Raw genomic sequence first — 72,089 nt, 5'->3', positions numbered from 1 at the left:
AAAGAATTTGCGTTAGTATTTTGCAGCTGTGACTTATTAAACTGATAGTTCGGTGATTTTCACATCTGTCAACACCTGCTTTCTTTGGGATTGGAATTATTATATTCTTCTTGAAGTCTGAGGGTACTTCGCCTGTATTAGCAGATGGTAGAGTTTTGTCAGGACTGGCTCTCCCAAGGCTGTCAGTAGTCCTAATGGAATGTTGTCTACTCCCGGGGCCTTGTTTCGGCTCAGGTCTTTCAGTGCTCTGTCAAACTCTTCACGCAGTATCGTATCTCCCATTTCATCTTCATCTACATCCTCTTCCATTTCTATAATATTGTCCTCAAGTACATCGCCCTTGTATAGACCCTCTACATACTCCTTCCACCTTTCTGCTTTCCCTTCTTTGGTTAGGACTGGGTTTCCATCTGAGCTCTTGAAATTCATACAAGTGGTTCTCTTTTCTCCAAAGGTCTCTTTAATTTTCCTGTAGGCAGTATCTATCTTACCCCTAGTGAGATAAGCATCTACATCCTTACATTTGTCCTCTAGCCATCCCTTCTTAGCCATTTTGCACTGCCTGTCGATCTCATTTTTGAGACGTTTGTATTGCTTTTTGCCTGCTTCACTTACTGCGTTTTTATGTTTCCTCCTTTCATCAGTTAAATTCAATATTTCTTCTGTTACCCGAGGATTTCTACTAGCCCTCATCTTTTTACCTACTTGATCCTCCGCTGCCTTCACTACTTCATCCCTCAGAGATACCCAATCTTCTTCTACTGTACTTCTTTCCCCTATTGCTGTCAATTGTTCCCTTATGCTCTCCCTGAAACTCTCTACAACCTCTGGTTCTTTCAGTTTATCCAGGTCCCATCTCCCGAAATTCCCACCTTTTCGCAGATTCTTCAGTTTTAATCTGCAGTTCATAACCAATAGATTGTGGTCAGAATCCACATCTGTCCCTGGAAATGTCTTACAATTTAAAACCTGGTTCCTAAATCTCTGTCTTACCATTATATAATCTATCTGATACATTTTAGTATCTCCGGGATTCTTCCATGTATACAACACACAATTACAGTTATTAAAATATAAAAGAAAAGTGACCAAGGTCTTAAAGCTCGCTGCAAAAATACAATTGCCAAATTATAATTTTAAGATAAGCAACGACACTCACGGCTGAAGGCCTTAATGGCAATAAATTAAGAATTGTTTCACGGCTGAAGGCCTTAATGGTAATAAATTAAGAATGGTTTAACTTGTTGCAACTTACAAACTACAGTTATTAAAATACTGTAAACAAATCACCAATGTCTTAAAGGTTAACTACTAAAATACAATTGCCCCATTAGAATTTTAAGACGAGTAGTGACAGCCACGACTGAAGGCCTTGAACGCCAAGAATGGCAATTATTTTAAACAATCTAACAAACATAGTGTCAAACAGTAAGCCAATAGCAAAAGTTAATTTAAAAGACAGGCAACTGATCACCAAACAGGTGACACAAAATTATAGTAAACTTCGTAGAACAAGCGTTTAAACTTGCTGTAATGCCAAGAATGGCAGTTATATTAAAAATATTTAGAAACATACAATAGAACTGCAAATATAATAATAAAGTTAATTCGAAAGGACAATCAACTAATCACCAACTAGGTGAGACAAATGATGGTAACTTGGTAATACAATAATAAAATAATAACACAATAATAAAACACTAGGGCTAGTCACAGACGGTGCTCCAGGAATCGACCTCTGAGTTGGTCAGGCCAAAAACACTTTCTCGAGCGATGAAAAAGGCAGACAAGAGTTGCATTCACTTCACAGGATGGTAACTCAGACTAGTGGCAGTCCAACGAATGACTAACGATAATCTGCTGAAGCTACCTAACGTCCGATAACCAGTGCAACGATGGAACACCACGCCAATTCCTGAACTGGCGGTCAGCACTACGTCCTCAGAATGCTGTGCTTAGAGCGTCCGAAAGGAGAAAGGAACCACTACTACCAGAGTATAAGAAACACCAACCGACCTAAAAATCGAGGACTGTCAAAACTACACGCCTTAGGGACAGCAGCGGCAAGGCAAGGAAACGTACACAGCCGTTACATACACTAACCTCCACAGGAGCGTTAGCGGCCACCAGGCAGAAAAAATACCGCTGGCTGAATTTAACAAATAGTAACACGTAGAATGCAGCAATTAGCAACAAGAAGTCGAGGAAAGCTAATTAGATCCGCCTTCCCCAAACATTCAACTCGCAGCTCTTCGTCTCGACGACACTATGTGCAGCAACACGAACCCAAGTTACTGGAGAATCGCGAGATCTCACAATGGTGGAGGTTTCACTGCTAGGATTAAAATCCACTCAACTTAAAGCTTGTTGGATTCGCTTGGCGACTAAGTCGTGTACCCTCGCGACCACAAACCTTCCATGCATGCCGCCAGCGGTCCTGGCATGTTTACGCACTGCCCTCTTGGCTCCTTTGGAGTCCCTAACCGAAGTGCTCACTCACACGACCTCACCCCAAAGCTACTACATACCGATAACGCCACTGCTGCCACTATCGGACGGACAGGTGCCGCTCGCGAAACAATGTGGTGCCAGTCAGCACAAGTAGAACACAAACCAGAGCAACAATGTCAATTACAAGATAACATCTGGCCCTCAACAGAGGACGGCAACCTATAACAGTACCAACGCAAGCCGCAGCACGCCTCAAATACATTTATTTTCATGCGAGTTACATGCCCTCCTGAAACAAGGAAACGAAGGAAACAAAGAGAAAAATGCTCTGGATCATAAATAAATGCCAATATGTTCCTGTTTATTAGGAAGATTCTGACAGAATAGTGGGGCACCATCTGTCTTATTCTACCTTCCTCATAACCTTCAAAAATGTTCCCAAAAATTTTGGCATGTCAACTTATTCGTGCTTTCTTATGCTGAGTGAGAACGAGACAATGGTATTGATAAAGAGACGGAAAGTAATAAATACTGACAGATAGCAGAGAGTGGTTGTGTTATGGAAAGAGCGAGGGAGACAATGGCAGTGTGAAAGAAAGAGACGAACTTGGTGGAAAATAATTAAAGGTGACAGAAGAGTGCTAAACAAAAGAGCGCCGACAATGACATGGAGGAAGAGAGAGATAGTGAGAAGAGAAAGCTGCGTTGGGTAGGATGGAATGAGATAGTATCAGTAAGAGAGAGTAAGAGGCAGACAGTGAGAGGAGACTGTTGCAGTAGGACAAAACGAAGGGGACTGTGGGTGTGGCGCAGGAGACAATGACAGAGAGACACAAAGAGATAATGACAATGAGTTGAGCTGAATGAGTGTATGAGAAAGTGCAACTGGGAGTGGATTAGTGTATGCGACTTACAGCGATGGACTAGTGGATGAGCGTGAGGTACATTTAGGTGAGCATGTGGAAGTTTGAGGTGAGTTTCATGTTGATGAAAAAGCGCGAATACGTTCGCATCCTAAGATGTTTGCGAAAATTTTTAAATGTACATAAACTTTTAAATAAAGAGAAACAGGTTCGCAATTTTTGTGCTCCTGTAGGAGAATGTTTTCGTTGGTGTAACCACATAAGCCGAACAACCTCTGCTCATGTGATTTGTGCCTGAAATACGACACCCGATTCCATAGCACTGACTTCGAGATCAGTAACGATGAATTAATGTATATCAGAGTGGTCACATGTTACTTGACACGGGTGGATTGCTCTGTCTAGCGCAAATTCATCTTTCTGACTCGACACCTTTGTGACAACAAGTAACCGTGCGGTGAATGATAGATATAACAATCTACTGTTACCTGTTCTGTCCTACTGTACTGAGTTCCCTTATTTTACGTTTTATTATATTTAAAACCACGCATATTGAAGTAAATTGTGTTCAATTATTAGGAAGACATCAGAAATGAAAATACTATGGAAAGTGTAGGAAAAGGTTTTCACAGATGTTAACTATGTGAGAATAGATTGCTGATATAGTCAAGTCGGTCGTATATTGTAGACACACCGTGACGAGAGTGATCCATACGTAAGTGCAGAAACAGTTTTGCACTCACCGTACATCAGAGAAGATTAACACGAAGTGTTTAGGTCAGTGCACTCCTTTTAAGGCCGATCTCAAGTCCCATACAAATATCGAGGTTTATAAACCCGATTAGTACATTATGTCTTGTTACCCTTAAGGAAGTTTCATGTATCTACTGTTACCTATTCTACTGCGTGACTGGTTCAGGGGACTATGCATGTGCTGCGTAATGTGTTTTCGTAACTATAAATACTTGTTGGGAATAACTGTACTTCTATCACATCACAATACACACATCAAAATTTTTTTGCATCACCCCGGTTCCCAGAACTCCTGATGATAGACGTTGACTGTGGATATTGTATCACAGTCACATTCCGTTTGACTGTTCAGAGATGTCACTAAACCAGCCCAAAGATGTATACAACCATGCATGAGCAGGGCCTATTAGACGGAGGGGGTCCGACAGCCGATCAGTTCCAGTCATTCCACCAGGAAGGAGGTACACGGCTCGTGTTGTCCAAGCATCCCTAGACGGTCAACACCGCGGTTCGATCGCGTCCACATTGTTACTTTGTGCCAGGAAGGGCTCTCAACAAGGGAAGTATCCAGGCGTCTGGAGTGAACCAAAGTGATGGTGTTCGAAGATGGAGAAGGTACAGAGAGACAGGAACTGTCGATGACATTCCTCCTTCAGGCTGCCCAAGGGCTACTGCTGCAGTGGATGACCGCTACCTACGGATTATGGCTCGGAGGAACCCTGACAGCAACGCTGCCATGTTGAATAATGCTTTTCGTGCAGCCACAGGACTTCATGTTACGACTCAAACTGTGCGCAATAGGTTGCATGATGCGCAGCTTCACTCCCGACCTCCATGGCGAGGTCCATCATTGCAACCATGACACCATGAAGCGCGGTATAGATGGGCCCAACAACACGCCGAATGGACCGCTCAGGATTGGCATCACTTTCTCTTCACCGATGAGTGAAGCATATGCCTTCAACCAGACAATCGTCGGAAACGTGTTTGGAGGCAACCCGATCAGGCCGAACGCCTTAGACACACTGTCCAGCAAGTGCAGCAAGGTGGAGGTTCCCTGCTGTTTTGGGGTGGCATTATGTGGGGCCGACGTGGTCATGGAAGGTCATGGAAGGTGAATGACATCCTGCGACCGATAGTTTATGTGGATCTCTATTCCAATTTTCTGTACACGTTCCGGAGCTCTAGGAACCGAGGTGATGCAAAACTTTTTTTGATGTGTCTCACTTAACATACTTTAGTGACCATTATCATGAAAAGTCTTCAGTATGATTTGACTGTGTGTCACACTGGTCTGTTACGCGGTGCGTATTCTCATAACTGGCCGGCCGGTGTGGCCGTGCGTTTCTAGGCGCTTCAGTCTGGAACCGCGTGACCGCTACGGTCGCAGGATCGAATCCTGCCTCGGGCATGGATGTGTGTGATGTCCTTAGGTTAGTTAGGTTTAAGTAGTTCTAAGTTCTAGGGGACTGATGACCACAGATGTTAAGTCCCATAGTGCTCAGAGCCATTTTTCTCATAACTGTAGCAAAAGCTGTCTTTAGACTCATCAGTGGCGTGAATGATGTGCAAGTCGTGTTTTGTATCATAGGAACTGAATGCAGTTCGAAAAGTGTTTGCCTCGTCTTGCTCTCCCACAACAAACAATCCGAATATTGCCATCTTGCGCCAATAAGGGCATAAGGAACCTTCATACATGCGGTGTGTCCAAGTGTCAGATTTGCAGCTACTTGGTCTCTGCGACACTTCAGTGCATTATGGTTGTGGATTATAATTAATTGGAATAAATGAACGGTGCGATGAAATGAAAGAGTGGCGTGGTCGATGCTGCAGATTTTGGAGATGTTTCCAAACAGTGCAGTGGGCTGGATTGATTTGGATGTTTTAACTCGCCGAGGATATGGTGCAAAAAGAGTACAACATGGATATGGAGGGTCATGCTGAATCTACATTTCATTCATATTTTTTAAGTATTTATTGATACTTTTTAACACTGGGTGGGAAGAGAAATGGGTTGTACTAGACGATTCACCTCATAATATGGTCATTGCTTATTGAAAATGGTCCATGTGGTTACTTTCCGGCATATATAAGACATAAAAGTTCTTTGCGTCGACAAAGGCAAATACTTCTATGCCATATTAGGCTGGTTTGAATGGCATGCATTGTCTAAAATAGCATCTGTCTCTGAAGACAAGCAGCATTTCATATATGGTTGTGAATTCTCCTAGAACATAGGGTTGCTCGCAGGTTTCAGCGAACTTTTCAAATATTTGACATATTGCTGCCGCGAATAATTTTCTTTCATCACGTATGGATTCATGGTAAAAACGAAGAGAGCTTTGAATAAAATTAAAACGCTGTCGCGTCATTGAAACTTTTCAGCATCTGTGTCGTCTGAAGCCCAACCATCATTTGCATTCCCAGATCGGTAAAATCCCGCAATATACAATAAGCCTATACAATTCTCTCATGTTCATTTCCTTAATGAAATAGCGATTTGCAACTCTTTCACAAGCTGTTCACCTAGAAAGGTGTTTACAAGTTTGTGTACGTCAAAATAATACTAACTGTAGTCATTTTTTTCCGTTTTGTGCCGTTCCTTAGTTGCTTCAAAATTCATGGAGATTTGTTCCGTCTTTGCAACTAAATGAAAGGCAGTTTCTTCTTTGCCATACAGTTTTCGCTATTTTTATTCATGAAGCATCTGACAGCCTTGGGAGAGCCAGTCCTGACAAAACTCTACCATCTGGTGAGCAAGATGTATGAGACAGGCGAAATATCCTCAGACTTCAAGAAGAATATAATAATTCCAATCCCAAAGAAAGCAGGTGTTGACAGATGTGAAAATTACCGGTCTATTAGTTTAATAAGTCACAGCTGCAAAATACTAACGCGAATTCTTTACAGACGAATGGAAAAACTGGTAGAATCCGACCTCGGGGAACATCAGTTTGGATTCCGTAGAAATGTTGGAACACGTGAGGCAATACTGACCCAACGACTTATCTTGGAAGCCAGATTAAGGAAAGGCAAACCTACGTTTCTAGCACTTGTAGGCTTAGAGAAAGCTTTTGACAATGTTGACTGGAACACTCTTTTTCAAATTCTGAAGGTGGCAGGGGTAAAATACAGGGAGCGAAAAGCTATTTACAATTTGTACAGAAACCAGATGGCAGTTATAAGAGTCGAGGGACATGAAAGGGAAGCAGTGGTTGGGAAGGGAGTGAGACAGGGTTTTAGCCTCTCCCCGATGTTATTCAATCTGTATATTGAGCAAGCAGTAAAGGAAACAAAAGAAAAATTTGGAGTAGGTATTAAAATCCATGAAGAAGAAATAAAAACTTTGAGGTTCGCCGATGACATTGTAATTCTGAGATAGCAAAGGACTTGGAAGAGCAGTTGAACGGAATGGATAGTGTCTTGAAAGGAGGATATAAGATGAACATCAACAAAAGCACAACAAGGATAATGGAATGTGGTCGAAGTAAGTCTGGTGATGCTGAAGGAATTAGATTACAAAATGAGACACTTCAAGTAGTAAATGAGTTTTGCTATTTGGGGAGCAAAATAACTGATGATGGTCGAAGTAGAGAGGATATAAAATGTATACTGGCAATGGCAAGGAAAGCATGTCGGAAGAAGAGAAATTTGTTAACACAGAGTATAGAAATAAATGTCAGGAAGTCGTTTCTGAAAGTATTTGTATGGAGTGTAGCCATGTATGGAAGTGAAACATGGACGATAACCAGTTTGGACAAGAAGAGAATAGAAGCTTTCGAAATGTGGTGCTACAGAAGAATGCTTAAGATTCGATGGGTAGATCACATAACTAATGAGGAAGTACTGAATAGGATTGGGGAGAAGAGAAGTTTGTGGCACAACTTGACTAATGAAGGGATCGGTTGGTAGGACATGTTCTGAGGCATCAAGGGATCACCAATTTAGTATTGGAGGGCAGCGTGGAGGGTAAAAATCGTAAAGGGAGACCAAGAGATGAATACACTAAGCAGATTCAGAAGAATGTAGGTTGCAGTAGGTACTGGGAGATGAAGAAGCTTGCACAGGATAGAGTTACATGGAGGGTTGCATCAAACCAGTCTCAGGACTGAAGACCACAACAACAACAACAGCAACATCCAGTGAAGGTCAGTAATGAAAACGAGCGCGCTGCTTAACAGAAGCCGTTTTCTGGAAAGTCCGAAGGTGATGTAACAGCCGTTGGCAAACTTCCCAGTTTTCCGCGGCGCTGTTTCGCTTTGTCAAATGCTGGGAACGATTAATGCTGTTGATCCCGCCGTACACAGTGCCTGCTCGGGCCTGCTGCTGCTACTTTGTCATCTCCCAGTGTTGTTGATTCAGCTGTTTCTGCTGTTGATTTTGTTGTTGTAGGAGCACCAGTTGAAACTGCAACAGTTATAAATATTCAGTTACCATAGCGCTCTAGTGTAATCTTTCTCATTGGTACTGTGCTATATGCAAGTAAACGCTGTTCGTTGGATTAATGCAAATTACACAAAACGAAATTCAGCCGTTGTAGTGCAAGCAACGTAGGTAGAAATGTTTAGAAAGCCATATCCGTTATAATGCCATAAAGTTTGCACACGTACTAGTAGCCCTACCGCCCGTGCAACCACAGATGATTTCGAATGTTGTTATGTTTTCAACGCGATACGTTAGTAAAATACATTTAATTTATGTTTTCTTAAAAAGTGTTTCGTTTTATATTCATGTGGAGCGAGCGAATTTTTTCGTGTATGAGTGTTGAACTGTCTAAAGTGACATATACCACCCCATTCGCAGGTACTAACCTGATCCAATGTGAGAAGAGTAGGGGTGATATACTTATTTATTGTTTACAGTAGGAGCAATTGTTTGCAAACAGCACAAAATTTCGTGAAACAGTTCCAACTAGAGTAATAGCAGTTAATCAGTCAGCACCTATAGAAGTAAACTACCTGCCAGTAACGTTTTATCATGATAATTTAAAATTTAAGAAAAGCCTTGTAATATCTGTGTGACAACTAGAAATTTTTTTCTGAGTAATATTCGTTTTGAAGAGGACCACTGATCCTGTAATCGCAAACGCAAAGAAAAAAATACCGCGTAGTAGCCAGTTCACCGATAACGAGAGCATTACCATAATCTGTAAGCATTATAATAGGCATGCCCAACAACAAGCAAGTCCGCAGGGTAAAGTGACTACCCGAATAATAGTACAACTATATAAGGAGATGTGATAATGGAGATTTGGCTGAATGGAAACGACGCAGTGGTACTGTTATGTTGAAGACAAGTGGTTACATTGGGCGAGAACATTGGCTGCATATGTCACCCAGAGAAACCGATACAGCTAGGTAGTGCTCCTCAGCCAGTGTAATGAGGTAAGTATTCGCTGGCATATCCTCAGCAATGGCACTCAACACCGACCGGAACATGTCAGTCGAGACGAAACAGTTTGCAACCAGAAAAGATGTGACAGAAATTCAATCACGGCGTTTTGAAAGAATGATCCTGTTGTTGGCCCAAAGTGATTTGTAAAAAGCACCGAACATTAAAACCTTCTGCCTGGTCTGATTTGGTCGACCACGAAATCCACTCCTGCACGAACCTCTTCCTTTCATAGTAGCACTTACTACCAAAGTCCTCTCTGTCTTTCCTTACAGTCTTTACCCTCTACAGCTCCCTCTAGCACCACGGAGGCTACGCCTTAACATATGTGCTATCATCCTGTTCATCCCTTTTCTCAGCGTGTTCCGTATGTTGCCTTCTTCGCCTTATCTGTGGAGACCCTCTTCATTCCTTACGTTACCAGACCAACTGATTTTCAACATTCTTCTGGAAAAGGTTGGTTGGTGGTTTCGGGGAAGGAAACCAGACAGCGAGGTCATCGGTCTCATCGGATTAGAGAAGGATGGGGAAGGAATTCGGCCGTGCCCTTTCAGAGCAACCATCCGGCATTTGCCCATTCTTCTGGAGCATCACATCTCAGATGGTACGATTCTCTTCTGTCCTGGCTTTTCTATTGTCTATGATGCAATACCATACAATGCTGATCTGCAAACGTGCTTCCTCAGAAATTTTTTCCTCAAATTAAGGTTAATGTTTTGTGCCAGTAGACCTGTTTTGCCCCGGAATGCTCTCTTTGCCTATCTTAGCCTATTTCTTACGTCCTCCTTGCTGCAAATGTTATTTTGCTTCGATGGTAGCCAAATTCCTTAACTTCGTCTACTTTGTGACCAACAATTTTGATGTTATATTTCTCACTGTTCTTTTTTCTCCTACTTCTCATTACGTTTGTATTTTGCCGGTTTATTCTCAGTCCATATTCTGTACTTATTAGGCCATTCCACTCATCGGATGTTGTAATTCCTCTTCCCTTTCAATGAGAATAGCTATTTTTATAAACCCTCGTTGATACGGTAGGCTGAGTTTGTGAGTTGGTGAAACGGCTTCTAGAGCAGTACACCGCTAAGACAATTTCTCCCTGCTTCTCTTACACAGCTATGCCCCAGGGCCAGGTAAACGCATAGAAGAACGAAGGTTCAACAACGCTTCAACAAATTAGCAACAGAATCACAAAAATGAGGTAAACGTTTACTTATCAAAAGATGTTCAAATGGGTGTGAAATCTCATGGGACTTAACTGCTACGGTCATCAGTCCCTAAGCTTACACACTACTTAACCTAAATTATCCTAAGGACAAAAACACACACCCATGTCCAAGGGAGAACTCGAACCTCCGCCGGGACCAGCCGTACAGTCCATAACTGCAGCGCCGAAGACCGCTCGGCTAATCCCGCGCGGCGTTTACTTATCTTTGTGATTTGTTGAACAAAGTAGTCTGCAAGATAAAAAAGGCCCTTAATGGCCGGGTGCAAATAGTCCTAGGCAAACTTCACAGCACATAGCAAATGCAATTACAACAACTGTCTGTTCATCTCCAAGAGCTCACTAACGACGTTCCCTGTGTAAGTTTGCCATGGACGTTGATCTATATATAACAAAAGGCGCGGGAGCTATTCTTCTATCCTCCAAACAGGCTTCTGTCCGTTGTCGCCCGGTCATTGGCGAGTTGTATTCGGCCGGCAACTGGCTGTGGCGAAGTCGATATCTTCATCGTCAGCGCCGCCCGTGCCGCTAGTGGGACTCGCACAAGTGGCGAGTCTCTATGGTACTGTCCACCAGCTCGCATCTTTGCGCCTTTGGTGCTTCTGCACTGGTAGTGTCTTGTTCGGACGACACAGCAGCTATGCCATCCTCAAATGTTATCGTTGGTATCCGTTCACCCTGAATTTTAACCCGCCTCTTGAACTTCTCTTATTTCCATCATAGTTCTTCGATTAAACAGTAGGGGTGAAACGCGGGATCACAGTCTTATACCGTTTTCAGTCTGATCACATCGTTCTTGGTCCTCCATTTTTATTGTACCATCTTGGTTCTTGTACATATTGTACGTCACCAGTCTTTCCCTATGGTTTCCTCTTATTTTTCTCAGGATATCGAACATCTTCCACAATTTCACAATGCGGACGTTTTTTTAGATCAACAAATCGTAAGGGCGGATCTTGATTTTTCTTCAGTGTTGCTTCCATCATCAAGCGCAAAGTCAGAACTACCTCTATGATGCTTTTACCTTTTGTAAAGCCAAACTGCTCATCATCTAGCAGATCCTCAATTTTCTTTTATATCATTCTACGAGTAAATATTATTATTTTCAGTAGATTGTATGCTTCAGATGTTAAACTGATTGTGCGATAGTTTTTGCACCTACCTGGTCTTGCTATTTCCAGAATGGTGAGGATCATATTTACTTGAAAGACTGATAGTACGTTGCCAGTCTCAGAGATTTTACACATCAACTTGAGTAGTCTTTCGGTTGCAGTTCCCCCAGTGAGTTTAGAAATTCCGATGGAATGCTATATGGATTCGTTACTGGGTACAGTTTCTTTTTTAATCAAGCCATCAGACAAGTCCACACCCTCATAGGGGTCTTCTGTGTATTCTTCCCACCTGCCTTCTATTTTCTCCCCGTTTTGAAATGGAATTCCCATCTCACCCTTAATTGTACCACCCTTGATTTAATTTCACCGAAGACTGTTTTGATTTTTGTAATGCTGTGTCAGTTCTTCTGGCAATCATTTCATTTTTAGCTTCTTCACATTTTTCCAGTAGCCATTTAGTCTTGCCTGCCCTGCCTTTGCTTTCTTTCTAATTCTAAAACGATCTATATTTCTGTATTCCTGTCTCTCCCTGGAGATTTTTTACTTGTCCTTTCCTCGATCTGTTGAAGTATTTCTTTTGTTACTCATGCTTTCTTCAGAGTTTACTTTCTTGTACCCTTGCACAACTATTCCACATCTGTGACTTCCCTTCTTAGAGGCGTCCACGCCTTTTCACCTGAATTTCCTGCTGTCATATTCCTTATCGCAGTGACCACATCCTTTGTGAACCTCTGTACTTCAGCATCCTCCTCGCTTCCAGTCTAATTCTTTTGTACGGTTCTCATAAAGTTCAATGTACTCTCCATGATAAGTGCATGTTGTACAGCAGGCAGCATGCTAGCATTCCTCGAAAGTACTGTTGTTCCGCACTAATGTAAAGACAGGAATTTACGACGGGCTTAGTGATAACACGCATCGATACTTCCCTACCGGCGCTGCACAGTTGCTACCGAAATTGCAAGTTTCCGTCAGACACTGATAGCGGTAGCACGGAATCTTGGGTACCCAGTGGTGCCCGCCCACTGAGCCATGCCTTCAGCGGCTTCATACCATGAACGCCATCTGCCGCCAATACAAAGGACGGTCGGCGGCAGCAAGACATCCCACTTGCTCTCGGAGCCACTTCGCAGTGTAACACAGAGAGCTTCATCATTGTGGACAGTGAACTAGCTGGAGTCCGATTCTTACTGCATTATTTTCAATGACTCTTCATACGCTTGGAGAAATACACATTAATAAAACTTCTGTTCATTGTGTTTTCCTGTTCGCTAATCATTTCTGCTCCTGTCCAGCTTTCCTATGACTACAGTTGCCTTACCATTGTGTAGTCCACCTCTCCCTGTAGTTGTGTACGAAGTCATACAGAACAGGCTTCATGTTTGGAAACCTGCCAAACTGAGCAGCTAGGATTGGGAGAACACCGACATCAGACCAGACAACATACTTAGGTATTGTGCCGCCCATTTGCGTCTGAAAACAGCAAGGGATGTCGCACTGCACATAGTCAGCGGACTCGCAACAAAACGCCTTTTCTTCAGAAACAGGGAGTAAACAATGCAGAGAGATCCTCTGCACAATAAAGTGAGCCTTCAGCGGCGCTCAGCCGTTCAAAGGGAGACCAGGAATCTTTTTACGCTACAAAACATTAGCCTTAGGAATGTGAGTACAGAATGTTTCAAAACAGGTAACGTCAGAGTCAAGTGGAAACATAGAGAGCTTGAACTTATAATTCAAGTCAGATTCCACATTCCTAGATTTACAGAAAGCGCTTGAAACGGTGGTCCACTTTTGACTAAGGTCCGAGCATAAAGATTAAGTTCCCAGATAGGTGAGCCGCTCGGAGACTTTTTAACTAATAAACCCCAGTATATTACCCTCGACGGTTAGTGTTCATCAGAGACAAGAGTACCGTCAGGAGTGCTCCATGGAACTGTGACAGCACCACTCTTATTCTCCATATACATAAATGATCTGGTAGACAGGGTGAACAGCAGTTTACGACTATTTGCTGATGATGCTGTGTTGTACTGGAAGCTACTGTAGGGGTATGCAGGACGACTTAGACATAATTTCCCGTTGGTCTAATGAAAGCTTGCTCTAAATGTAGAAGAAACGTATGTTAATGTGGATGAAGAGGAGAAACGATCCTGCGTTGTTCGAATACAGCATTACTAGCGTGGTGACTGCCACTGTTAAGTCGGTTGAATATCTGGGCGTAACGCTGTAAAACGATATGGAAATGGAATGAAAACATCCGATTGGTAGTTGCGAATGGGAATCCTCGACTTCCTTTTATTGAGTGATTCTTGTAGCTAATCTATGAAGAAGACGGTGAGTAGAGCTCTAGGCAACCCACTCTTGAGTATTCCTCAAGTGCTTGGGACCCCCACCATATCGGGTTAGAAGAAGACAACGAAGAAATTCAGAAGTGTGGTGCTATATTTGCTACCGGTAAGTTCGATCACCACGCAGGTAATACGTTAATCCTTCGCGAACCCAACCACGAATACAAGATAAGAGAAATTAGGGCCTTTGTGGAGGCATAGCCATATAGTGACTTGCTTTTCCGTAGCTCTATTTGTAAGTGAGACAGGATAGGAAATGGGTAGAAGTTATCTTCTGCCATCCATCGTAGGGTGGCTTGCAGAGTACGTATGTAGATGTACATGGGTAAGGTTGCTACGTTAGTTGTAAAGGGTTGTAATATTAAAAAGAGAAACGGAGTAATCACTGCTACTACTGCTAGCTTTGAGTACTTTGCGGGAATTTGCTCACTTAAAGATTGCGGCTGTAGCCTGAATAGTCTAGGCTCCGCTCTGGTAGTTAAGGCTGTGCATTTAAGAATGTAAGATCCAACCTATCTAATATTGAGCTAATTTAACTTATTCATTATTCGTGAAAACAATGCCCTGTTTTTAATTATTGCCGAAGAAAGTGTTGTAAGATGCGTCCGGTTTTAGAAATGGATGGGTCCTGGAATAAATTTCTTTTATGGAAAGTCTGAATAGAATTGCGAGTATTATATTAATTAAAACACTTGTAGACATAATAAAATGTGACGATTATCTGTGTTTTATATTTATTAACTACCATATTTGACCAATCTTGAACCTTAGTTCCGAGTTCGCTACTAAAGTCGCGGTTTGTGGAGCGGAAACACTGGAAGGATGAGTCCACCATACACTTTCACCATCCACGCACTTAATATCCATATGCAGTTGATAAAGTTTACACAGAGGAGAACAGAAAAGAAAGAAAGCCTTGTTCCTTGACGGTAGGTGGCTACCAGAGGAGTGGTGTTTCCTCGATTTTAAAACGTGGAACAAATATGTGAAGTTAATACACGAAACCAAAATCAAAACATGAATTAAGAAACACATTTAATTTACGTGCACAGCGTAAGAAGAAGATTACGGAAGATGCAGCTCAAAATGCTCAGAACACGACCACGTGATGGTAACGAACAAGGGGGGTTGGGTTGGGTTGTTTGTGGAAAGAGACCAAACTGCGAGGTCATCGGTCTCGTCGGATCAGGGAAGGACGGGGAAGGAAGTCAGCCGTGCCCTTTCAGAGGAACCATCCCGGCATTTGCCTGGAGAGATTTCGGGAAATCACGGAAAACCTAAACCAGGGTGGCCGGACGCGGGATTGAACCGTCGTCCTCCCGAATGCGAGTCCAGTGTGCTAACCACTACACCACCTCGCTCGGTGGTAACGAACAAGCGTAAGTGCCGAAGAAATAGGAATTTCAGGATAAGCGTGTTTGAATTGTACTAAATTTATCGCAAAGGCAACAGGATATGGAAGCTGAAGGCTCTTAAACATGAACATAAACACCTGATGATAATGAAGAAAGCAGGCATCGAACAGCGGAAGGTACGCAATATAACGGATCGAAAAATTACTTGCAAAATCACAGTGGTATCATATAGTGCACTCGATCTGACAGTTAGAAAAATAAGAATCTAATTGACCTTAATCGTTACCCGCACCTCCACTTGCTCAAGTGACTAGTTGAATCAGACATTAGTCTACGAAGTCACCTAAACGTCAAAGTAGTCAACATTTGCGATATCAAAACAAAATACGTCACATGAAGTAAATCGACTATAAATCTGTAGGACAAAAGCGTTACTGCGTCAATTAGGCTTGAAACTTACACAAATTCAAACATTAACTACACTATCGAGAGAAGTTCTTGCGAGCAATCGATCTAACCAAATTCTCGGCGGACATTGACGAGACCTCTAAAGAAACCAGAAAAGTGATCACAGAGAGGGCCTACTATATTGTGTAAAACTACACCAGATATTTGACAGATGGAACCATCTTTCCTTCCCACTAACATCTACTGAAGTTGGCCACACTGACACGGTAGCTAACTGCTTTACTCCCAAGGTTATGCACACAGAATTCGTAACCACCCATATACATTCATTCGTTTTATTATTCCAGGATGGAAAAGGAAGAAGAGGTACAGTGGAATATAGGATTGAGGCATTTTAAACATGAGTGTGGAAGTCGGAGAAGTAGGAAAACCAAATGGACTTACACAAGTGTATCTGAATTAGTTTACAGACAAGTTTCGAATGAGACATAAAAATATGTAAGTTGTGGCTGATATGAACCCATTCAGCTGCTCACACTTTTTATACTGGAGGAAATTTACTGACTGCACCGTAAATGGAGGTGTCAGAGATACTGAGATGATGTTTCTTTGAATAAAACCTGATGAAGAGGCTTACGTAGACCATTCAATGCTAGATCCCTGCGCCTTAGGCCCAAATTAAGTAAGAATTTTGCTTCGTCAGCACAGTTGGGGAGGAGGGGCGAGACACTTAAAAACTGCAGACTACGCCTTACAGACTTTTCTTTCCAGTCCTTGCAGTCAAGAAATCCCATGGAGGACAAAAGTGGTTGGGAAAATGAGAAAAAGTAGAGTTTAAATTTCTGATGTGTAGGTCGAACAAGTTACACCCGTTCTCCCTTTATGGTTCTAGAAAACCGCACTGATTCGCATTATAAAAGCAAATTATCTTCACTGTAGAATAAGTGTGTTTCTTTTTGGGGTCATCAGACTCCTCTGTGGTTTGGTTCTAACCGCAGTGGGTTTGTCTTCTGTGTTAACTTGTTAGATTTTTGATTCAAGTCCTCAATTATATGTTGGGCGTCATCTAATCTCTGTCTTCCTCTACAGTTTTTACTCTCTACATGTCCCTCAGCTACAATGAAAGCTTCTTCTTGATGTCTTAACCCATCTCCCATCATCCACTCCCTTTTTCTTGTCAATATTTTCCGCATGTTCGTCACCTTGCGATTCAGTATCATATTCCTCATCTTGTTGATTCAAAACATTCCCACTTCTTATCTTACGCCATGTAATTTTCAACATCCTTCTGTAGCACATCTCAGATATCTCCTCTTGTTTTTCTATTTTCCGTAGTCCATGTTTCACTGTCATACATTGCATTTTTCCAAACGTATATTCACAGCTATTTCTTCGTCAAATTAAGGCCAATTTTTTATACTTACACATTTCTTTCTGCTGGGAAACCGCTCTTTGCCTGTGCTATTCTGTTTTTAATGTAGCTTCTCCCGTAATTAATTATTTTGCTTCCGGGATAGCAGAATTCTTTCACTTCGTCTACTTGGTGGTCGTCACCTTTGACGTTAAGTTTATCTGTAATCTCCTTTATGCTACTCTACATTAATTTCGTATTTTTTCGGTTTACTCTCAATCCATAATCTGTACTCATTAGATAGTTCATTCCATTCAACAAATCTTTTAATTCTTCTTTCTTTCACTGAAGATACTAATGTCTTCGGCAGATCTTGTCATTGGTATCCTTTCACCCTGAATTTCAATCCCACTCTTCAAGTTTTCTTTTATTTCACCATTGTTTGTGTAGACTGGACGGAAGGGGCGAAATGTAGAGTTATATCATTATTAATCTGAGAATTTCGTTCGTGGTTTTTTGTTCTTGTGTTTCCTTCTTATTGTGTAACACCCTTCTTATTGCGTAACACCCATCTTTCACGATAGCTTTCACCTGTTTTCCTACGAATTTCGGACATCTTGCGCAATTTTACATCGTCGAAAGCTTCTTCTAGGTCACGATTATTTTTAAGTTTTGGTTCCATTATCAGCGACAACGTCAGAATTACCTCTCTCAGGCCTTTACCTTTCCAAAAGCCACTCTATTCGTCATCTCGCTGATCATCAGTTTACTAATGCTTGTTGTATTGTCACAAATCGAGCAGAGTCCACATCCAAATGAGGCACACTTCTTCCTTCACCAGAGGTGCAGGTAGGTACCGGCACGGGGGCGGACGGAAACGGTGGCTGCCTAATGAAGACATTTCGTAGAGCTCGCCAGTCGCAGTCCAACCAGTGTGCCCGAGGGGGAGAGGTGAGGGATGGGGACGAGGGGGTCTGTAATTTGCTGGCGACCGCGGGGTTTCGAGGAAAGACGGCCGGCGGCCCACGACTCTGCAGAAGCGAATGTTGGGCCGACAAGTTCGACGGATGCGGCGGCGCCACCGCTGGCCCCAGGTACGATGAAGACAGGGCTGCTCGGCTTCCGTAATTGCTTCGTTGCTAAGGGACGGGCAAGTTGCTGTGTGGCGAAAAGCCGGGGACGCGAAGCCAGCAGCACGGCTGGACGTTCAAGTTAAGCGGTGGCCAGTGGACTTCCAGTGGGCCGTTATTAGCTACCCAAAATAAAATACGTTTCGTTAAATGTCCTACAACATTAAAAAGAAAAGCTTCAATATATCCGTTTATATTCTTTACAGCCACAAATATTGGGTTGATACATAAGTTTGTGCTGTTTTCCTGTAACTTAAATAAACACAAGAGATGCATATAACAGAGATCTTAGTCAATAATGTCATTCATTACGTCTGCCAGCGCAGGGGCAACTTTTAGGCTCTACGACCGTAAGAAGTCACGTGATTTTGAGGCGTAGAACTCATCCAGCAATGTTGGGAAGCGCATATTCATCCGGAAAAGAAGTTCCTTGAAGGTTGTTCGCTAGAGAGCGGAAAAGGTGAAACTCTGTGCGCGCAAGATCAGATGAATAAGATGGTTTCGGAATAACTTCTCAAGTCCTTTTCAGTCTAGCGCAATGCGGGCGCGCGTTATCATGAAGTAGCATCACTTCACACTGGCCGTTGTTCTTGGACTGCGTCTGCAAGACGTCTCAGTTGTACTCACTAAAGGCCTTAAATATGTCATGTGTTACTAAGAGCGTGCATGTATTTAAATGCACTGTTACCGAATTATCAAACTCGTCTAAAATAGTAACTCGTTTCACATGGGTGACCGTCACGGGAATCATAGGACCTGTAGTGCCACATACTGTGACGCACAGCGCAAGGCCCTTCTGTCTCGTCGTCCCACGTAATTGCTCTGCTGGCCAACGGGTTTACGTCGCAGTGACAATGAACAGCAGCCCGGTACGCAGATGCAACCTGCCAAACCTAGAAACCTTGGAGATGTCCAGAGTGCTGGCTGAAGGAACCCTAGAGGAATTATTCCCCCGGCGGTACTGGTGCGCGATCCAGAACCATGAAGTCTAGTGGCGGCTTGAAAGGCAGTGGCTAGCTGGTAACGCTGCTAGGTGAAAGTGAAGCTGTTTGGCCCACGTGGGATCGGTGACATGTGTGGGACAATGGTACGGCTTTGGTTGCACTCGAATACAAGCTGCTGCTAGGAAATGAGTGGTGAGTAGTTGCACTGCTCAGCTATATTGTGACAGAGCACCAAGGGAAAAATCCTAGATAGCCAGAAGAAGTGGGTATCGCCGTTGTGTCCAACGTCTTACCACTGTGCCATCTCACTTGCTTTCTTTTGTTTGTGGAAAATCTGATTAGGAAGTGGAGCTAACTGGTGCAGTGGAACGTTGGTACGTACGTTACTGCAGTAAAAATTTTCCCTTAAATTACTAAGAGTAAAGAGATAAATAGAGCAGATCCAAATGTAGATAGTAAAATATAAAAAAATAAAATAAAATAATGCATATGTCTTAGGATGTCTCCTGGGCAAAGTAACTAACACCCTAAGGAAGACCTCACTATAGGACAAACAACTACTTAAACAACGATTGAATTATGTACTGCTGACTATTGAAATCAAAACATTGTGAAAGTGGCATTCAAGAAAAGTCGAACTGACATGTACTACACGCTTGGATGTGGAAATGATTACCATTTTAGTGCAATCACAGAAAGCCTGTGTGCACAAGAATCTAAAAGTCGTGATTATTGTCCATCTTGTCATACAAACATCAATCTCCGTTCAAGTCGGTTCTCGTCTAGCACTTGCAATGTATCGAAAGTTGAGTTAGCGATGGCATCTACGTTTGCCGCATCACGTGCGCCACGCACCACTCACAGCTACGCGAGAGACGGTACTTTTAAACCTCCCGCCAGCGCACTGTCAGGCGAGTATCGCTCTTGCAGCAGTCGCTGTTCTCCAAAAGAAGACGCCACTCATACACGCCACCAGAGGACAGTAAATTGGCATAACTTCATTGTTAGCCACTCTGAATGTCTGACGCATCGTTTTAAGCAGTCACGTTCAGAGCTTTGCCCCAGGTGTCGTGCACCTGCAGATTACCAACACTAGTACGGAAGACTGCAAGAGAGGACAATGTATCAACTTAGCACGACGCAACTAAGCGTTACTAATATTGAAAGACAAAGTGTATCAGCGTTCCAGACTACTTGTTTCTATCAAGAAAATAAATCACCTATTACAAAAAATGTTAATGTGCTATCATTCTGTAAAGGTCTGATTGTCTTTATTAGCCACCTCTACTACCGACGGATCAAAACTTATTCCTGTGTCTAATGAATGGTAGCAGTATATGCCATAAGTGTGACGATTTCTCTTCTTAATTATCGAGAGAAATTAAATTCATAATCTACTTATATTTTCAGTATGGGTTTCGTGATTAGATAGCGATCTCCTTCCGGGCACTTGTGATGAAATGTGAGTGAAACTGACTGACAGTTCAAGTTATATTCTGATCATGAGGATAGTCTGCCTTTCGCCTTTTCTATGCTCTTTGATGTTTCTTTGACACAAGCTTTTTTTCACTTATTTGTAACAGTTTAAATAATTTATGGGCGTGAAAACCTCAGATTTTACCTTCAGTTACACCTGCTAACGTATTTCATTCTAAGCCTTCAACCATTGATGAGTATGAAGAATTTTGATGCACGATCTTTTCCATTTCACAATGGATTAAATTTAACGAATAACCTTACTCACGGCCGCTTCTCATGCTATTGCTGCACGAAATTGCCAATGCTAACCACTAATAACACACGTGTGTAAGACACGTTCAAACTATTTATGATCGTTAACGAGTAGTTGATGCTACATAATTTCGCGGTGCAGAAATGTATATTTCTTTCATTCTGAATTAAACAAGCTGTTAATTAATGAGAAGCCTCGCCCACTGCTAATAAGCAGCTTATAAAGTCCATGACAGGGTTTGGCTTTTAGATGACCATCATATTCCTTGCAACGATTATCCTATTGCCTGTTCCGAAGTCAGAAGCAAAAACCATTCCCATCGTTTCCTCTCGTTTGCAATGTGTTTTTTTTTTCATTTGCTTGTAGTTCAGGTTCCTCTGAGGAATTTTGTAACCTGACATTCCCGTGAGAATTTGTCTCCAATTTTCACGGTACTTTCGATTTTTTAATTCATCTTGAAAAGATTTAAGTCTTGCGCAGCCCTCTGTCCTCCTTAGCAGGCTCGTCAGTGCTCTTTGAAATCTTTATTTATTTGTATTCACTTAACACCACAGTAAAGCTATTGTGTTGTTAACTGAACGAGAGTTTCAGGACATCAGCACAACTTGACGTAAGTTTTATATTTGTGATTTTTTAAATTGACATGCGTATGTTCCATGTTACCTTTAGTTGCAGAACAACTCAACACGATTACGTGATTTGCAAGTTTGTAAAGATCATGAACTTTTGTAAATATGCTAAAAGATCCGATGATGACAGCCGGCCGCGGTGGTCTCGCGGTTCTAGGCGCGCAGTCCGGAACCGTGGGACTGCTACGGTCGCAGGTTCGAATCCTGCCTCGGGCATGGATGTGTGTGATGTCCTTAGGTTAGTTAGGTTTAAGTAGTTCTAAGTTCTAGGGGACTGAACACCACAGCAGTTGAGTTCCATAGTGCTCAGAGCCATTTGAACCATTTGAACCGATGATGACAGCAGAGAATTGTAGAGAACGGTAATCAATAAAAAAAAATTACTAGCGATTTTCACGTATTTGGCATTTCAGAATAATATAACGGTTCATATCGCTCCAGCTGTTGACACAATGTCAAACATATATAAACTTAGTCAGTAATTATTTCTTCTGACTGATTCCAATCTGTGTTTACTATAATGTGTGTATTTTTGTGAAGGCTTTTCACTACCTGCATTCGGTGTTAAGGTTATTCACAATAGACTATAACGCTTACACGGTCAAAGGCCTTCTCAAAGTCGATAAAAGATATATTGACTTCTATATTAAATTCTCCGTCTTTCTTTATACTGTTCTTAATTATAAAGAAATTATCTGTGCATGATCTAAATCCATGTTATTCTTCAAAAATGACAGTATCTGTGATACCCCTCATGCGGTTATTGATTATCTGCGGATATAGTTTGTAGCCAGTGTTTGGAAGACTGATACCATGATAACAGCATTTACATCATTTATTAGTGTATCTGAAACTAACATTGTTAAGTCTTAATATGATTTACACAATATTTTTTCATGAAAAGAGATGAAAAACAAAGCCTAGAAGTATACAGCAAAGAACAGGGATAATATATAACTTACATTGTGCTGTAGAGAAGCAACGTCAAATGACAAAGTACAAGTCATGTGGAATTTAAAAGTTATGTGTCTAAATGTATCGAGAGAAAAAAGGGTGTATCATGATTATAAAAACTGTGCAAGTCGTTACATTACAGCTATTGCCGCACTTATGCCTAAATAAGAAATTCAGAAATTCATCCTGGCCTTTTCGATATTTGAACAAAAAGTAGAAAGTTTTTAGATTTATTAAAGGTGTAAAATAGTTGCAGTGGAGGGGATGCACAAGTTGAATATAAAGTTATGTGCTGTGGAGAGCAAAAGTTAAAACACACAGAAGCATCGCAAACTGCTTGGAAAAGCACATTTACCAAGTTCTAGATAGAGATAGAAACTTTCGGGGTATCTATAAAGGAATTGGTCAATGATCAAAGTCGAGGGTCTTTACCTCGAATTTTTTCAGGCGGCCGTAGATATCTATTTCCACATATATATCCCTTCCTCACTGTGTGAAGGATTTCGTGATTGTTTTCGATCCTGTGCATCATGTAACTATCTTCCATGAACGAGATGCAAAGACCGATTTACTTCCTACATATTTCCTTTTTAATTCTGTGTGTTCCTCGTATCGCTTCCAGTTTGTCCGATGTGTTATAGCTAACCTTACAATTACAGCAGTAAATTTTTTACTAGCCACCGTTTTGGTAGACTTCTTGCCTTACGTTATTATCCGGTATTCAAAGAGGTAACAGTAAAGGTTGAGATTTATAGGCGATGAATAAATTACGTATTTTTTGAAAAAAGTTGCTGAATCTATACTAGAATCGCTCACGTAAAGGAACCAATACAATTTTTTTTCAGTTTAATGCCTCATTTTTGTCAACTGACCATTCTGTGATAGCCGTTATTTCTGGCTACATTTCGGAAACAGCGAAGTTCCTTTTCTACTTCATTAGGATGTAGTGGCAGTTTGAGTGTGTTTATTGCAAAACTAAAGAAGGCATATGCATATATAGCTTCATAATAAACTATCTGACAGACCCGGCATTCCCAGGGTTCTCATTTTGCCAGTTTTCTATTAGAAACGAAAACAAAAAGAGAACTGCATTTGTAGTGAAGTATCGAAAAAATTTCGTTTCCATGTAGGCGTGAAAACACCTTTCAAATTATGGAACACTCGTACAAAGAAATATGCGTAATGAACTAATGTACAAGTACACTATCCGAATTGGGAAACACGATAGCGGATATTTTCTGTACTGTGGGCACAGCTGCTTCGCGTCTCTACAAACCGATTTTGTAAAAGTCTCTGTGGCAGTGACTGTTCGTAGCTCTATAGAAGGCTATAGTTTTGGCCTGCAGCCGTTTGCGCCTTGCACTTGAAAGCTGCTATAAGCACGGCCAGATGTCAGGGTTTACCTTACTTTGGTCTGACTGTAGGAGTGTCTTACCAGTAAGGAGTTATTGTATTAAAATTTCATGCATGACGTGGAAATTTTGGGGCATCTCAGTGTTCAAAAATGGCTCTGAGCACTATGGGACTCAACTGCTGAGGTCATTAGCCCCTAGAACTTAGAACTAGTTAAACCTAACTAACCTAAGGACATCACACACATCCATGCCCGAGGCAGGATTCGAACCTGGGACCGTAGCGGTCTCGCGGTTCCAGACTGCAGCGCCAGAACCGCGCGGCCACTTCGGCCGGCCGGCATCTCAGTGTTTATGATGTCATATCCTGAGCTATGTGTAGTACCATGATACACTTTTGTAGTTGCATTTAGCAGAATATGTGGATATGTCTGTGAAATTTATTGTGAATACAGTTAGCACAGAAGTAACACATTTAAACGTCATGCATGAATTGTGTTTGATAGCTGGATCTTACCACAGCGATTGTTGCCTGACAGCAAGTTTGGCAAAGTCGCTCCGGTGGTGTAGGCGGAGATGGGGAATATACACACAAAACCATACATCCGTTTCTATAATACTTATGGATTCCAAAAAAATATCTGCGTTGATTCATGGGAATGGAAAGATCTAAAAATGCTATTATTTTGATGGTGATCGACTCTAGAAGGAAATTATGCATTTTACTAAAAGTTTTTGCAAATTGGGCAATGTGTTACTGTGAGCCACGGAATAACCGTCTTCTGAACATGGAAAACCTAATAATACAAGTTGTGTTTCGCACGAGTGCACATGACAAAAACGACGTTACTAGCTGGCGTTAACGTACACTGCCCCATGATACATCTACATCTATATAGATACTCTGCAAATCACATTTAAGTGCCTGGCAGAGGGTTCATCGAACCACCTTCACAATTCTGTATTATTCCAATCTCGTATAGCGCGCGGAAAGAATGAACGCCTATATCTTATCATACGAGCTCTGATTTCCCTATGTAGGACGGTGTCAACAAAATATTTTCGCATTCGGAGGAGAAAGTTGGTGATTGGAATTTCGCGAGAAGATTCCGTCGCAAAGAAAAACGCCTTACTTTTAATGATTTCCAGCCCAAATCCTGTATTATTTCTGTGACACTCTCTCCCATATTTCGCGATAATACAAAACATGCTGCCTTTCTTTGAAAAAATTGTTCAAAGGCTCTGAGCACTATGGGACTCAACATCTTAGGTCATAAGTCCCCTAGAACTTAGAACTACTTAAACCTAACTAACCTAAGGACATCACACACACCCATGCCCGAGGCAGGATTCGAACCTGCGACCGTAGCAGCCCCGCGGTTCCGGACTGCAGCGCCAGAACCGCACGGCCACCGCGGCCGGCCCTGTCTTTGAACTTTTTCGATGTACTCCGTCAGTCCTACCTTCTAAAAGACGACGGACCAGCGTAGTGTAGGCAGTTCTCTTGTAGGTCTGTTACATTTTCTAAGTGTCCTGCCAATAAAACACAGTCTTTGATAAGCCTTCCCCACAACATTTTCTAAGTGTTCTTTCCAATATAAGTTGTTAGTAAGTGTAAGACCGAGGTATTTAGTTGAATTTACGGCTTTTAGATTAGACTGATTTATCGTGTAATCGAAGTTTAAGGAGTTCCTTTTAGTACTCATGTGGATGACCTCACACTTTTCGTTATTTAGTGTCAACTGCCACCTTTCGCACCATTCAGATATTTTTCTAAATCGTTTTGCAGTTTGTTTTCATCTTCTGATGACTTTATTAGTCGATAAAAGACAGCGTAATCTGCAAACAACCGAAGACGGCTGCTCAGATTGTCTCCCAAATCGTTTCTATAGATAAGGAATAGCAAAGGGCCTATAATACTACCTTGGGGAACGCCTGGAATCACTTCTGTTTTACTCGATGACTTTCCGTCAATTACTACGAACTGTGACCTCTCTGACAGGAAATCGCAAATCCAATCACATAACTGAGACGATATTTCATAAGCATGCAATTTTACTACGAGCCGCTTGTGTGGTACAGTGGCAAACGCCTTCCGGAAATCCAGGAATACGGAATCGATCTCAAATACCTTGTAAATAGCACTCAGCACTTCATGCGAATAAAGAGCTAGTTGTGTTTCACAGGAACGATGGTAGCGCGCATCGCTCCACCACCCGCCTTCTTACGAGTGCCCCACTCTAATCGACATTTCGGATTCAAAACTGCAGGAACTGGAGGAGGTCAGTAGACTGATGTGACCAGTCAGAACGGAAACGAACTTTCCAACGGGCCGTGCACCGCGGAACTGCACACTGGGTGCAGCAGGGTTCTCCGCGGTTCGACCACCCGGCCTGCGCCTCTGGCGCTCTCGGCCTTTCTTGCGGAACTGGTGGGTTCTGGGAAGAGGCAGGCTCCGCCTTCTCTCGCGGACGCCGACGCCGGCGGCTGGCGAGATCGGAATGCGCGCGCCGTGGGTGGCGACAGCCCGACGCCGTTTAGCCGCTAACGTCTCCATTGCCGACTTGAGTCACGGCGCTTTGCGGCCTCACCTTTCCGTCCTTTCTCTCTGGTTCTCTCTTTCTCGATCTCTCCCTCGCGCACACTCTCCTTCCCTCTCTCTCCCTCTCTCTCTCTCTCTCTCTCTCTCTGCTTCTTTCGCCCCTTCACTCACTCTTGCTCGCTCTCGCTCACTCATATTCTGCCCTTTCTTCACGGAGATCAGCGACTCGTCGTCTCTGAACGCCGGCCGGTCGTAACAGGATTTCCCTGTCACGCCCGGTCACCGCTGGCTCAACCACTATCAGAGACTTTTTGTGTGGTCGTCGGCGCACTGCCTTTGGGAATGGGATCCCTCCGTGACCGATGAGGAATGCGGCAAATGAAATTTTATAGAGATCAGTTCACACAGGACGCTACTGACGCACTTGCCCGGCTGCGTCGCTCCTTTGTTTAAATTCTTTCATTTAACGAATTTCGTGTTTAGTCTCCTGAAGGCTTCTTAATCCTAGCATCCACTGGCAATACAAGCGAAGAAAATTAAACACAAGCCATGTACATTCCTCGCAGTAACTTTAAGAAAATAAATCAAGAGGACAAATCGTTCGTGTAAGTCGCTGTCTGGTGCTATAATCGTTCTCTAAGCCTTTACTGGTTGCTGTCGTTTATTTCATCAGTTTAAAGACTGATTTGAAGCACTTTGCTAACCCATTTTGTGTGGTGACCCGAAAGTCCATTAATATTTGAAAATTCACTAAATCACGGAATAATGTAGCAAAACGTTACAAACATCTCTGAATCGACATGGGGTTATATTGATATCAAAAAATGTGTACAAAATTACCAGCAGATGGCGCTGCACAGCAACAAGACAGTGGCGCCGCGTTGGAATTGTGACGGTAGCGACTTACGCCGATCTATTACGTAAACATATCATCCCCAGCCTGGCTGAAAAACATCTGCTGGAAGGTATGACTTTTGTGGGTGATGGCGCTCCGCCGCATGTTGCTGCACGTGTCAAAGATCTGTTGTGCACATCGTTACGTGAGGATAGCGTGCCGAACCGCCACTTTCGTCATTTTTGCCCTAACAGGGCCCATAATTTCATTCCGTGGGGTTATTAGTTGTAGGGTTACCTGAAGCCGCAAGCCTACCGCGGTCGTCCGACCTCATTAGGGATGCTAAAAGTGTAACACCCGACGACAATTTCCTACCATAAATACCGACGAGCTGTTCTGTGCTGTTCAAAAAATGGTCCTTTGATTGTGCCATAAAGCTCTTTCTTCCCCAGTTCTATTCTTCGTTATTTACAAGATCCACTAGGCTAACATGTTCTCCGAATATTCTGGGAAAAGCCAGGACAGATTTTACAACATTTCTGTTACACTGTTCCGCGAGCAGAACAGACTTTCTCACGAACATAATATGTTTTTGTTCTTCAGAGGAGCATACATAGAGAAGAACAGTTTTGAGAAATTAAACAATATCTCTTAGTCAGGGGTACAAACCAGGAAATGAGGAATCCCGGTAGAGTCCTGAGCTAAGACAAATTTTAATTGCTACAAATGCTCATCTCTGTAACCGCTCAAGTTGCTACGCAACCTGGTTTGATTTACACCCAGTCGGCAGTTTCTCAACATTCTACCGTTGAGTCTGTGTAAATATTTATCAGGCAACTCAAAAAAAAGTAATGACTTTACGGAATACGTTTGCCTCGGTAACGTATTTAAGAGATTAACGTTGCAAGATAGTAGGTTAAGCGCGAGCAAAGCCCTTACAAATTTGAAATGCTGGTACGTTCATAACCGATGTAGCCGCCAGCTTGTTCAATGCAAGCTTGCAAACGTGCACGAATTATGAGCAGGAGTCGGATGTTAGTTTGTGGGATGGAGTTCTTTGCCTGTAGTACTTGGCCGGTCAATAGGAACGGTTAATGCAGTGTATGTGTGACGCTGGAGTTGTCGTCCGAAGGTGTCCAATATGTGCTCTACTGGAGACAGATCTGGTGATCGAGCAGGTCCAGCCAGCACGTCGTCACTCTGTAGAGTATGTCGGCGAGCGTTATCGTCTTGGAAAACACCATCTGGAATTCTGTTCATGAATGGCAGCACAATAGATCGAATGAAATGAAATGATCGTATGGCATTATTGGCCGGGAGGCCCCATGAGGGGAAGTTCGGCCGCCGTATTGCAAGTCCTTTTTAGTTGACGCCACTTCGGCGACTTGCGAGTCAATGATGATGAAATGATGATGAAGAACACACAACACCCAGTCATCACGAGGCAGAGAAAATCCCCGACCCCGCCGGGAATCGAACCCGGGACCTCGTGCGCGGGAAGCGAGAATGCTACCGCAAGACCACGAGCTGCGGACAATAGATCGAAAAACAATATTGACGTATAAGTCTGCAGTCAGGGTGCATGGGATAATCACGGAAGTTCTTCTTTTTGTCACAGTCAATCGCTCGCTGGATTGTAACTCCAGGTGCAATCCAGTGAGTGTAGCACACACAAAGGATGGTTGCAGGCCCTCACTGACATCCTAACCAAAACACGGCCATCATAAAACACAACAGATCGTCACCCCGCCCTCCAGTGAACGCCTGCTTGATATCACTGAAATCGCAAATAGCGGTGGTCTGGGGTCAGTGGAATGCAGGCTACAGAGCGTTTGGCTCGAAGCTGCCATTCAAATAATTAGTTTTTAACTGTTCGTTGTGACGCTTTGGTACTAAGAGGTTGTGGCGTTCGCTGTGTTATTCTGTGGTTTGGTATTTAACTAATTTGTAAATGGAAATGAATATCTTATTTTATTACATTGAGTAATTAGTAAATAATTTTTCTCCCGGCTAAAGATTTGATCAAGTTGCTAAAGAACTCAAAGTTAACGTCGTGTTAAAGTGTTTTCTGTAAGTTGTGTAAGTGTCACTAAATCACAGTTCATACAACAGATTCTATACAACTATTGATTAAGATGGAAGCAGTTACCTTCAGCAAAATGATCATTAAAACCACCGAATATCAGCCGCGCACAACACTGACGTATGTTACCTGAAACAATATTCTTCGCAACTCGTACGTAATTAATTTCGGCTCCATACATCAGCTAGGAAAGTTTGATATAACGATCGTGCTATGAGCACTGTTTTTAAAGAACCAATCTCATTCGAATTATTTTCATTAAAATGAGTTGGGAACCACCGGTGCACATTTATTTTTACACATTTGTATTACGTTCGGCATTTATGTCTGCAGAGTTGCGTAATTGGAATTTGCCGCTGAGACAATTGTTAAGATGGCGGCAGACAATTGATAGAGACTTTCTATTGTTAGACCAAATAAGTAGTTTAACTACCTATTAAACTTTACAGAAACTCTACTTTCGTATTGTGCACTATTTAGACTTCATCAACCAAACATTTGATTTGTTTCTAAGGAAAACACAGACAAAAACGCGATACAAATCGCTATCATCAATGGCTGCGCTCCATGCAGCGGAAAGAAACAATTAATACAGATAATGTTTACTGAGAGAGGAATTAAAGTTACAAATAATTATTCACTCATGTTTATAATAATAATGAACTCTATTTTCAAGTAATAATTAACAAATAATTACAATTTCTTAACAGACCTCAGTTTGATATACATCTTGCGTGCTGAACCTACAAAAGCCATCCAACAAAAGGTAAGAACAAAGGAAGACAAACGCAGATCATAAAAGGAATTTACAATTATCATTGTCTTTGTATGATACACATCGATATGTCTAATTACATCATAGAATATTATATAAATAATTAATATTTATATGTTTTCACTGTTTTTTCATACGTCGAATACATAATGTTTATAACTGTTAGAGGCATACATTTCCTCTCGTCGCACTGTAGCCAAAAATTTATCACGTGGATGTTACAAGGTGCTCAGACTGCCGGTGGAGGTGCATTACGATGCGCTAGAGCTGTAAGCCGAACTCGATAATGCCACGTGGCCGTCCGGAGCCCGGTCATCTTCCTACCGTACATTTTTGTGACCACAGCTGCCAGCAATCATTGCCAGCGGCTACATTCCTGCCAACAACCATTGTCAGTGGCTACATTCCAGCCAAGTCTTTCTGCAGTATTGCAAGGTGCCGTTAGCGGCGACTGAGCAACAGAGAGAGCGAGGGCCGCAACAGGGCTCATTTCCTCAGGACATAAGAGGCCGTGTCCTCTACAAGCTGGGTAGTGAAGCCACGACCGAGGGAAAGTTGACGAACTGGGCTTTACGCAGGAGGTGGGCAGTAGTCGCCAGGCTACAATACACAGGGACACAGTTGCAGTGCTAAAAGTGCAACCCACACTGTTCTACCAGTCTGACCTGCTGGCCGTAAAACGCAGTATCAGGTTAACAAGAAAACCACGGCTGTTTCAGGGAAATGCTGCCAGCTTCTGTGGGTCTACTAAACATAGGCTCCAGCCGTACATAACATCTTTAGAAAGCATACGAAAATCATCACTGACTTTACTGTAAGGCTGGTAATCCCCCAAGTCAACACCGAGAGATCAGCAAGTCCCTTCTTTTTTTTTTTTTTTTTTCATGGTGGTGAAAACGTGCCGTCAGCAAAAGCATGGTCTGACATAGATGGACGCCCTGTGACGTAGGTCCTGAGTTCCATTCCTTAGACTGAGAGGGGCGGTAAAGAAGTTAATTGTGAGAAGTGTTTTACGGACCTGCTGGAGGGAGGATGAAAATCGTTAGAGAATTATAGCATTAGCAGTTGTCAGAAAATCTGATGATTGGTTAGCTCCAGTAGTAGGAGAGTGCATAGGTGGATCATACATTCAGTACAGGGGCAATCAGCCTTGGACGTAAGAGTACAGAGATTCATATATGTACATTTGGAGTGGATTTGAGAACTAGATATGGTGGCGGACCGGCTCAGAGTTGCGCACACCCGATCAGCAGAGCTAGAAGGGGTCCCTCAGGTACACCACCACAGTTCGGTGTCGAATACTTCTCCTCAAGTTAGGATCACATTACAGAAACAGCATGCTAAGCATGGATAGGTGGAAGACCTTGTTAACTTTTATGGAAGCGGTGAACCGTCTGTTGGTCACTCCACCTTAGTAATATGCTTGCCTTCACTTGCTTTCATCCTCAAGTCTTGCAATCTTTTCATACTTGATATGAAACTTCTCCATTTAATAACAATGATAGTGAATCATCGTAACCAGATATGCTACGGCTATCCTCCTCAGAAAATTTCTAACAACTAATTACTGTCATTATAATTATGGTATTTATAACCATCAAGTTTTTACCAAATGTATAGCGGCACCTTAATGTCACATACTGATGGTCGCATAGTTGTCTGTTATCTGTAGCACAGCTGATTTTCTGTTACAGTTTGTCGTCTGCAACGAATCAGGATTCCTTAGCAGCATATTACTCATATTTAGTGAAATGATAGTCTTAAAATGAGAATCATATTGTTGGTGCTTTGTTGATGGTAGATTATACTAATGTCTTTATGTTACTTTTTGCTGTCAACACAGAACTGTGAAATATCTTTTAATTGTTATTTGCTAGTTTAATGTAACAGCTTCCGGAAATGTGAATGAATTTAATTTGTAATAAACTCTGTAAATTGGTGTCTGTCTATGGGGTGGGGGGGGGGGGGGAGGGTAGGAGATAGAAGTGGGGGCAACTTTTTATGATTACGTTTCTTTACTTCGACGTTAACATATCTATACGCAAACTTTACTTACTGACACACTCTGCCTCTTTTGTTTCTTTAGACCTTTTGATAATTCCTTAATTGCAGAGAATAAGGTTCCATTACAGATTTCTTTCCTTTTTACTATGCCTTTTCGTATTTTGCTTCAGTTGTGCTTCTGTAGAGGGCTATTGCCTCATTGTTGAACAGTCGGTGTTTGTATCTGTTGGCCCATGGCTCCTATCAGGTTCTTTGCAAATGTAGAACAACAGATTTTATTCTTATGCCTGTGTTCCGTGGATTTCTCTCGAAATTTCTACTTGTCTGCAGGTATAAATTGAGCTGCAGTCTTGCCTCGTGAGCGTATAAATGCCAGATGTTAATAAAGGAAATAGGTCGCCTACATTTGTCTGCGATCGTTATGATTGCTACGTGAATAATAACGTCTTGATTGCTAAATTAATTTCTTTATTTGCTATGTTGTTAAGGCTACTACCATCATCAGATATCAAAAGACACTGTGAAATTATGAAACAGTGTCCCTGTGCCTGATAAAGGTGTTGTCTGACGTCCCGATAAGGAATAGGTTTTTTGTAGCGCTTGCGATGCCGCCACGCGACAGGTGACTCCAAACTGAATGAATGTCCAGACAAACTTTGAAACAATTTCAATTGGTTTACATAAACAATATAGGGATGGTTCAAACGAATACGACTGTTTTCACAGAGCTCTAACTGCATTGATCTGCACAGGAAGGAAGGCACGGCGCATAAGTAAGGCATACACATTTTTGGAGACCCATGACTAGCAAGTTTTTTAACAACCACCTGAAATCTAAGGAACGGAAGCAAGCGTCTTGAAAACTGAAAAGAATCAGTACTACACCAATGAAAATTACGCAGTGCTGAAAGCGACAGAGCTGAAGTTTTTCTTTGTTGGAAGCGTACTGCATGCAGTCTCTACACTTCTTGACGTCTCTCCTAGACTTCACACATAGACCACATTTCTGCTTCGATGCCCCATTACTTGGGTAAGAGGCTTATATCCGACTGAAGTTGAACTTAGACTTTGGCAGAGACCAACTATTGGTACCAAGCCAATGACTGATTTTGTTGCCACTGCAGCCGCCACTTGTAGACTATAAACATGATGAGGCACAGCCGCAACAATGAAGCGAAGCGAACTGAAGGGTAAGGCGTAGTTTATCCCCAACGTTAAATAAGTCCATTTTAATTTCGAAGGCTTGTTTGCTGCTAGAATGGCCGAGAGGCTCTAGGCGCTTCAGTCTGGAACCGCGCTGCTACGGTCGCAGGTTCGAATCCTGCTTCGGGCATAGGTGTGTGTGCTGTCCTTAGCTTAGTTAGCTTTAAGTAGTTCTAAGTCTACGGGACTCATAACCTTACATGTTAAGTCCCACAGTGCTTAGAGCCATTTGCTGCTAGAAGTTGCGTGGCCGAGCGGTTCTAGGCGCTACAGTCTGGAACCGCGCGACCGCTACGGTCGCAGGTTCGAATCCTGCCTCGGGCATGGATGTGTGTGATGTCCTTAGGTTAGTTAGGTTTAAGTAGTTCTAAGTTCTAGGGGTCTGATGACCTCAGAAGTTAAGTCCCATAGTGCTCAGAGCCATTTGAAACATTTTGCTAGAAGTTGCACTTGGTTCAAATGGTTCTGAGCACTATGGGACTAAACATCTGAGGTCATCAGTCCCCTAGAACTTAGAACTACTTAAACCTAACTAACCTAAGGACAGTACACACATCCATGCCCGAGGCAGGATTCGAACATGCGACCGTAGCGGTCACGCGGATCCAGACTGAAGCGCCTAGAACCGCTCGGCCACCCCGGCCGGCGGACATCAGAAATGTTGATATCATTGATTTTAATGGCTTATGAATGTATTTAAAAATATTTCACTCTTTCGTTTCTAAAATAAGGGAGCAGGAGGGGAAATTGTTTAACACGTTCACCATCTCGACAAGTTAGTCAGCACACAAGAAGTTTCAGAATTTTGCAGTTTGTTCACCAGATGTAATCTCAAGACTTCTCTCCCATTAGTTTATGGGACTGGGAAGCGATTAATGAATATGTTCATGTATACAAACTATCTAATACAAATTTTGGGAATACCAGAATTGGAGTCTTACATACATCTCCAATAATTATACCACTAGATAAATTTTGTCTCCACGCTTTCATGCGTAAATATAGTTTTAGGAAGTATGACAATGGCTTTTAAGTACTTCTTAGGTTTTTTTAAATAATAATGGATTACAATTCTTGCAAGGACAGAAACTTTGCTTTGTTTAATCCCGAAACATGTTTCATCACAGTTTGCGAATCTTCATTGTTTTTTCTTTTCTTTTATTGTTGCCCTAACATTTTTCTGGCGCAGATGACATGCTGTATTAATACGTACTTACGGTCGATTTCTATTGGCAGCCATAGGATACACACAATGTAAAAAAGCAAAGTACATTTATAATATAAAGGAAAAAACTCTGATGTCCACATATCCCAACCTCACATAAAATGTGTAAGTGTATATTCCAGAAACAATGAAAGAAATAACCACAAAAAGTGGCACAGCTGTGATGAAACATTTAAGACTAAACAAAACAAAAATTAAGTCATTGTAAGGAGGTGGACCTTCTTTAATTTATTAGTATCAGAAAGTTACAAACGAACAATCGGCGTACTAGGTGGGTGTCTCAAGTAGACAAAACAGGAACTTACGTTGCGTGCATTCTACGTTTCTACTGTGAAAATGGCAAATGACACAACTGATAAGACAAGAATTTGTCCGATGATTCCAAATATCTTTAAATGTTTATTTAGTGCGAGACTTGAATCAGAATACGTGTAAGTCATAAATTTTAAGATATTTTCGATGTAATCCTCCTAGAGTTGAATACTGCGACAGTATCTACCAAGAAAAGCCGCCATCATCAGCAAAATGGTTGAAGCCCAAGGAAAATTAATGGAAAAGATTTATTTTCAGATGATGTTGGTTACCATCTAGTACTGTCATAGAAAAAGTCAAAACCAATTGCAAAATGATTTACATAAGATATCTTCACGGTGCTAGAAGTGGCAATTGACCTTAAAGAGTAAGAAAAAGAGTAGTTTTCGACACTAGTACAAAAAAAAATCGGTAAACATCGGTTAGACGAAAAATCGCACGAATTTTCAGGAAGTCGATACACCTAAATCACTACAGATTACAATGACGAATACGTCACATAGGAACCATCACACAGAAAAAATTGTGAATAAGACGAACCAAAGACTGTGTTTTATAGGCAGAGTACTCAGAAGACACAAAAAAATTACTGAAGAGACTATGATATGCTTTCCGGCCGTTTCTGGATTGTTGCTGCGCGGCATGGAATCATTATTAGATAGCACTGACTGAGGGATCGAAAACGTCAAAGCAAGCATGCTCGTTTTCTATTACAGCGAAACAGGGGAAAGTTTACCACGGATATGCGAGTTGGAGAGGCAGTCTTTAAAACAAAGGATTTTTTCGTTGTGGCGTGATCTGTACAGCGATTCTATGACCCCTCTGTCAAATACATAATTGCAAAACGTAGAATAATCATGTAAGTACGGATGTAGAATGGTTTACAAAATACCGACAGAGTAAGACAGTTTCCTAAAAAAGGATCGTTACTGTAATTACTGTAATTATTCGACATCACATGGATGTATTCAGGCATAAAATATTTAAGTTCTACGAACCTCTCGTCCTTAAAGTGTTAAATATTCACTAAAGTTATACTAAACCGTATAGAAAAGAGGAACTTTATATATAAGTCAGATTTCGTCCTCGTGTTGAGAATATAGTTAGGAACGGGTTCAGCTTTAAGTTTTGGGTGAATACAGATCACAAGTACGTGGAAAGTAAGAGAGCCGACAGATGAATCTCGTAACGAACGGCCGAGTGAAACCACGATGGAAAAAACAAGAATGAAGCACCTGGTCTTGAAAATACATCTGTACGATTATCCGGAACTGTGTGCACCCGTGACAGGATCACAGTCAGCCTGTCAAGGGCCTGCTGACGTCAGAGGGCGTGTAACATACACTGCTGCCGCCCGCATACCTGCTCATTAGCGCAACACGTCACCCGAAACCACCGCCGGCCTCTCCAACGAGCACAAAAATCGCGGGCCCACTAATTGACAGTTTTCAGGATTTATGCGCTCTCTGTTAGTGGCAGGAAAAGACGCGAAATGCTTGTTCACCTTCTGTGTAACGTGAAACACAAAATTTCCGACGAAGGGCGGGCTCCAGATGACAGGCCAAGCCCTTGAGTCAGCGTTGTGAAACATGCTGATGGAATTTGCAGCCAAGCATTTCCACATGAACTACAAATACCAGTATGATGCGTTAGCTGCAAAATCGATCAGAATCTTTGTGGAGCGGTATTTGTCTTTCTGTTCAAGGTAACACTTTCCTGATGGATACAAATAAAATGTGATATGAATTGAGACCTTATCTTTCTTGTTATGTCTATATTTTGCGATCTTAGCGTTTCACTGTGCATTACGCATGTTGCATGGGTTACAAAGGTATTACACGAATGGTTGAGATGAATAGCCTTGATCATCACCTAGTTACTAGAATTCATGTTGATATTTGATGCTGAGTCACCTGGAAAAACTTTAGTATAGATAACTACATTGTGACTTCTCAGAACTGCACCATAGGGCTGAATACTGCAAGGTTACCTGGACGGCAAAAGGCTGCATTACAGCACAGAGCATCTGCCAGTTTAGTGTGGAGTTCGCACAAGTTACTATTACCATTTGTTTATTATTCAAGAGACTTGTCGTCCAAGAGGAATGAAGGTAATTGTAGAAGGGGCCGATGTACACGTGTCCCCCCCCCCCCTCAGTACATGACAATTTTCAGGTATTAGTGATGAAATGCAGACACAATGAAAGTGTCTGTCTTCATCACTTGATATAATGTACTTGTACGCCCGTAACTTTTATTACAGAAATTTGGCTAACACTGAAAGTTGGCAAAAAGTGACGTGCTGTCTTGAGAGAATGACGTTTTAAGGACACATGCTCATCTTTTGTTTACCAACGTAAATTCGTATTTACTAAATATTACTTGCTCCCATGATTACTTACTGATTTGTTACATGATGTTGATTTTACATCTGCCATTTCGTGAGGAACCAATATTTTTCTTAATTTATGTCCAACTTTGAACTTGAGAACATTTTAAGTGTCCTATAAAATACATCAGACATTAAAGGAAACATTTGAAAATGATATAAAGGGCCGAAACCTGGGCTGTACTTAAATAAAAAATAAGAGTCAAATGTCAGTGCAAAAATCATTCACGCTTACATAAGAATGGAGAAAGAGTGAGGTAAGACGTGTGTGTGTGTGTGTGTGTGTGTGTGTGTGTGTGTGTGTCTGTGTGTGTGTGTAGAGAGGGAGCGGTGTTCCAATTTAAACTGTACTAGTATCAGACATAAACCTTAAATTCCCTGTGACAGAAATTAATTCAATACGAAATACGATTTGAGCAATATTAACTATCAGTGGTAGCGTGGGAGCCGGAGTTCCTAGTGACGTCATCAGAGTGGGACGATATTTTGAATACACCATCGTATAATTGGAAAGCAAAATTCTGTTACGAGTAGGACGAAAAAACCTTCTCGGAAAATTGTACTGAACAGATAATTTGCAATGTGAATTGGATAAGTTGGTGGTAAACAGCACTCTCGGTTCTAAAGATCTGCACATAGAAACGTGTCAGCGATCAACAATAATAATCACCATTATACAGTAAGTAGAACAACATTGCAGTCTGCCGATATCCAATTCCATGTTGCGCCATAGTATCAGTTGCCCACCTCCCTTTCGATCACCGTCTCGATTTTTCTTAAGTCTCGGAATGCCGTAACGAACTTCCTCAATCCATCGAACACCACTCCTTTGTGTGTGCCCAAATATAATTCAGTGTAGTTGGTCATGACTAGGTCTTCAACTCCAGAATGCTCCTTGAGCCGTTTCTTTCTTTTCCTCTCTTTCTCTCCTATTAAAGCCCAACACAGATCTTTCTGTTGCTCGCCTAGTAACCTCACTGTGTGGATATTTTTGATGAGGAAAGTACGCCTACTGTTGCAATAAGCCCAAACTGATAATGTCGATTGTAGGGAAAAGTCCGATAGTAAGGGACAGCCGTTCATGTCGGACCAGAGCTGTTTTTAAAGCAGGTGTAAGCATCAGAGGGGCAACTGGAATGTGAACGAAGGAGGAAAAAGATCATTCATGCGATTTTGAAACAAAATATCAACGATTTTCGAAGTGGGAACAGGTTATCTGTTTCTAACGATTTTTCGTTGTACGGGCGTCGATTTGGAGTTTTGTATTTGGATTTGCAAATAAGGAATATTTTATTTTTGTTGTATATACAGGGTTAGCCAATGAAACGGGCAGATTCGAGATGGCCTTGACAGCTAGAATGAGAGTGGTGGGGGTAATGGTGGCCGGCTCCGTTCTACCTGCATGTCCCGCCATTTAGTTGCGATGGATCGTTGGACGGGTGAACATCGCGGCTATGCGGTTAAAGCGTATTGTACGAATGGTAAGAGTTTTGTGAAAACGCCACGTGCTTTTCGACGCCATTTCAACATACCGCGCAACAGGCCTGTTGTCTCGGATAACGCAATTGCCGGCCTGTGTGGCCGAGCGGTTCTAGGCGCTACAGTCTGGAACCGCGTGACCGCTACAAATGGTTCAAATGGCTCTGAGCACTATGGGACTCAACATCTGAGGTCATCAGTCCCCTAGAACTTAGAACCACTTAAACCTAACTAACCTAAGGACATCACACACATCCATGCCCGAGGCAGGATTGTAACCTGCGACCGTAGCGGCCGCGCGGTTCCACACTGAAGCGCCTAGAACCGCTCGGCTACTGCGGCCGGCTGTGACCGCTATGGTCGCAGGTTCGAATCCTGCCTCGGGCATGGATGTGTGTGATGTCCTTAGGTTAGTTAGGTTTAAGTAGTTCTAAGTTCTAGGGGACTGATGACCAAAGTAGTTAAGTCCCACAGTGCTCAGAGCCATTTTTGATAACGCAATTCGTTCGTGGATATACAACCTTGAACAAACTGGATCAACGTCTAAAAAACGGGGTGGGAGTGCAAAAACCGTTAGAACCCCTCAAAACATCGCTGCTGTTCAACAGGCAATGCTCAGAAATCCACGCCGATATTCCAAACAACATGCTCTACGTCTTGGAATAAGTAACACTTCGGTGAGTAGGATTCTTCGTCATGATTTACATTTTCACCCATACAAAATACAGATTGTGCAATGTCTCAAACCAAGTGACTATCAGAAACGATTACAATTTTGTGAGGAAATGGACCGAAGACTTGAAGAAAATGACGACCAAGTAAACCACTTGTGGATGAGCGATAGGCGCATTTCCACCTCTCTGGGTTTGTTAATAAACAAATCTTCAGATACAAAATGGCGCACTTCATGAAACGCCTCTTCATGCTCAAAAAGTGACGGTTTGGTGTGCAATGTCAGCAAGAGGAATCGTAGGCCAATTTTTCTTCGAGGATAACAATGGAAGTGCTGTGACTGTTAACTCTGTGCGTTACGTTGCAATGATCCAGAACTTTCTTACGCCACAACTCGCCCATTTTCCAGTGAATGAACACACAATGTTCCAACAAGATGGGGTAACAATCCGCACTGCAAGAGTGTCCATGAATGCTGTGAATGCTTTGTTTCCAGGCGGCGTCATTTCCCGAAACGGGGATATCCCTTGGCCCCCTCGCTCTCCAGATTTGACAACCTGCGACTTTTTTTCTATGGTGTTACTAAAAAACAAGAGTTTTTCAGAACGATCCACCCAGAACTATCCCAGCCCTAAAATAACGAAATTGAAGGAATACCAGTCAATATGCTGCAAAATGCCATGGGAAACTTCCAGGCCCGGCTGCAGGAGAGCATAGATTCCAATGGAGGAAATTTGGCAGATGTTATATTCAAAAAATAATTTTTTTTCAATTATTGTACAGTAAATGGCTACCTTTGTACTTTATATTTTAAGTCATTAAATTAAAAAAATAAATTTTCTTAAATAATTAGTTACTTATTTAAATCTTCCCGTTTTACTGGCTAACCCTGTATATAGCTGACGTCAGTCACCATCGCAAAGACTGTATGAGTGTCTAGCCCAAACAATAAAAATCGGTGTGTTGAACTACCACATATGTACTTTCAGGTTATATGGTATATAGGAATTTGGGGATGTTTCGGTCAAAACAGATAACATAAAAACTGAAGCCTTAATTTTTTTTTTCAAGCAGGCAAATATGGAGAAGTCAGTACATAAATGAGATGAAAATAGCATGAAGGAAGCCGTAGGAAAAGACAGACTTCTTCTAATGAAAATCAGCCAAATAAGTCAGAAATATTCAAGAAGTACAATACATGACAGACAGAATTTTTAGGGAAAACGAAGACGTATCCATGAAATCTGTTTTAGGAAGTAACGAGTTTATTCCCGAGATCATTCAGTAGTGAACAACAAAAATATTGTACGAGCACTGAACCCTTCGAAGATGTCCGGATTCAGCACCACATTGTGAGGTTTGGACCCATGAGAATTGTGCCCGTTCAGAGCGAGTCTTTACCACATTCGTAAAGATTGAAGTAATATTTCGACTAAGGCGTCTTCTTGTTAAAAATTTTAATTCAGTAACTTCATTAGGAATTCTGGCGTGTTCGTTTCAACGTACTACTGACACGGAAACTTAGTACTACTACGTGTAATTTATACTTTCCTAAGTTTGTTATTTATAACCAATTACGATCCAATTGAACCTTTTTTGTAACAAGAAAGCCTTTTTTACGAGTTACAATTTTATATGAGACACAACCCTCAAAATATTTAAACGAAGAAAATGCATATGGTTCCTGAAGAGGGGCTGCAGCCTTTTCAGTAGTTTCAGGGGCAACAGTCTGGATGATTGACTGATCTGGCCTTGCAACACTAACCAAAACGGCCTTGCTGTGCTGGTACTGCGAACGGCTGAAAGCAAGGGGAAACCACAGCCGTAATTTTTCCCGAGGGCATGCAGCTTTACTGTATGGTTAAATGATGATGGCGTCCTCAAGGGTAAAATATTCCGGAGGTAAAATAGTCCCCCATTCGGATCCCCGAGCGGGGACTACTCAGGAGAACGTCGTTATCAGGAGAAAGAAAACTGCCGTTCTACGGATCGGAGCGTGGAATGTCAGATACCTTAATCGGGCAGGTAGGTTAGAAAATTTAAAAAGGGAAATGGATAGGTTGAAGTTAGATATAGCGGGATTCAGTGAAGTTCGGTGGCAGGAGGAACAAGACTTTTGGTCAGGTGAATACAGGGTTATAAATACAAAATCAAAAAGGGGTAATGCAGGAGTAGGTTTAATAATGAATAAAAAAAATAGGAGTGCGGGTAAGCTACTACCAACAGCATAGTGAACGCATTATTGTGGTCAAGATAGACACGAAGCCCACGCCTACTACAGTAGTACAAGTTTATATGCCAACTAGCTCTGCTGATGATGAAGAAATTGATGAAATGTATGATGAGATAAAAGAAATTATTCAGGTAGTGAAGAGAGACGAAAATTAATAGTCATGTGTGACTGGAATTCGAGAGTGGGAAAAGGGAGAGAAGGAAACATAGTGGATGAATATGGATTGGGGGAGAGAAATGAAAGAGGAAGCCGCCTTGAAGAATTTTGCACAGAGCATAACTTAATCATAGCTAACACTTGGTTCAAGAATCATAAAAGAAGGTTGTATACATGGAAGAATCCTGGAGATATTAGACGGTATCAGATAGATTATATAATGGTAAGACAGAGATTTAGGAACCAGGTATTAAATTGTAAGACATTTCCAGGGGCAGATGTGGACTCTGACCACAATATATTGGTTATGAACTGTAGATTGAAACTGAAGAAACTGCAAAAAGGTGGGAATTTAAGGAGATGAGACCTGGATAAACTGGCTAAACCAGAGGTTGTACAGAGTTTCAGGAGAGCATATGGAAACAATTAACAGGAATGGGAGAAAGAAATACAGTAGAAGAAGAATGGGTAGCTCTGAGGGATGAAGTAGTGAAGGCAGCAGAGGATCAAGTAGGTAAAAAGACGAGGGCTAGTAGAAATCCTTGGGTAACAGAAGAAATTTTGAATTTAATTGATGAAAGGAGAAAATATAAAAACGCAGTAAATGAAGCAGGCAAAAAGGAATACAAACGTCTCAAAAATGAGATCGACAGGAAGTGCAAAATGGCTAAGCAGGGATGGCTAGAGGACAAATGTAAGGATGTAGAGGCTTATCTCACTAGGGGTAAGATAGATACTGCCCACAGGAAAATTAAAGATACCTTTGGAGAAAAGAGAGCCACTTGTACGAATATCAAGAGCTCAGATGGCAACCCAGTTCTAAGCAAAGAAGGGAAAGCAGAAAGGTGGAAGGAGTAAATAGAGGGTTTATACAAGGGCGATGTACTTGAGGACAATATTATGGAAATGGAAGAGGATGTAGATGAAGATGAAATGGGAGATACGATACGGCGTGAAGAGTTTGACAGAGCACTGAAAGACCTGAGTCGAAACAAGGCCCCGGGAGTAGACAACATTCCATTTGAACTACTGACGGCCTTGGGAGAGCCAGTCCTGACAAAACTCTACCATCTGGTGAGCAAGATGTATGAGACAGTTGAAGTACCCTCAGACTTCAAGAAGAATATAATAATTCCAATCCCATAGAAAGCAGGTGTTGACAGATGTGGAAATTACCGTTCTATCAGTTTAATAAGTCACAGCTGCAAAATACTAACGCGAATTCTTTACAGACGAATGGAAAAACTGGTAGAAGCCGACCTCGGCGAGGATCAGTTTGGATTCCGCAGAAATGTTAGAACACGTGAGGCAATACTGGCCCTACGACTTATTTTAGAAAATAGATTAAGGAAAGGCAAACCTGCATTTCTAGCATTTGTAGACTTTCTGTTTCCATAACCATTAGAACAGATGATGTTTTCACAGCTTAGTCTTTCTTTACCAACATGAGCATCCTAATGCCATCCAATACCGAGTCGTTCGAGGAGGTGGACCAATGTGGAGACTGGCCGTCTGGCATCGCCCATTCACGCTGTGAATCAACTCGACATTAGGCCGCTATTTCAGCGTGGTCCAAGCATGCAAACGGCGGGAGGGGTTTATTAGTTGTTGCGAGCTCCAAAGATAGGCACGTTATGGAGATCCTTAGCAGATGGCTTTCAGGGCTGGAAAGAAAGCCAATGTGCACTTGGTATGTCTGCCGGGGGTTTCATCCGAGGTATGGAGGCGGCCTTGCCTGCAGCTATCGAGCTTTCAACATGCAGTCGTCTGCAAGTTGTGGCTCATGCCGGCACCAACGACACCTGTCGCATGGGTTCTGAGGCGATCCTCAGCCCATACAGGCAGCTGGCGGAGGTGGTTGCGACTGCTGGCCTCGCGCGGGGTACAAACAGAGCTCGCAATTTGCACCGTTGTTACGAGAGTTGATCGGGGTCCTTTGATTCGGAGCCGAGTGTAGGGTCTCATCTAAAGGGTTCGTTTGTGACGGTCTTGGCTGCGGATTTCTACACCTGCGTTATCGAGTTGGGATTTGTAAAACTCACCTTGATAGTTAGGAGGTGCACTACAAAAGGCAGCTGCAACTCGAGGAGTAGAGTACCTGTGAACCTGTGGAGTGCCCATGAGGGTTTTTTAAGCTAGGCAATAGTTGAGTTTCTCTGATGAACACTCGCCAGTCGATGCAGCAAGGGAAGTCTAACGTCCTTCAGGAAAAAGGCACTTCGACTGTCACAGTTTTAGGAGTAAACTGTCGCAATATTCGTAGTAAAGTTCCCGAATTTACTGCCCTCCAGGAGAGGCCTCGGGCTCAAATTATTCTTGGTACCAAGAGCTGGGTGAAACCTGAAGTGCAAAGCGCTCAGGTATTTAGCGAGTCGTTGAATGTGTATCGGAAAGACATGTTAGAGACCGTAGATGGGGGAGTGTTCATTGCAGATGACAAAATCATTGTCTCTATGAGGTGGAAGTTGAGTGTAACAGTGAAGTTATCTGGTCGCATGTAACAGACCAAGTTAGTTGTTGGATGTTTTTACTGGCCACCCGATTGAGTTGTGACAGTTCTAGAGTCATTCAAAGAAAGTCTAGGGTCAACAGCGCTTAAATACTCAGATCATGCAATACTAGTTGGAGGCGACTTTAACCTACCAGGTATAGACTAGCATGTCTATGGATTCATTGCGGGGGTACAGAAGTACTTTTGAACGCGTTTTCTGAAAACTGTCTTGAGTATCTAGCTCAGCAGTCCATACACAGTCGTATCTTAGACCTTATAGCTACAAATAGACCAGAATTTATCGACAAGTCAGTATAGACACGGCTTACCGATCATCACGTCATTATAGCAACTATGATTATGAAAGTTAATAAATCAGTCAAAAAGGGTAGAGAGATGAGACAAGAAGTTATTAGTATGTCACTTAGACAGAGAATTGGCATCACCTTGTTCCAGTAAGATGAATGTAGAGGAAATATGGGCAAAGTTCACGCAGATTGTAAATCGTGGTCTGGAGAATTGTGCGCCTAGTAAGTGGATAAAAGATGGAAAAGACTCACCATGGTGTAACAACGAAATTTGGATGATGCTGAGCAATCAGAAGCTGTTGCACTCTCTGTTCAAAAGAGAACGCCAAATGACACCAAGCGAAGGTTAGTAGAGATTCGTGCATCTGTGAAGAGATCTATGCGTGAAGCATACAACAATTACCACCGTCACACCTTAGCAAAAGATCTGGCAGAAAACCCGAGGAAGTTCTGGTCGTCTGTAGGATCAATAAGCGGGTCTAAGGCTTCCGTTCAGTCCTTTGTTGATCATTCTTGTGTGGCAGTTGAAGATAGCAAAACGAAAGCCGAAGTTTTAAATTTCACGTTCAAGGAATCGTTCACACAAGAGAATCGTGCAAACGTACCGTCATTTGACCATCGGACAGACTCCCGTATGGACGGCATAGTAATAAGCATCCCTAACGTAGAGAAACAACTGAGATTTGAAAGTAAATAAATCACCAGGTACGGATGGAATCCCAGTTCTATTTTACGAAGAATAATCTACAGATAGACACCGCCTGGAAGTGCACCACAGAAATTAAAACAAGGATAGCAATGGCAAAAGAGGCATTTTATAAGAAAAGGAAAATTTTCTGCTGCGGTCTGGATAGAGAACTCAGGACTCTGTGTATGGAGTGTTCTTCTATATGGCGCTGAAAAATGGACTTTGAGGAAGAAAGACAGAGAAAGGCTGGAGGCTTCTGAGATGTGGACCTGGTGGAAGATGGAACGAATAAGTTGGAAGGACAGAGTAAAAAATAAAGAGGTACTGAGAAGTGTGGGAGATAAAAGACAGTTACTAGATGTAATAAAAAGAAGGAAAAGAAATTGGATTGGGCATATATTAAGAAATAATGACGGGCTGATAAAAACAGTTTTAGCAGGTTATGTATAAGGAAAAAGAAAGCGAGGAAGGAAGATATTTCAGATTCTGGATGACGTGATGGATGGTACAACATAAAGCAGCCTTAAGAATGAAGCAATGGATAGCAGAAAATGGAGGGCAAATGATCTGCTAATATAGCAGAAAACTGGTGGTGATGACTCTACGGCATTGGCCCCTTACGTAGCTTGCATTTATCCTGAATCTCTCGCTCAGCACAGCCCGAAGCGACTGGGAAAAGGCGAAGATGACTCCAGTATATAAGAAGGGTTAAATAACGGATCCGCGAAATTACAGACCAATGCCCCTAACTTATGTTTGCTGCAGAATCATTGAACATATTCTCAATTCGAATATAATAAATTTTCTTGAGATTGAGAAGCTTATGCCCACAAATCGGCATGGTTTTAGAAAGTATGCTCGTGCGCAACTCGGCTTGTCCTTTTCACACTTGATATACTGCGATCAATGGATGAAGGGCAACGGGCAGATGCCATATTCAAGATTTCCGGAAAGCTTTTGACCCGGTGCCCCATTTCACTCTGTTTACGGAGGAAGGTACGGGCATATGGAATAGGTTCACAGATATCTGAGTGGCTCGAAGACTCCTTAAGAAATCGAACCCAGTATGTTGCCCTCGATGACGAGTGTTCATCGGAGACAAGGGTGTCGTCAGGAGTACCCCAGTAAAGTGTGATAGGACTGCTGATATTCTATATACATAAATGATTTGGCGGAAAGGGTGGGCAGCAACCTGCGATTGTTCGCTGATGATGCCATGGTGTACGGTAAAGTGTTTAAGTTCAGTGATTGTAGGATTATACAAGACGACTTAGACAAAATTTTCGGTTGTTGTGATGAATGGCAGCTAGTCCTAAATATGAAAAAATGTAAGTTACTGCGGGTGAGTAGGAAGAACAAACCTGCAATTTTCGTATACAGTATTACTAGTGTTCTGCTTGACACAGTCAAGTCGTTTAAATATCTGGGCGTAACGTTGCAAAACGATGTGAGAGGAACCAGCATGCGACAACTGTAGTAGAGGAGAATGGTCCGGTTTATTGAGAGAATTTTAGGAAAGAGTGGTCCATCTGTAAAGGAGACCGGATATAGGACGCTGGTGCGACCTGGTTTTCAGTATTGATGGAGAGTTTTGGATCCGTACCAGGTTGGAATGAAGGAAGACATCGAAGCAATTCAGAGGTTGGCTGCTAGTTTTGTTACCTGTAGGTACGAACAACACGTAAGTGTTACGGCGATGCTTCGGGAACGCAAATGGGAATCCTTGGAGGAAAGGCGACGTTCTTTTCGAGATACTCTATTGAGAAAATTTAGAGAACCGGCATTTGAAGCTGACGAACGATTCTACTGCCGTCAACATACACTGAACAGGAAAGGAAATGACTAGTAGTGGTATAAGGTACTCTCCGCCACGCACCGTACGGTGGCTTACGGATTATCTGTGTAGATGTAGATGTAGATGTGCACATTGATTTTAAAATCCCGTAGAACGCACTTTATACAGATACGGAATAACCAACCCAACTGGTCTGAATTCCCGACTGGTCCCTATTACCGACTAAGGTGTACAACTAACCCACAGATGCCAGGGAATATTTCTCGTCGAAAATCTGAGGGATGCTGGATCTTATTTCACTAACAGCTATGATCATATTCCAGGGTCTAATAAACCGGATTCAAATAAAATAGCTGTTGAGCTGAATTCTTGCTATCAGTAACTGCTTCCTTAAATGTGAGCCTCGTAAACGATGTGTTACAACTTGCTAAACTTAGAGGGAGTCTGCCATATCTCCTTTCTTTTCACCACTTTTACCTCCTTATATCACGTACACATTGCCACCTGATACATTTCTCCTTGTCTGGCAAGTATGACTGTCAGTGAAAAGTGCGCAATTTTGTGATTTTCCATATGTTTACTGAAGACTCGAGCAAATCGACGAGTTACGTTCGACACGGTACATGCACTGCGTACCACTACTGGAGGGTCAAAGAAATGTAACGTTACATTCTTAATAACGTCCTATTTAATTGTTTGATGCACCTTGGCACGCATCTGAATAAGTCTTCACGAGAGAAAGTGAAATGCTGAACAAACACTGGGTGCAATCAATAGAAAGAAGGTGTACTACTATTCATACCTTCGTAACAAAAAATGCAGTCACACTGGAAGCTAAACAAGACTTGCTTCACACATTTTTTATATTGTATGTCAACATACGAGAGACGTTCAATAACGATCTTATAGCAGGTTGGTTTTATTCAGGGTTACAATAAATCATATTATTCCCCACTCTTTTGACTACAAAAAACTATATTTCAACATATTCTCCGTTTGATGTGATGGCCTTACGTCACCTTACTGGAAGTGCCTGTACGCCCTCATGGGACCACTTTACTGGTCGAAGTTGGAGCCAACATATTCCTACGTCAGTAACCTCCCCATCATTCACTTACTGTTTTCGGCGGAGTGCATTGTTCATTGGGCCAAACAGATGGAAGTCGGATGGTGCGAGATTCTGGCTACACCGTCGATGAAGATGAACAGTAAAACTAAGTTTTGTGAGCTCCTATAAGATGCGCACACTTTTGTGAGACCTTGCATTGCCATGGAGATGAAGAAGTTCGTTAGCATTTTTGTGGCGATGAACACACTGAAGTCGTTTCTTCAATTTGTTGAGGGTAGGACAATACACTTCGGAGTTAATGGTTGCACAATTAGGAAGGGCGTCAAACGAAATGAGACCATTCAGAGTTCGAGAAGAACGTCGCCTTGACTTTACCAGCTGACGGAGCGGATTTTAAGGTTTTCTTCGGAGGGGAGATGGTGTAGCTCCATGGATTACCGTTTCGGTTCTGATTCGAAGTGATGAACCCATGTAGCATCGCCTGTGACGATGTTCGATTAAAAATTTTCACGTTCAGCCTTATGACGCACAAGCAGTTCCGCACAGATTATTTTTAGTTTCTCCTTACGGTCTTCTCTTAGTTGGCAAGAAACCCAGTTGGCACGCACCTTTGAGTACCTTAACTGGTCGGCAAGTGTGTCAGCACTATGAGCAGGGATGTCCAGTTGTACAGCAAGATGTTTGAGAGTGTTCTCTCGTTCCAAAATTCCACGAGTCACAGCTGTAAACGGCCGGCCGGCACGCCGGAGGCGGGACAAGTTTGCGCAGCGCTGCTGCAATGATGATAGGTGCCTCGCCCCAACGACTCACCGCACTTTTGTTTCACTGCCAGGTCTCAGTAGACATTCCGCAAGCGCCTATGAATATCTGCGTGCTCTGGTTTTTCGTGAAAGGAAACTCAATGACACCTCTCTGCTTGGTAAGTGCCTCTATTATAGACGCCATTTTGAAGGCTAGACTTATCGCCACCACCTTTCGCAACTTCATGAAACTATAGTGGCAGAATCGGGTGTCCTCCACGATGTCTTACAACAAATTCCAAATTTTGTCAACCGAAATTGCACGAGAAAAAGAAGGTTTTGCAACTCAGGCAGGTACGTATTTCAGGGCAGCAGAGAAGAAATGCCCGCAGTTTCACTCCGTCAAAAAGCAAACGTACAGGAACTCAGGAAGTAAACGTTTTTCAAAGCTGACCACATAAAACTGTAAGAAGCCGCCGTCGAGGCGGTCCTGTCGGTTCCACGGCTCTTCCCTCCGATGATCAGCAGGTGCTTACTGGTGCCGCTACAGCAGTACTCAGCACGCAGTTCGGTTAGCCACGCCGGCGAGATGAACTCCACCCGCGGCGATGAGGCGGCGCAACTCTCAATCAGCGATTTTTGACGCACTCGAGAAAACGTAACGGCCGCGTTGATAGCACCGTGCTGTAAACACATCTGCAGGTGCGGTCCGCGCGCCTGTCTGGCTACAGGGAGCTATTTGCAGTTGAGCCGCCGACCGGACGCTGCAGGTTTCGGCCTCGGGCTGCGGCCGTCCGCTGTCATTACGGCACGTGCAAGCGTGTAATTTGCGCGCGCCACATGGCCACTTAGCGGGGCGTGCACCCCGCGCCGCTCGCGCCCTGGGACGTTTCGTTTTCGGGAAAGGACCAGAACACCTGAATGAAGACATTAAAACGATTAAGCTCGGCACGAACGCCCTTCGGGGAATTTCAGGTGAAAGCCGTTTCGGCCGGCACGGCAATTTCCTCCTGCGGTTGGTTCGCTGTACTCACTGTAGCCACCTGTCGTTGCCCGGGAGACGATCCTGTCACGTTCGCTGTGTACTACGTTTACCTCAGCGGTATTACCACTACGTGTCCAAGGCGGGCGCCATTACAAAAGGTGCACTCTTTAGTGGGCTTAGCCGAGGCCTCGTGGCAGGAGGCCCACAACTGCCTCTAATGACGTCACAACCTGAATGCTACCCAAAGGCACAGGTGCGAGAGCGGTTAAAATGCGAACTTTTACACCCTCACATTTTGTGCATTTTTTTGTATATTTCAGCACTCTATAGACTGGGGACGGCCAGGACACGCCAAACTTCATGTGGACCGAGTGAGTGGCCCAAGGGCGCAAGGCTTGTTCCTTCCCAGCAGTAGCAGGTACAGCGCGACATTTCATTTAGTAGCGCACAACTCTTTCCAGTTAGGCACATCCGTGGTGTCAACGCTGTTTACCCTCAGCTATTTGTTCGTGCTATGAAGGACGTTCACAGGTCCAGTGGCCGCTTACACAACGAGAGTCAATCTACCGATCTATCGTCAAAGGCCATCAAAAAAAGAATTGGAATGACAGAAAAGGGGGTTGAGTATTCTCAATATATATTATGCAGTCGCGTAAGGGACATGTATAGAAAAGTTGCTATGAAGCGATATTGCAATAACATCCTGGAGGAATTTAAGATTCAACTCACAATGAAAGAGCAGAAAATTACAACAGTTGACGCGTGGGCGTTATTTAGTACATCAAGCGGCACTTGGCACTAAATTAGCAGGCAAGCAGCCCGTGAAGAAGCCGATGGTATAAATAATAAAATGTTTAACGTCACTTGTTATGATCCACCATCAGTTGGAACCGTTTTCTATGCAATGGAAGAAAGAGTATGGAACTTCTACATTTTTTTTCTTCGAAGTACGTTGCTTAAGCCAAAGTACGCGTCTGGAACGATTTTTCGATTTAATCCTCGCTAGTGTAATTTTATGAAGGTAGAAAGGAGTGCAAAACTAAAATTAGAACATACAGAATGGATTGCAAACCTCGTATTTTAAGTGGAATTAACAGCATATTGCCCACAGTAAAACACTGCAAGGCGAGAAACAGTATTTTCTGATTTGATGGAGAAGCATTTGAAAATAAAATCGTGTTATGAAGGGGACACATTCTGATAAACGTAGTCCAGTTCTCTGGACTGGCGTTAAACGAAACGCGAGTTTTAAGGAATTCATTGTGGCCTTGAAAGAATGCAAGGATAGTTGGTTCAAATGACTCTGAGCACTATGGGACTTAACATCTGAGGTCATCAGTCCCCTAGAACTTAGAACTGCTTAAACCTAACTAACCTAAGGACATCACACACAGCCATGCCCGAGGCAGGATTCGAACCTGCGACCGTAATGGTCACCCGGTTCCAGATTGTAGCGCCTAGAACCGCTTGGCCACTCCGGCCGGCAAGGTTAGTTTCCTTAACGTTCTGAGGACACTGTTTTCCAGTTGCCTTCGAGACCGTTTGCCATGCAGATGTAAACGTGGATGTGCAGATGTAACTGACTGACCTGCAAGTTAATTCCAGTTATAATGAGAAATCCTTTTACTTTAAAACAACATCTACGTTGCTTCCTTCAGGTAGAGATTTCACGTCTCCATAATACGACTGCAAATGTGCTATAATCTTTGGATGAACATATTTCTGTGAATGACCTTTTTTTGCATTTATGAAACCAGATAACGCACTATTATGTGACAAGTTGCATGTGGAACTCTGTGATCGCCTGCGTCTGTCTGAATGATGACAGTTTTTAACAGATAACAACTCTATCATGTCTTCATCACATGTAATAAATTAAATGGTAGTGACAATTTATTTAATTGTGATTTATGTTGCTTAGAAATGTGAAATGACCAAAAAAGGGCTTGTGCAGTGCGACTGCACTGCTATTTAAATGCGGCACATTCGCAGTTTCCTACTCTGCCAGCTGCAAGCGACACGACAGAGTGGCGTAGCGATAGGGGTAATGTGCAGCGAGGCTGAGCGCTAGAGCACAAGGGCCAGGGCACAGCTTGTGAGCCAAAATCTTGGCCACCCCAGTCGTAGATAAACTAAGAAGGAGGAACGAAAACTATAAACACTGCTCAGTAATATTACTTTGAACATATCTTCTAGGAGATTTATTGTTTAATTTTCGAGCATTTGTGAAATGTGTGCTCTTGGACTTGGATACCTAATGCGAAAAATACAGCCTTTACATCTTGTTTGACGAAACCAGATATGCAGGATGGAAAAATCAGCAAGGAAATCTCACACTCTTAAATATAAGTCTGTATTTATTTTGCAAATGTAAGTAAGATCTGTCTGCTGTTGTTTACAAGTCTGTTTTTTCCTCTTTTTAGAAAAATTACTGTTGAAATATTCCACATAATGTGACGTAGTTTTATGTGATTTCTCTGACGTCCTTAAAGCGGGCATCGTCAACTGTCATTTCCAGAAAATGTTTAGACACTTCGTTATGTTTTGCACAGCTTATGAACGAAGTTTCAAAGTCGTCAGATATAACTGTTAAAAACAATTGGTATCCTTCAACAAAATTTCCAAAAATTAAATCAAATGTTTCTCCAACAAAGAAGTCAGGGGACATGGAAATGGGGCAATGCTCACCTCGCGTTTCCATATACAGGGTGTTACAAAAAGGTACGGCTAAACCTTAAGGAAACATTCCTCACACACAAATAAAGAAAATATGTTATGTGGACATGTGTCCGGAAACGCTTACTTTCCATGTTAGAGCTCATTTTATTACTTCTCTTCAAATCGCATTAATCATGGATGGAAACACACAGCAACAGAACGTACGAGCGTGACTTCGAACACTTTGTTACAGGAAATGTTCAAAATGTCCTCCGTTAGCGAGGATATATGCATCCACCCTCCGTCTCATGGAATCGCTGATGCGCTGATGCAGCCCTGGAGAACGGCGTATTGTATCACAGCCGTCCACAATACGAGCACGAAGAGTCTCTACATTTGGTACCGGGGTTGCGTAGACAAGAGCTTTCAAATGCCCCCATAAATGAAAGTCATGAGGGTTGAGGTCAGGAGAGCGTGGAGGCCATGGAATTGGTCTGCCTCTACCAATCCATCGGTCACCGAATCTGTTGTTGAGAAGCGTGCGAACACTTCGACTGTAATGTGCAGGAGCTCCATCGTGCATGAACCACATGTTGTGTCGTACTTGTAAAGGCACATGTTCTAACAGCACAGGTAGAGTATCCCGTATGAAACCATGATAACGTGCTCCATTGAGCGTAGGTGGAAGAACATACTAACGAAACTAAAATGAGCTCTAACATGGAAATTAAGCGTTTCCAGACACATGTCCACATAACATGTTTTCTTTATTTGTGTGTGAGGAATGTTTCCTGAAAGTTTGGCCGTACCTTTTTGTAACACCCTGTATACATATCTCGTTGGTGGATGTATGTGGACGTTAGGTGTGAGCTACGGAACGGACTTCTAGATCCCTGATTGGAAGAGCACTAAAGCGGTTTCTGGGATTGGCTAGAAAAGATTTTTTGGAATGGCTTATACAAGGTATGACGGAAGGCTACGAAAAACTCAGTGAAGCACTCGGAATGATATTCGGATCCGTATGAGTAGTCTAATGCAAACTTCTACTTGGCGAGGCTACTCTGGACTCTGCTCTCGCACGCTTTTTTGTTGACTTCGGCCCTCTGCCGGGTCTTCAAAGTTTCACTTGGACATCCAAGGCGACTAATCAGGAGAATTACGAGATCTGCGATTCGCACTCGCATTACATCGGCTCAGCCCACCAACAGTTAACAGCAGCCGCAGCTTGGTGCACCTCAGCTGGTCGGCCACCACCTCACTGACAGTCGTGGTAAGATCGCATTTGCAATGCACACACCCGGCTTCGGGAAAAGCATTTTATTAACAGAAAAAGAGTTTATTCCTGGTTCTTATTTTTTAGTCTCATATTTTGATCTACGCCCTTCATGCACTTGTATGCAACTTTTTATGTAATCTAATTCTTGCTTCAACTTGGATTTTTGTCGCAACCACCCATGTTTGTTTTACCACCCGCCTCTTTTATTCATTTATATGTTGTATGCTCTATTCGAATGTATATCTTTTCTGTGTAATTCTAAATCTGAACGCATAATCCGTGTCCTTTATGTGTCTGGGCACCATCTAAATCGCAAATGTCGACCATCATGCTGGTGGCGCCCCTTACAACCATTCATTTCCTTCTCACTGTTCTAGTTCAATTACGTACGTTCATTCACAGACTGTTTCATAAACTCGACGTTTTGTGTTCGAGTGTTTTTACTCACTGTTTGAATAAATACGATTTTACCAAGTCAAATTCTATCGTTCAGCAACCATGAAAGTAAATTATTAAGCAGAAATACCGGAGTCCACCAATCGTAAGCATTAGACGAAGCCCCAAACGAGACCAAGAACTTACCAATTAACGTTTCCCGACGTGCGCAGCAGATTATTTTTCAAGTTGCCAATTAGCTTCATGGATGTAATCCAACATTGATTACGATCTGGGTTGACAGAAACAACATCGGTCTAATCTGCATGCCCACGGAGCGCCTCATACGAAAGAGGTCGTGCTCACAGTACACCGGCTTTTGGCATCATGGTTGCTGCCCTCTTCTGATCCCTGTTAAGTAACAATCGGGCACAAGAAGACAGGCGCCATTCAACACAGGTGCCATTCCAACTATGGAATGCTTTACTCTGACACAAATAAAATTTTCCAATCTACTGTTATTTTCGGCAGACAGTACTCTATGAAGGTACGCTAAAAGTTATTACTGGTTTTAATTTTATATAAATATTTAATTTGATTTAATCTAAATCTATGTTTAAAATCTCTAATTCATTGTATCATTACATGGATTTACTTTTAAATTTAAATGTTTAACATACAGAATCTGGTTGCCTTAGTATATGATTAACATACTTGGATAATTGTACACTGATAGAGAACTCGTGCGCATCTCCGTGAAAAAGAAGCTGGAAGAAGCTTTATTGAAGAAGGGAGTAAGGAATTTTTTTAAAAAAGAAAAACAATAGCCTAGTTTGAAGTACGACAATGGCAAAGATGTGCCTCATCGAGTAGCCAGAAAAGAAAAAAGGAAAAAAAAAGAAAAAAGAAAATTAGAAGTTAGGAGGAAGACAACAGAATCATCTGACGTTTCGGTTGTCTCAGTGATTTCTAACGACGTTGATGATTACGATAACCGGTTTACTGGAACATTGAAATTACTTCCAACACTTAATAAAGAATCTAATGAGCTATGCTGGATATGTGGAGAACGAGGCGAAGACAAAGAACTGTGGAATTGTGTCAGGTGCTTCGCGTAGAATCATGAAGTATCTGCTGCAGAAGACACCCGAAGACTAGGTTTGAGATGAGAGCAGTGGCACTGGAAACGGTGAGAGAGGGAAGTTGTTCGGTGCTGTATGGGTGTAAACTCTTAACCAAATGTTACACAAAAATAGAAACAACCCAAAGCGCACTCAGAACAAGAAATAACCAAAGTACTCAGTGCTCAGATTAACAAAAACCCACTTAAGTTGTAATACAAGATAATACACACATCAAAAATAGTTTTGCATTGCCTCGTTTCCGAGAGTTCCAGAACCTGTACGGAAAACTAGATCAGCATCATTTCCGCCCTTTTTATTGCACATGAAAACCACACATTGCATGTTGCGCCACCATACAGCGAAGCCTTCAGAGGCGATGGTCCAGATTGATGCAAACACCGGTACCTCTAATACCCATTAGCACATCCTCTAGTATTGATGCATGCCTGTATTCGTCGTGGCTTGCCATACACAAGTTTATCAAGGCACTGTTGGTCCAGATTGTCCCACTTCTCAAAGGCGATTCGGCGTGGATACCTCGGAGTGGTTGGTGGGTCACGTCGTCTATAAAGAGCCCTTTTCAATCCATTCCAGGCATGTTAGGTAGGGTTCGTGTCTGGAGAGCTTTCTCGCCACTCTAGACGAGCGATGTCGTTATCCCGAAGGAAGTCATTCACAAGATGTGCATGATAAAGCACGAATTATCGTCCATGAAGACGAATACCACGCCAATATGCTGCCGATAAGGTTGCACTATCGGTCGGAAGCTGGCATTCACGTACCGTACAGCCATTACGGCGCCTTCCATTACGTCGGCCCCACATAAAGCCACCCCAAAACAACAGAGAACCACCATCTTGCTGCACTTTCTGGACAATGTGTCTAAGGTCTAAGGCGTACAGCCTGACCGGGTTGCCTTCAAACACGTCCCTGACAATTGCCTGGTTGAAGGCATATGCGACACTCATCGGTGAAGAGAACGTGATGACAATCCTGAGCGGTCCATTCGGCATGTTGCTGGGTCCATCTGTACCGCTCTGCATGGTGTCATGGTTGCAAAGATGGGCCTCGCCATGGATGTCGGGAGTGAAGTTGCGCATCATGCAGCCCATTTCACACAGTTTGAGTCGTAACACGACGTCCTGTGGCTGCACGATAAGCATTATTCAGCATGATGGCGTTGCTGTCAGGATTCCTCCGAGTCATAATCCGTAGTCAGCGGTCATCCACTGCAGCAGTAGCCCTTGGGCGGCCTGAGGGAGGCATGTCATCGACAGTTCCTGTCTCTCTGTGTCTCCTGCATTTCGAACAACATTGCTTTGGTTCACTCCGAGACGCCTGGACACTTCGCTTGTTGAGAGCCCTTCCTGGCACAAAGTATCTATGCGGACACAATCGAAGCGCGGTATTGACATTCTAATCATGGTTGAACTACAGACAACGCGTGCCATGTACCTCCTTCATGGTGGAATGACTGAACTGATCGGCTGTGCCCCCCCCCGTCTAATAGACGCTGCTCATGCATTGTTGTTTACATCTTTGGGCGAGTTTAGTGACATCTCTGAACAGGCAAAGGAACTGTGTCTGTGACACAATACCCACAGGTAACGTTTATCGGCACCAGTTCTGGGACTTGGAGTGATGCGAAACATTTTTTTTATGTGTGTAAATTCTAAAGACGTTGCTCCACTGGATTCGATCAACTTAACAATTGAGGGAGCACAGATCAACGCACCAAAACAACAAAACATTAATATCCTTCACACAGAACGGAGTATCAATAAATCGCCTCTCTAAATTCATTCAGTCTTAACAATAAAATGGGCGTAACAGCATACAGTAAAAGGTGAATATGAGAATACCCAATAAAATATCTTACCCCAAAACGAAATTGTGGACTATACCCAACCAGAGCCCACACCTTACTTAATTTTGAACAGTCAATGTAAGAGAGATAGCGCCCATACTAGACCCAAGTAATAACTCTTAGCAAGCAAGAAGTGAATCCTTTTCCGTTGCACACTGTAGCGTTGCTCTTGGGGGACGAAAAGAAAAATAATTGTTATTTTATACTTTTTTTTGAAAAATGTCGAAAAAGAGAATATTTTGGTGGGCCTCTTGGCAACAGAATCAGGGATTGATTACACTATTATAATAACATACGTTGAGCATTAAATACCTGAATAAGAGCAGCATATTGATACATATATTTGAGATCGTTCGGAAGAAACATTATCATTTCTGTGCATTTTTATAGTCGCGATGTAGTCATACCCGGATCAACTCTAAGGGACCAGAAGATTAATAGACTTCGAAAGAAATGCAACACTACACAAAAAAGTTGGTTCAGAAATAATAGGAAAACGATAATGTTCCTTCTGCCTCATGCTGCGTTCGGCCCATCAGCGTGATCGTAATTTCTGGTGATGAAGTAACACAAAATAATTATAATTCAAGTAAATGAGGAGATGGAAATCATCAAGGTTAATCTACTAAAATAAGCACACTTATCTGTAACACTTTTTTTTTAATGCTACGTACCTTTTCATATTAAATTACAATAGATGACCATTGTGGTTAAGTACTTTATACATAACAGTCAAAATGTCCTCTTGATGCTGTCTGTTCGTAATCAGTTACAAGAAACTACATGTTTTCTGATTGAAAAAAAAATAACATTTAGCATATTCACTCAATATTTTCACATAGAATATAAAATACTGTTGCGGAAGGCAGTAAGTCCGCGTCCGCCTTTCATGGAATACAAAGCAGTAAAAGGTGAGGTGCCAAAAGCCTCAATTGTCTTGAAACAACATAATTCTTTTTTAAAGAATAATAGACTCTGTCGCTGCTATGCGATGGTTCATTTCTTTTACTTTACAATTGTTCGATAACTTTAGGCCATCAGGCGTTTACTATTGAGCGTATATTCATGTTTGTGAGGCGAAAGTTACTAATATTACAACACACATGTATCAGCTAATATTATGGAATAATATAAAGCAGAAAACTCGTAACAGGAAACTAAAACAGCTAAGCACCATATTGAGAAAGTTAATGCAGTTGTTAACCTTAAGAAATTGGGCGTTTACTGAACAATGTTTTAGCAATATGAAAATGAATTTCTTGCAGACTTTCCCTAAACACAAGTTACAGCGACACTGATCAGTGTCAGCAACATAACTCTGTTCTAATGCTAGTGCCTGTGCCACAGAGCGTAGGTAGCTGTATGAAACAATTGCATAAACGAAATAGCTGTGAGATGCCCAAGGAACGCACATCTAGTATTAATGAATTGTTACTGCTCTCTGTAAGGTGTGAGAGTTTCCTTGGCAAGCCCTGTGTATGGGACATCCTGGCGTCTAATGATCGTCACGAAAATGGGCCGGTCAAAATAGGCTGGTCAACATCATCTCACCTTCTTACAGCATTGCCAGTTAGAGATAACTTCTAATGTTAGTAAAAATTTGCCCGTATTCAAAGTAATTGTGTCTGCATACAATACAGAAAAACATACAAGACGGCAAAACAATGCCCAAAAGTTTGTGAATCAGCTACTCCTGCAGTAAGAAAAGTGTGAACCTTTAACAATGATTAGCTCTGCATTTCTTCAATCCTTAAAAATAATACTAGGCTACTGCTCACAATGGGTACTTGTCACAATGAAGCAGAAATTCTAGAAATTCAGCTGGTTATATTTATTAATTAAACGTCACTTAACCGTAGGGAACTTGTAGGATGTAAGGAATCTCAAAAAATAAGTCACACTGAGACACAAAACTTTTATTCAGTCTTTGCAAACTAAAATAAAATGACTCTAAACTGTGTGGGATGACTCTAAACTGTGTAGGCTTTCCTGGCGTAATAAGTCTTGAAAGTCTCTTTGGGTATGCTGACGGATCTTTACATCAACTCGATTCAGTATTTCTAAACTAGTTTTCTCCAGAACCCCTACTGTTTCCAAGCTCCATGTGTGCGTAGGACTGAAAACTGCTTGCGAACTGACGATTGAGTATGTTCCCTTTACTACGTAAAAACAGGGGAAAACGATAGAAAACTAAGGACGGCGCCATGTGCCCTCACATGGAGAGCAGCAACTGTGGTGGTCGGTGCATGCGCCGTGTACGGTACGGAGGCTTATATATGACGTCATTTTGCATAATTGACGTCAGTTCTCAGCGGGGTTCAGCAGAAGAAGCAGCATTCTCCTGAAGACGGCGAAGAGCTGGATTGTTGAAATACTGAATCGAGCCGATGTAAATATCCGGTAGCAACCCCGAAGAGACTTTCAAGACTTATTACGCCAGGAAAGCCTACCGAGTTACATCAAATGCTTATACGGGGAGGAGATGGTGAAACTTGTACAGTAGTTAGATAAACTTCGGAGGAAGAAAGGAAAACTGTTGAGTACACTCACCTTCTTCCTGAGATACCATGACGAAGGTATCATTCCTGATTTTGGCACATCTGTTCATTTTATTACGAGGGCTGTTCGAAAAGTAAGGCCGATCGGTCGCGAAATGGAACTCACAGAGAAAATCAAAAATGTTTTATTTGCAAGAGTTAGCTATACCTTCCAATTACTTTTCTACACAGTCGCCGTTCTCACTGAGACATTTGTCATAGAATTGTACCAACTTTCCAATAACTTCGTCATAAAAGGCAGCCGCTTATGCTTGCTACCAATTTTCTACGTTGATCTGCAGCTTGTCGTCTGAGCCAAAACAGTCTTCACATCCAGTGGTTCATATGAGCAGAGAGGGAACTCTGAGGGAGCCAAGTCCGAGCTGTGTGGTGGGTGGCGAAGCACTTCCCATCGAAAACGCTACAGGACCCACCTCATTGCCCCTGCAGTGTGCGGCCGAGAATTGTAATGAAGAAGTAAATGCATGACAACTACGTTTTGTGGGCTGCATGTAATCAGGCTAACTGTCTCACAAGCTTCTTTTCGCGCTCATTTTGCGATCAGAATTGAAAAGAGCAACGTGAAGCGATTGATGGTCATACCAGAGACACTGTCCAACATGTCTATGCGAAGCTTCATCGGATTTTCGCTGTGGTTTCAATATCGCGATCGATCGGACCTTACTTTCTGGATAGCTCTCATAATAACAAGATAGCTAATAGCATTAAGGAGCATGCCAGCCAAGCACTGATAAGAGAACGCATTCGTTTTACCCGTTACAGCTGGATACACTGTGTTTTCCAAAGATTTATTTTTACTTACATTTGAAATTGTCATTGCAATTTTCAAGAGATTTGTGGCGGACTGGGCCCATAGGAGCGCGGATACCAGACAGTCCTCGGAATTTGAACGTCCAACAGCATCAGAGGGTGATAAACTAAGACGCACTGGGGTTAATCCTTCTAGTAAGGTGTTGGATGGGCCCATAGTGACGGTGTTGAAGAAAGGTTTAAATTTTGCTCCCATTTCAAAGAGACTTCCTGTCAAAGAATTTATCCACTCTATAGAACAAGGGACACAGCATTCCTGAGGACCAGGCGGAAGAAATATGGCAATAAGTGTCCTACATATTACGTCGGGCTCGGCCACGGGGAATTAACATCACTTCCGTAGAGAGAGCAGCCATTAGTTCCCTTAGGAATGATGATGAAGTAGTAGTTTTACCAGCTGACAAGGGGAATGCCTCGTTTGTAGTGAAACGGGATAATTACGTCCTTAAAAGTGATTCACTACTCAACGACCCAACTTACAGAAGACTATCTAGTGACCCCAGAGAAAGGATTAAGCGCAAGACACTTTCACTTTCGAAAAGGAGCTCCTTGTCCGAAGATTTTCGTAAGAAATGATGCTGCTGTTCCGCCTAGGTTGTATGCTCTTCCGAAGCTACATAACGCATGGGTTCCTCTACGCACTATTGTTACTACTTTGGGTGCGCTGACTCATAACCTTGCGAAGTACTTAACATCTGTTCTCAGTCCATATGTTGGCAAGTGTGAACCTCCGATTATTTATTCGACGACTGAAATCTTTGAGGCTGGGTCCTCCAAATTTATCAGTCAGTTTTGATGTGGTATCTCTGTTTACAGGAATCTTTCGGAAGCGCCCCTGAGTTTGATTAGTGAAAAACTGGATGAAAAGTTAGTGAAGCTTTGTCCTCATCTTCTGACATCCATGTATTTTTTTATTAACGGAAATATTTTTTGACAGAATGACACAGTGGCTATGGGTAGTCCTTTATCACCCACAGTCGCCAATTTAGTTGTGGAGACCTTTGAGTATAAGGCACTGAGGACTTGGGCTTTGCAGTCAAGGTGCTTCTGGAGGCATGTAGATGATACATTTTTCCTCTGGCCACATGATGCTCTTAACAGATTTTTGGACCATTTCAACTGTCTTCATCTCAATGTTAAATTTACCGTGGATGTTGAAAGTGATGGGATGCTTGCATTCTGGGACGTCATTGTGTACAAAAAACGAGATCGTGCTGCGGTACATAGTGTTCACCGAAAGCTGAAGCACACCGATCGGTATCTGCATGCTAAGAGTTTTCACCCACCATACCAACGCAGTGGTATCCTCAGGACTCTGCTACGGAGAATATATGCCATTTCCGATGCGGGCAGTTTAACCCAAGAACAAGCACAGTCTACGGCTGTTTTTAAGGAAAATGGGTACTCTGAGAATCAGATTCGTCGGGCTAAGGAGTTTACACCATCCCCTGAGGTGCCTGAAGACGAGCATATACCGGTGGCTGTTATTCCTCTGGCTGGGGCACATCGATTAATACTGGAATGATTGAGAGTGTGTTCCGTCCACCTCACAAGATTAGGTAACTACTCGGCTCTGTGAAAAATCTTTTGGCGTTTAGGAAGGGAGACTTACCTCGGCCGTTCGATTTGCACAGTTCAGGACAGGTGCGTGGAACACCGCCGTCATACAAAGCTACAACGGCCGGAAAAATCGACGGTAGCGGAACATTGCTTAAACGAGTGACTTGGGATGAAATGTGACAAAACTGTGATAGCTGCCAACACTTCCAGCATTTGGAACAGTGTTTATGAAGAGGTAATTAAAATTAGGTTGGCTGATAATTTTATTAACAGATGCGTCTTTGTAGGACGTGGACCTTTACTGTCCCACATTAAAGCAGAACGCTCTTCGGTGAAACCAGTGCGAGTGTTGGGTCTCTAAGTGCGATGCATCTTTGCCGCCTGTGTTCTACAAAGTGCTGCGCCACTTACCATGTCTGGAGAGCAGCAACTGTGGCGGGCGGTATGGAGGGCTATATAGGACGTCGATTTGCAACCTTGGAATCAGTTCTCAGCAAGACTAGGCAGCAAAAGCAGCGCTCTCCTGAAGATAACGAACAGCTGGATCGCCGAAATGTTGAAACGAATTGATTTTAGGATCCGGCAGCAAACCCGAAGAGACTTTCAAAACGATAGAAAACTTGCAGAAAGCTTTATTCCATTATCTGAGGTTGGTATTGGTTTTAGTCTCTCTACACCGGTCAGCCCCAACTGCACTGTGTCTGATGCCAGTGCACCACTTTGGATTGGACAATTCGTAATTTTTTGAGGGATGCAACGAACTTTCTCACGTTAGGGAAACAATGAGAGGCGGTCTCCTCTTTGATGTACAGAAAGAAAGGCAAATTTCACGCTTAAGCACCGCCAGGGGAAAGCGTTGGTGTCCATACCATTTGTGTCTTGGCAAGTGAATTATCACCAGCAACTGTCCACAGTGTTTTTCAAGAAACTGGACAATTTCCCGAAAACTGGCGGCCGCCCAGTAGGTTCCCCTTGTGTTATTGACACAATGAGAAAAGCCTTCCGCCAATCTAACAGAACCGTCGATGTCTCCGGGCTTACTCCCTACTGGTGATAAATCGAATACTTGCCACGCCCAGCGGAGGCATACCATTCTCATACAACTAATTCGCGTTATCGTGACAGAGCTGAAGCAAAATTACAAAGCAATATGTGACATTCATGTCACAACACCTGTTGGCTCCGAAGAAGTTACAATATCGCTAACATGTTACACTGTTTTTTCGGTGACTCCACATGCTTCTGCTATCGATTTTTATGCATGGGCAAAATAATTTTCCATCTAGGTTTCTCGTCGGTAACAAGTTTGTGGTAGAGAAAACTTTAAGAAATTAGATATAAGACAATCATTCTTGTAATGGCCATTTTGTCCCGGCATACACCAACAAAACATGGACTAGCACTAACTGTCTATAAATCAGGCACCCTCATCGGAGCGGCGATCGCTCGCTTATTGACACCAGTGGAGTTGTTCACAGCTCAGCTCCTTTGATGGTCTGCACGCCCTCTTTGCCTTTGCGAGCAAACACCTCAAGTCTTGACGCTACCTGCTGAGCAAGACGGGACGTGAACAGTGCTGCAGATGCACTGTACCCTTCGTTGAACAGTTTTGTTGTGACGTCATGTAACACAGGTAGGCATCTGGCAGCTCGCAGCTGGATCCGGTCTGTGATTGGTTTGAATCCGGCCCGCGGAAGAAATTCCTGGGGGAGACAGCGAGATGCTCGCATTGTGCTTCGTACGGGAACTCCGCCCGGAACGCATTTTCAAATATTCCCGCCTATGCTCCGTTCGCCACGACTTTGCAGCTCATGGTGCAAACCAGTGAAAGTTTTGCTTACTCAACGCATGCGCAGTGCCATTTCCCTGACGCGGCTATGATTGTCTGTGATGCTCTGGTTTTCCGTCGAAAGAAACATGCAACTCCTTTACAGACGCCACTTGGACGGCTACGTATAGCGCGGCCGACTGTCGGGACCTGATAGAACTACGGGGTCTGAAGCGGGAATATTCTTCATTGTCCCACAAATAATTCCGCATTATCTCTACTGAACCTGACCGAGAAAAACGCGGTGGTTGCATTTCTTATTGGACGCCTCTCGTAAGTATATGAATCACGCCCGCATGTCAGCAAAGGTGTCCCATGACTGTAACATAGCAGAAGAAGAGAAACTACAGCAGTATAAATATACACTACTGGCCATTAAAATTGCTACACCAAGAAGAAATGCAGATGATAAAAGGATATTCAATGGACAAATATATTATACTAGAACTGATATGTGATTACATTTTCATGCAATTTGGGTGCACAGTTCCTGAGAAATCAGTACCCAGAACAACCAACTTGATACGCATGGGCATTGAGTCAAACAGAGCTTGGATGGCGTGTACAGGTATAGCCGCCCATGCAGCTTCAACACGATACCACAGTTTATCAAGAGTAGTGACTGGCGTATTGTGACGAGCTGGCCAGGGCAGCAGTCGAACATTTTCTTTATCCAGAAAGTCCCTACAGGACCTGCAACTCGCGGTCGTGCATTATCCTGCTGAAATGAGGGTTTCGCAGCGATCGAATGAAGGGTAGAACCACGGGTCGTAACACATCTGAAATGTAACGTCCACTGTTCAAAGTGCGGTCAATACGAAGAAGAGGTGACAGAGACGTGTAACCAATGGCACCCCATACAATCACGCCGGGTGATACGCCAGTATGGCGATGACGAATACACGCTTCCAATGTGCGTTCACCGCGATGTCGCCAAACGCGGATGCTACCATCATGATGCTGTAAAAAGAACCCGGATTCATCCGAAAAAATGACGTTTTGCCACTCGTGCACCCAAGTTCGTCGTTGAGTACACCACCACTGGTGCTCCTGTCTGTGATGCAGCGTCAAGGGTAACCGCAGCCTTGGTCTCCGAGCTGATAGTCCATGCTGCTGCAAACGTCGTCGAACTGTTCGTGCAGGCGGTTGTTGTCTTTGAAAACGTCCCCATCTGTTGACTCAGGGATCGAGACGTGGCTGCACGATCCTCTAGAGCCATGCGTCATCTCGACTGCTAGTGATACGAGGCCGTTGGCCGTTGGGCGTTCCGTATTACCCTCCTGAACCCACCGATTCCATATTCTGCTAACAGTCATTGGACCTCGACCAACGCGAGCAGCAATGTTGCGATACGATAAACCACAATCGCCATAGGCTACAATCCGACCTTTATCAAAGTCGGAAACGTGATGGTACGCATTTCTCCTCCTTACACGAGGCATCACTACAACGTTTCACCAGGCAACGCCGGTCAACTACTGTTTGTGTGTGAGAAATCGGTTGGAAACTTTCCTCATGTCAGCACGTTGTAGGTGTCGCTACCGGCGCCAACCTTGTGTGAATGCTCTGAAAAGCTAATCATTTGCATATCACAGTATCTTATTCATGTCGCTTACATTTCGCGTCTGTAGCACGTCATCTTCCTGGTGTAGCAATTTTAATGTCCAGTAGTGTATTACGGATGTGCCAAAATAATAACCTTTGCTTCAGTTCAGTCTGATGTCCCACTTGCCCATAGATGTAAAAAGACTCTATGATCAAAGTGGACACTCAAAAATTCCATCGTGACCCCTGGTTGTCCAGTTGTCGTGACTTCACCCAGCTGCATCATGACGTCTCAATCCAGTAGCCACCGGGCACCGTCATCCACCCGTATTCTGCTCTCTTCCTGCCTCTGAATGGCCGAACACCGCACCTGTAAGCAACCCGCGGCAGGCGCTCGGTCAGCGGGGACGCAGGAATCCGGTGGCGGAGTAGGTAGGCCTTCCGTATAACAAGCGGCTGCTGCGCTCCTGCGCGGTCGCGGACATTCCCACAGCGTTCGCCGCCGACCGGCCGACACGTAAGCCGCAGCCGCAACAAAAGAGGACAAGCAGCGCCGGAGCCCCCAATGTTTCCTGCAGAGCTATGCGCTAATGAGCGCGCGCACAATGAGGCCATCCCGCGACTCTCCCTTTGTCCCCCACCGCCGCCCCTGATGACCTCCGCGCCCGGTCAGCCGGCAGGCGATGCCGCTGCGGGTGTCGAGCTTCTGCCAGACGGTGCCCGCTGATCTGGTAAGCAGTTACCTTTAAAGCGTCCCGGTTCCGTAGGATTACAAGTTTCATTGAAAAAACAGGTTACTAGTAAAGACACGCAAGGCGAGCAGTTTTGAACATATAAAGATAGACGCAAACAGAATTTCATCACCATGTTACACCCCTAGCACCCTGTAATCATTTTCGTTCGAATGGTTCAATTGGCTCTGAGCACTATGGGTCTTAACATCTGAGGTCATCAGTCCCCTAGAACTTAGAACTACTTAAATCTAACTAACCTAAGGACTTCACACACATCCATGCCCGAGGCAGGATTCGAACCTGCGACTGCAGCGATCGCGCCGTTCCAGACTGAAGCGCCTACAAACGATCTTCCACTGCGGCCGACTCATAATTATGTCTTCGGTGTGTCTTGTTACATATAAGGGGAAGTCAACTGAAAATCGGACACCTACAACAACCGAACCATGGAATGGTACCGTTCAATAGCAGTCACCATATGCGTAAAGTCATTTGTCCCACTGGAGGCGAGAGGATCAGTTCCTCTTTTGTCGAACGCAGCCCTCTTTTTACTTTCTAGTCCAACTGAAACCAGCATCCTCGTATATCCTTCTTCATCGTTTTTAATTAATGGTGCGTCGCAGTTTCGACAAATTGTGTTTCTAGCGCTGTTATTTTCATTGCGGTTCCACGATGAACCCGCAGTCGAAGAAGGTCATCGTGACCTTGTCGAAATTTGTGTTAATAGTTTTGGAAATCAGAATGAGATTTTATCTCTGGATCGGAGTGTGCGCTGATGTGAAACTTCCTGGCAGATTAAAACTGTGTGCCCGACCGAGACTCGAACTCGGGACCTTTGCCTTTCGCGGGCAAGTTTCTGCAAGGTTTGCAGCAGAGCTTCTGTAATGTTTGGAAGGTAGGAGACGTAATGGCAGAAGTCAAGCTGTGAGGACGAGACGTGAGTCGCGCTTGAGTACCTCAGATGGTGGAACACTTGCCCGCGAAAGGCAAAGGTCCCCAGTTCGAGTCTCGGTCCGGCACACAGTTTTAATCTGCCAGGAAGTTTCACATCAGCTCACTCTCCGCTGCAAAGTGAAAATCTCATTCCGGAATCATCCCCCAGGCTGTGGCTAAGCCATGTTGCCGCAGTACCCTTTCTTTTAGAAGTGCTAGTTCTGCAAGGTTCGCAGCTTCTGTAAAATTTGGAAGGTACGAGACGAGGAACTGGCAGAAGTAAAGCTGTGAGGACTAGACGTGAATCGTGCTTGGGTAACTCAGATGATAGAGCACTTGCCCACGAAAGGCAAAGGTCCCGAGTTCGAGTCTCGGTCCGGCACACAGTTTTAATCTGCCAGGAAGTCTCAGTTTTGGATATCTTTGGCAAGGGGACATGTGGCATGTTTCCACTGTTGGTTTTGACATTTGCCCTCGGCCTGTAGGAATGCTGTCGAACGAGATCATCCTGTTGCATGACAATGCCCCCTCCCCCCCCCCCCTCCCCCCACACACACACCAGAAATCGAACGAATGCTATGCTTCGGCGATTTCTTTAGGGAATACTGCAACATCCTCAGTACAGACCGCATCGTTCATCGTTTGGTATTTACATCTTTGGTGACCTGAAGTCGCATGACGAAGTGCAAGAGTGGATGCAGTTGTGGACCCGCAGCGATAGACCGCGTTCTACGAAACAGCAACTGATCGTCTCGTCTCCAATTAGGATAAATCTCTTAGTGCGCGTGTCGAGTAATTTTGATTGGAACTATTCCATGCATGGTCCCATGTGGCGGGTGTTTGATATTCATTTAACTGACCCTCATGCTGTAAGTTTCGGTCTACAATCGGTATGGCAATAAGGTAGAATCGCCGTGGTCATTGGGACAACCATCCCACTGACGTGCCACGTTGAACATAGGCGTTTGGTAAAACACCATGGTGTCCCGTTGCGTGAAGAATTCGGTAAATGCCTGCTGCACATCCCCGTTCGACAGGAGCCGTCAACCCTTCCACGCCATTTACAGTACAAGTGGTCGAAAGTTTGTTAATCGCATGCGGAGAGATTAGGAATATAGCGTGGGTGAACAAGTGTCTCCCACTTGAGCTGACATAACTTTTGCGTTACGTCATTTGCGCGATATGGGGACGTGCGTTTCGTAATAGCGTCCCCAGAGTTCACGTTTCCGCATATACCGAACACATATTGGAAACAGGCGAATGCCAGTCTAATCAATTGCCTACATGTCGGTGCTTATATACCCGAATCGGAATCGTGCTACGTTGCATGTACACTGCAGCAACGCCCTGAAACAGAAACTTCTTGATCTCTCCTCAGTTCTTAGCTATAGAATTAGTTTATGGAGTAACAAATGCACATAATGCGACACATTTTTCAAACTACAGGAAAGGACCAGAACCAAAAATAACAGTCGAGCTCATTGTAAACATGCATTGAAAATACTGAGGATTTTAACTACACCATGTTCATATATTTACCATTCCGTTATGCACATCAAAAATAATATTGATTATTTCGTAGGTTTTGACGGCCAGACTCACTTGGAAGAAAACATTTTCGGTAATAGGTCGCGTACTTATGATGTGTCCCCGTGGTCTAGGGGATTCATAATCAAAAACGTCTTCGGTCCCGGGTTCGATCCCCGCCACTGCCTAAATTTTGATAAATAATCAGCATTGGCGGCCAAAGACTTCCGGCATAAGAAGTCAGCCTCATTCTGCCATCGGCCTTGTCAAAGAGGGCGGAGTAGCGGATAGAGGTTCAGGGCACTCTCTTGTCCTAGGGGTGGGAAACTGCCCCTAAAGGCGGAAGAATCAACAATGATCAACGACATGAGGCTGCAGAAGGCAATGGAAACCACTGCATTAAAGACACGTAACGTGTATCCACAGGACATGTAGCCTGTAATTGAAGAAATATCATGATGATCTCTCCATTGGCAAAAGATTCCGGAATAGTCGCCCATTCGGATCTCCGGGAGGGGACTGCCAAGGGGGAGGTTACCATGAGAAAAAGATTGATAATCAACGAAAGGATAACGTTCTACGAGTCGGGGCGTGGAATGTCAGAAGCTTGAACGTGGTAGGGAAACTAGAAAATCTGAAAAGGGAAATGCAAAGGCTCAATCTCGATGTAGTAGGGGTCAGTGAAGTAAAATGGAAGGAAGACAAGGATTTCTGGTCAGATGAGTATCGGGTAATATCAACAGCAGCAGAAAATGGTATAACAGGTGTAGGATTCGTTATGAATAGGAAAGTAGGGCAGAGGGCGTGTTACTGTGAACAGTTCAGTGACCGGGTTGTTCTTATCAGAATCGACAGCAGACCAACACCGACAACGATAGTTCAGGTATACATGCCGACGTCGCAAACTGAAGATGAACAGACAGAGAAAGAGTATGAGGATATTGAAAGGGTAATGCCGAATGTAAAGGGGGACGAAAATCTAATAGTCATGGGCGACTCGAATGCAGTTGTAGGGGAAGGAGTAGAAGAAAAGGTTACAGGAGAATATGGGCTTGGGACAAGGAATGAAAGAGGAGAAAGACTAATTGAGTTAAGTTTCATCTAGTAATAGCGAATACCCTGTTCAAGAATCACAAGAGGAAGAGGTATACTTGGAAAAGGCCGGGAGATACGGGAATATTTCAATTAGATTACATCATGGTCAGACAGAGATTCCGAAATCAGATACTGGATTGTAAGGCGTACCCAGGAGCAGATATAGACTCAGATCACAATATAGTAGTGATGAAGAGTAGGCTGGAGTTCAAGACATTAGTCAGGAAGAATCAATACGCAAAGAAGTGGGATACGGAAGTACTAAGGAATGACGAGATACGTTTGAAGTTCTCTAACGATATAGATACAGCAATAAGGAATAACGCAGTAGGCAGCACAGTTGAAGAGGAATGGACGTCTCTAAAAAGGGCCATCACAGAAGTTGGGAAGGAAAACATAGGTACGAAGAAGGTAGTTGCGAAGAAACCATGAGTAACAGAAGAAATACTTCAGTTGATTGATGAAAGGAGGAAGTACAAACATGTTCCGGGAAAATCACCAAAACAGAAATACAAGTCGCTGAGGAATGAAATAAATAGGAAGTGCAGGGAAGGTAAGACGAAATGGCTGCAGGAAAAATGTGAAGACATCGAAAAAGATATGATTGCCGGAAGGACAGACTCAGTATACAGGAAAGTCAAAACAACCTTTGGTGACATTAAAAGCAACGGTGATAACATTAAGAGTGCAACGGGAATTCCACTGTTAAATGCAGGAGAGAGCAGACAGGTGGAAAGAATACATTGAAAGCCTCTATGAGGGTGAAGATATGTCTGATATGATAGAAGAAGAAACAGGAGTCGATTTAGAAGAGTTGTGGATCCAGTATTAGAATCGGAATTTAAAAGAGCTTTGGAGGACTTACGGCCAAATAAGGCAGAAGAGATACATAACATTCCATCAGAATTTCTAAAATCATTGGGGGAAGTGGCAACAAAACGACTATTCACGTTGGTGTGTAGAATATATGAGTCTGGCGACATACCATCTGACTTTCGGAAAAGCATCATCCACACAATTCCGAAGACGGCAAGAGCTGACAAGTGCGAGAAATATCGCACAATCAGCTTAACAGATCATGCATCGAAGCTGCTTACAAGAATAATGTACAGAGGAATGGAAAAGAAAATTGAGAATGCGCTAGGTGAAGATCAGTTTGGCTTTAGGAAAAGTAAAGGGACGTGAGAGGCAATTCTGACGTTACGGCTAATAATGGAAGCAAGGCTACAGAAAAATCAAGACACTTTCATAGGATTTGTCGACCTGGAAAAAGCGTTCGACAATATAAAATGGTGCAAGCTGTTCGAGATTCTGAAAAAAGTAGGGGTAAGCTATAGGGAGAGACGGGTCATATACAATATGTACAACAACCAAGAGGGAATAATAAGAGTGGACGATCAAGAACGAAGTGCTCGTATTAAGAAGGGTGTAAGACGAGGCTGTAGCCTTTCGCCCCTACTCTTCAATCTGTACATCGAGGAAGCAATGATGGAAATAAAAGAAAGGTTCAGGAATGGAATTAAAATACAAGGTGAAAGGATATCAATGATACGATTCGCTGATGACGTTGCTATCCTGAGTGAAAGTGAAGAAGAATTAAATGACCTGCTGAACGGAATGAACAGTCTAATGAGTACACAGTATGGTTTGAGAGTAAATCGGAGAAAGACGAAGGTAATGAGAAGTAGTAGAAATGAGAACAGCGAGAAACTTAACATCAGGATTGATGGTCACGAAGTCAATGAAGTTAAGGAATTCTGCTAACTAGGCAGTAAAATAACCAATGACGGACGGAGCAAGGAGGACATCAAAAGCAGACTTGCTATGGCAAAAAAGGCATTTCTGGCCAAGAGAAGTCTACTAATATCAAATACCGGCCTTTTTGAGGAAGAAATTTCTGAGGATGTACGTCTGGAGTACAGCATTGTATGGTAGTGAAACATGGACTGTGGGAAAACCAGAACAGAAGAGAATCGAAGCATTTGAGATGTGGTGCTATAGACGAATGTTGAAAATTAGGTGGACTGATAAGGTAAGGAATGAGGACGTTCTACGCAGAATCGGAGAGGAAAGGAATATGTGGAAAACACTGATAAGGAGAAGGGACAGGATGATAGGACATCTGCTAAGATATGAGGGAATGACTTCCATGGTACTAGAGGGAGCTGTAGAGGGCAAAAACTGTAGAGGAAGACAGAGATTGGAATACGTCAAGCAAATAATT

The sequence above is a fragment of the Schistocerca nitens genome, chromosome 5 (assembly GCF_023898315.1).
Source record: "Schistocerca nitens isolate TAMUIC-IGC-003100 chromosome 5, iqSchNite1.1, whole genome shotgun sequence".
Lineage (NCBI taxonomy): Eukaryota > Metazoa > Arthropoda > Insecta > Orthoptera > Acrididae > Schistocerca > Schistocerca nitens.
The sequence above is the reverse complement of the archived record's forward strand: the minus strand, read 5'-3'. Positions refer to the sequence as shown.